Source organism: Rhinopithecus roxellana, chromosome 11, assembly GCF_007565055.1.
Source record: "Rhinopithecus roxellana isolate Shanxi Qingling chromosome 11, ASM756505v1, whole genome shotgun sequence".
Taxonomy (NCBI): Eukaryota; Metazoa; Chordata; class Mammalia; order Primates; family Cercopithecidae; genus Rhinopithecus; species Rhinopithecus roxellana.
The window spans coordinates 100,942,268-101,014,356 of NC_044559.1; the positions used below are offsets into that span (position 1 = coordinate 100,942,268).

At 39.5% G+C, this 72,089-nt stretch overlaps 1 protein-coding gene across 1 annotated transcript; it reads left to right on the forward strand.

The window, feature by feature from the left end:
* Positions 1-19,993: 19,993 nt before the first annotated feature.
* Positions 19,994-49,324, forward strand: ZNF365 (zinc finger protein 365). The gene is made up of 5 exons (XM_010355116.2): positions 19,994-20,254; positions 22,011-22,766; positions 35,047-35,227; positions 45,623-45,660; positions 46,407-49,324. Exons 2-5 carry the CDS (start codon positions 22,024-22,026, stop codon positions 46,666-46,668), a joined length of 1,224 nt encoding a protein of 407 aa, XP_010353418.1. The 5' UTR covers positions 19,994-20,254; positions 22,011-22,023; the 3' UTR covers positions 46,669-49,324.
* The last annotated feature ends 22,765 nt before the right edge of the window (positions 49,325-72,089 follow it).

A 72,089-nucleotide genomic window follows, 5' to 3' on the forward strand; every position in this document is an offset into this window, starting at 1 on the left:
AGAAGCCATACACAATCAAAATCCAGTGTTCTATTGGTCGTGTGGATCAGCTTTGATTCCATGTGGGAGGGTGCTAACCAACAGCATGAATAACAAAGAGCAGTGTAGGCTGACTATGACACTCTGCTTTTTGATCCTCAACGATTCATATCCTTCCATCACGCAAAATAAACTCACTCCCTCTTAAGTATCTCAAAAGACTTATCATATAACAGCATTACCCTAAGGCCTAGAATCTCATCATCAACAGCATTACCCTGAAGCCCAGATGCAGTTGAAGCTCCTTGGTTGTTGTTCGTCAAGTGTAGCCTCTTAGAGTAGCTTCCCTTGATCTAAACACCTGTAAACAAAAGAGGCAAGTTTTATACTCCCAAATATCCAAATTACAACAGTGAGGCAGGCATAAGATAACCACTATGGACACTTCCATTAAGAAAGGAGGAAATGAGAGGCAGACAGGACTCACTAGCACATAGAAATATTGAAATTGACCTGGGCACATGTTGTCAATTCATTTATTAAGACTCAAACCTATTACTGCCTAGAAATGATTCTCTATGGCACTTTAGGCCTACACTCTGGATTCTTAGTTCAGTTCCACCTCTAAATCATCTTTCCTATTTCACAAATGATAATACATACTTACAGCTGAGTAGTTTATCTCAGCCTTCTTCTTGACACTAGAAATTTGGGGTCTAAACACCTCTTGCCATTTTGTGCTGTCTTGATACCTTTTAGTTCATGTACTGTTACCATTAGCACAACGTTTTAAAATTTTGTGGGTCTCCTATGAATCTTACTAGCATTTACTCCATTAGAGATGAGCCACACCCACAATGTCTTTACTGGAACCCCTCCTGAACCTTAGGCTTCGTCTGGGGCTACTGAAGTAAACATCTCCAAGATGCTTAGAAGCCTCAACATTTAACAAAGATCTGCAAAGAGCATCCTTCAAATTCTTATAGGACTTTTTATCTTACTAAACAGTTCCCTGAGACATTGCTTTAGGTTTCTTTACACTCTGAACAAAAGATTTTACAGTCATACCATCTGCTTCATCTTTAGATCATGTTTTTCCTGAGAATGCCCTAGATTGATATATGCCTAAAAGTCATTTCTTAATTTTAGCATTGTTTTCCATCTGTAAACCTTGGAATAAGAAACAATTTTAATTTCAAGCCCAACATGTTCTGCAATTTTAATTTCTTCACAGTTCTTCCTTTAGCTTTTCTTTCTGCTCTTGTATTTTACTATGAGCAGCAAGTAGAAGACAGGCGATACATTTAACACTTTGTCTTGATATCTTCTTAGCGAATTCTTCCAGTTCATTGAGCATATTTAAAATTTTCCATTCTACCTCACTCAACAATACAAATAAGCTTCCCATCAGTCAATAATATGTCCTCTTTTTTTCAGCTTGCAATAACATTTTCTTCACTTTTATTTAATTTCTCATCTTATATGCTCAATGAACACCATGCAGTTTCCATTAAATGTCCCAAATGGCATTTAGGTTCCACAAATAACTTCCTCATAGTCTTTTCAGCTCTTCCCACCAAACTATCACCATATTTTTAGGTTTTTGTGATGTTGGCACCTCATTTTCAATTATCAAAACCCGTATTTATCTACTGTTGTGCAAAACAAAACAAAAAAGTCATCCCAAAGCATATTGGATCAAAACAACAAAAATAATTTTTTATTTCTATTGGTTTCTGTGGGTTAGGGATTCATTTTCAATATGGTTGGTACACTGTGGCTCAGGGTCTCACCTGAGATTGCAGCCAGATGTAGGCTAGAGCTGCAGTCATCTGAAGGCTTGACTGGGGCTGTGGATTCAGCTATAAAGGCTCTCTTACAAAGCTGGCAAGTTGATGCTGGCTATTTTATCCTTTCTATAGTGGCCTCTACATGAGGCTGTTTGAGTGTCCTCTCTATCTGGTGGCTCATTTCTCTCACAGTGAGAAATCCTAGAGAAAATGGGATGCTGCAACATCATTTATGATCTTCAGAAATTAAACACCACCACTTCTGTAGAATCTATATTTACACAAGTCCACTCTAATTCAATGTGAAAGGAACTATACCAGGTTATGAGTACAAAGAGATGAGGATCTATGGGGACAATATTAGGGGATGGGAAATACAGATAAGGGTTTGTATGCAGAAATGTATTTGGACTTGTCAGCAGGGACAATACCTGTGAGGGAAAGAAGAAACTAGCATTAGGCAGAAGGAAAAGTTTAACAGTGACCCCAGCCAAACCCCTGGAGAACTCCAAAACTGCAAAAGCTTTTCAGATGTGTCCTGAATTAAGGACACATTTTATATACCCACATCAAGTAGTCATTGAATGGGGATTCTCCCTGGAGAGTTGCCCCAACCTTGAGCAAGCCATTATATTAATCCAATGGTGATTCTTAGGAAGGGAACAAGCTCTGGGCTATCAGAATGCAATATTCTTGGCAAGAGAAGGAATAAGTACTATATACTTGAAAGACAGTCTTTGTGGTATACCACAGCAACCTCTACACAATGAAAGTTAGAAGAAAATTGATGAAATCTTTGGAAACTAAAACAAAATGGTTACTAATTTCAAATTCCATATTCATTTAAAAAATGTCTTTTACCAATGACAGGAAAATATGCATATTTTCAGACAAATAAAATTAAGGGATATTTTGATATAAGGTCCTCACTAAAAGTAAATTAAATAAATATCTTCAACCAGAAAGAAAACATTCCCAAATAGAAAGATAAAAATGCAGGAAGGGAATAAAGACACCAGAAAGAGGAACTAAATTGGTAAATATAAATGATCATTAATTATACAAAACAATAGTCGTATGTGATCTGAGGTTTAAATTATGTGTAGAACAATTTCACAAAAGTGGGAGATAGGTAATAGTAAAGGTAACAATTTGTAATAGTTTATTATAAGCCAAGGCTATATATTTTGTATCTAGGAGAACTGCATAAATAGTTAATGACATATGATTACAAGGTAATAGAAAATGTAAATAAAATAATCATTTAAAAAGTTTTCATTCTAAAAAAGGAAAGAAAAATAGAAAAAGAAGCATAAAAGCACATGACCCCAATAGCAAATGAATAGCAAAAATATATATATAAACTTAATAATGTCCATAATTACATTAACTGTAAATGATCTAAATACACTGAGTAAAGTCTTATGGTGGTCAGATTGGATTAAACAGTAACAACTATATTGTGATCACAAGTGTTGCTTTAAATATAAAGACACAGAAAAGTAGACAATAAAAGAACCAAAAAAATGCCATGTGTGATGGTTAATTTTAGGTAATTTCCCATCAACCTTAATTATAAGCCATGGTAGTACTAAGAGATGCCCTAAGAGATCTCCTGTATTCCAGGCATACTTTCTTTACTTCTAGTGTGGAGTAATAGTCCAATTTCTCCTTGGTAGTCTGGATCAATCACTTCAGACTACCACAATTCGTAATTCCATAATTCCATAATTCCCTTCTTAGCCAGCTGACTTAGAGGCATCAGGAGCCCAAAGTGGCTGGATGACAGTCTTAACTTTAATGGAATCATTGTGTCTCCTTATGGGAGCCTTCCTCCCTCTGGAACTAGGACCTGTAGGCCAGCAGAGCATAAAGTTGTGAGAACAGGAAATATGCAAAGGCAGCATATTCATCCCCATTCAACTCTCCTATTTGGCTTGTGTAAAGACAGATGAATTCTGGAGAATGACTGCGAATTATCATAAGCTTAGCCAAGCAGTGACTTCAATTGCAGTTGCTCTACCAGATGTGGTTCCATTGCTTAAGCCAATTAACACTTCTCTTGGTAACAATTGTATGTAGCTATTGATCTTGCAAATGTGTTTTTATCCATACCTGTCCATAAGGCTCATCAGAAGCAGCTTGCTTTCATTTGGCAAGGCCAGCAATACACCTTCACTGTCAGACTATGGGGGTATATCAACTCTCTAGTCTTATGTCATCATTTAGTTGACAAGGATCTTGGTTGCATTTCCTTTCCACAAGATATCACACTGGTCCATTACATCGATGACACTATGCTGATTGGACCTAGTAGTGAGCATGAACTAGCAACTACTCTGGACTTACTGGTAACATATTTCTGTGTCAGACCATGGGAAATTAATTCTACTAAAATTCAGGTGCCTTTTACTTCAGTAAAATTTCTAGGGTCCAGTGGTGTGGGGCATGTCAAAATATCCCTTCTAAGGTGAAGGTTAAGTTGTTTCATCTGGCCCCTCCTAAAACCAAGAAAGAAGCACAATCTTAGTGGGCTTATTTGGATTTTGGAAGCAATACATTTCTTATTTGGATGCATTATCCTGGCCTATCTATTGAGTGACTAAAAAAGCTGCAAGTTTGGAGTGGAACTCCAGGAGAAGGCTCTGCAGCCTCCTGGAGCAGCAGGAGCTCCAGGCTGCTATGCAAGCTGCTCTGCCACTTGGGCCAGATGATCCAGTAGATCCAATGGTACTTGAGGTGTCAGTGGCAGACAGGGATGCTGTTTGAAGCCTTTGGCCCACCCCTATAGGTAAATTGTAGTGGAGGCCTTTAGTCATTTTGGAGCAAGCCCCTGGCATCATCCCAGATAAATACTCTCCTGTTGAGAGACAGCTCTTGGCCTGTCACTGTACTTTAGAAGAAACAGAATGCTTGAACATGAGTTATCAAGTTACTACATGACCAGAGCTACCTATCTGGGTGTTATCTGACCCACCAAACCATAAAGTTAGGTGTGCACAGCAGCACTCTATCATCAAATCGAAGTCGTATGTATGTGATGGGGCCTGAGCAGGTTCTGAAGGCACAAGTATGTTACATGAAGAAGTGGCCCAAAAGCTCATTGTTTCCATTCTTACTACACAGCCTTTTCTCTCCCAGTCTACACCCATGTCCTCCTGGGAAGTACCCTATGATCAGTTGACAGAGGAGGAGAAGACCAGGGCCTGGTTTATAGACAGTCCTGCATGATATGCAGTTACCACCCGAGAAGGGACAGCTGTAGCACTACATCCCCTCTCTGGGACATCTCTGAAGAAAAGTGGTGAAGAAAATTCTTCTCAATGGGCAGAACTTCACCTGATTGTACACTTTGTTTGAAAGTAGAAATGGCCATATATGCAATTATATATTGACACACACGTTGTAGCCAATAGTTTTGCCAGTTGGTCAGGGACTTGAAAGGAAGGGGATTGGAAAATTGGTGACAAGACATATAGGGCTAGAACTGAGTGAGCAAAAGATATGGGGATATTTGTGTCCTATGTGAATGCTCACCTTCTCAGCAGAGGTCTTTAATTATCAGGTGAATAGGACGATCCATTCTGTAGATACTAGTCAATCTCTTTCCTCAGTCACTCCTGTCATAACACAGTGGACCTATGAACAAAGTGGCCATGGTGGCAGGGATGGAGGTTATGCTTGTGTATTAGTCTGTTCTCATGCTGCTAATAGAGACATACCAGAAACTGGGTAATTTACAAAGAAAAGAGGTTTAGTGGACTCACAGTTCTACATGGCCGGGGAGGCCTCACAATCATGGCAGAAGGCAAAGGAGAAGCAAAGGCACATCTGTCCTACATGGTGGCAGGCAAGAAGGAGCATGTGCAGGGGAATTCCCCTTTATAAAGATCTTGTTAGACATCAGATCTTGTTAGACTTATTCACTATCATGAGAACAGCATGAGGAAAATCCATCCCCGTGATTCAATGACCTCTCACTGGGTCCCTCCCATGACATGTGAGGATTATTATAATTCAAGGTGAGATTTGGGTGGGGACATAGAGCTAAACCATATCAGCATGGGTTCAGCAAAGTGACTTCCATTCAGTAAGGCCAACTTGGCTATTGCCACCTGTGAGAGCTCAGTCTAACAGCAGAGACCAATACTGAGTCTCCAATATGGCATCATTTCCTGGGGTAATCAGTCAGCCCTCTGGTAGCAGGTTGATTACATTGAACTGCTTCCATCATGGAAGGGGAAGCATTTTGTGCTTGCTGGAATAGACAGTTACTCTGGATATACATTTGCCTTCCCTGCACAGTGTTTCTGCTGAAACTACCATCTGTGAATGCCTTATCTACTGTTATGGTATTCCACAGAGAGCACTGCTTCTGATCAAGGAACTCACTTCATAGACAAAGAAATGCAGAAAAGGCTCAAACTCATAGGACTCACTGTTCTTACCATGTTCCCCATCATCCTGAAGCAGCTGGCTTCACAGAACAGTAGGATGGTCTTTTGATGTCACAGTTACAGTGCCAGCTAGGTTATAACATTTGGCAGGGCTCAGGCAAGGGTCCCCAGAACGGTGTGTCTTCCCCAAGTCAGCATTCACTATATAGTACAGTTTCTCCCACAGCCAGGATTCATGGGCCCCAAGAATCAAGGGGTGAAAATGGGAATGGCACCACTCACCATTACCCCTAGTGACCCAGTGGCAAAATATTTGCTCCCTGTTCCCATGACTTTATGCTCTGCTGGTCTACAGGTGTCAGTTCCAGAGAGAGGAATGCTGACACCAGGAGACACAACACTGATTTCAGTGAACTGGAAGTTTAGTCTACCACCAAGCAACCTTGACCTCCTCATGACTAAGTCAACAGGCTAAGGGAGTTACAATGTTGGCTAGAGGAATGATCCAGACTACCAAGGGTAAATTGGTAGTCCTTACCTCTAGGAAGGTAAGGAAGGGTGGGATATAGGAGATCCTTTAGGGCATCTCTTATTACTCTCATGCCCTGTGATTAAAGTGAATGGGAAATTACAGCAACCCAATACAGGCAGGACTATAAATGGTCCAGACCCTTCAGGAACAAAGTTTAGTGTCACCTCACCACGTAAATATCCACAGCCAGCTGAGGAACTTGCTGAAGGCAAAGGGAATACAGAAGGGATAGTAAAAGAAGGTAGTTATCAAAACCAGCTATGACCATGTGACCAGTTACAGGAACAAGGACTATAACTGTCATGAGTGTTTTCTCCTTATTTTGCTAAGAATATCTTTGCGTATGTTATACACATATTAAGCAAATATATGTTTTCTTTCCTTACTTATTCCTTTTTCATGTAACACAAGATATATTAACTTTACGTAAGTCTTTAAGTATTGTTAATTTTATGTAGTAGTATATAAGTTACATCAGGAGAAAAGTAAACATCATCCAAGGACTTTACGTCCTCTTCTGGGCAGGGATTAGCGCATTTATGGTTGTACGTAGGATGATTTTATCATGCTAGGTGGAATTATTCCCTTTTATTATCTTTATTTGCAGATTAAGTATGGTTCAAGGGTATGCATATGGCTACCAAGTTAACAAACGCTGGACTTGTCATGGTTCATTTTAGATGTCAACTTGACTGTATTAGGGAATACCTAGAGAACTGGTAAATCATCACTTCTGGGTATGTCTGTGAGGGTGTTTCCAGAGGAGACTGCCATGTGACTCAGTGGTCTGAGTAGGGAAGATCTGCCCTCAAAGTGGCTGCATGTACGTGCACCATCCAATCAGCTGGGGGCCTGGATAGAACAAAAAAGGAAAGGACAAAATTTCCTTAATCTTTCTCCTGGAGTTGGGACACTCTCCTCCTCCTGCCCTTGGATATCAGAACTGCAGGCTCTCTGGCCTTAGGACTGCACAACTTACATCAGCTGCTTGCCAGGTTCTCAGGTCCTTTGCCTTGGACTGAAAATTACACCATAAGCGTCCCTGGATCTGAGACTTCTGGACTTGGATAGAACCATGTTACTGGCATCCTGGGTCTCCAGCTTACAGACAGCCTGCCATATAACTTCTCAGCTTCCATAATCATGTGAGCCAATTCCCCTAATAGATCCCGTTTCATATGTTTCTATGTATGTTGTATGGCACACGATGCTTCTGCCCAAACTATCATCCATGGACTTACTGAATGCTTTATCCACTGTTATAATATCCCACATCCTGTTGCTTCTGATCAAGGAATTCACTTCACAGACAAAGAAGTACAAAAATGGGCTTATGCTCATGGAATTCAGCATTCTCACCATGTCTCCTATCATCCACAAGGAGCTGGTTTCATAGAATGGTGGGATATCTCTCTAGAGAACCTTGACTAATATACCATGCAAATACAAAACAAAAAGAAGATGGTGTGCCTATATAGACAGTTCCTGAAGATGATGGTTGAGCTTTTTTTTTTTTTTTTTTTTTTCACTTTACAATGGTGCAAAAGTTACATACACTCAGTAGAAACTGTATTTTGAATTTTGATGTTTTCCTGGGCTAGTGATATGCAGTATGAAACCCTTGCGATGCTGGGCAGCAGCAGTGAGTTGCAGCTCCCAGTCAGCCATATGGTCACAAGAGTAGTAACCATACCCTACAGTGTTCTGCGCTGCCAGATGATTTTGCCCAACTGCAGGCTAATGTAAGTGTTCTGAACATGTTTAAGGCAGGCCTGGCTAAGCCATGAAGTTCAGTAGGTTAGATGCATTAAATGCATTTTTGATTATCAAATCAAAATATCAATTTTCAAGTTCGAATGGGTTTCTCAGGATGTAATCTCATCATAAGTTGATGAACATCACCAAAATCAGGCAAAGTAGATTTAATGCAAAAATAATTACTATGGAAATGGAGATTTCATAAACATAAAAGGGCCATTTTAGCAGGAGGCAATCACATCCCAAATCTGTATAAACTCCATAACAGAGCTTCAAATATTACTATGGTTGTAATGTTTATTTCCCCCCTAAAATTTATTTGTGGAAACCTAATCACAAATGTGATAGTCGGGGGTGGGGCCTTACAGAGGTGATTAGTTCATAAAAGCAGAGCCCTCATGAATGACATTAGTGCCCTTGTGAAAGAGGCCCAGAGAGCCCCTTTGCCACTTCCATCATATGAGGACAGAGAGAAAAAATGTTATTTATGAGGAAGTGGGCCCTTACCAGACACCAAATCTGTGAGAGCCTTGATCTTGAACTTCCCATATACAGAACTATGAGAAATACATTTGTTATTAATAAGCTACCCACTTTATCATATTTTGTTATGGCAGCCCAAACTAAGATAAATGTTAAGGCAAAAATTGGCTGAATTAAAAGAAGCTCATAAAATAGTCTAGAAAAAAAATCTAGAAACATAAAACAACACGATTGAGCAATTTGGCTTATACAAAATACTGCATCAAACAATGAACCTTCTTCTCAAGTGCAAATAGATCTTTTGCCAAAATCATAATAAAAGACTTAGCAAATTTGAAAAAATTAGAATCATTCACAGTGTGCTATCTTTCCAAAACAGCATCAAGGCAGAAAAAATAACAAAAAGTAGCTAGAATGATGCCAACTGTTTGATAATCAAACAATAGACTTTCAAATAAACCATCGATAAATAAATAAAAATGGAAATAAGAAAAATTTTGACTAAATCATAACGAAGATACAACATATAAAAAATTATGGGATTCAGCTAAAGCTGTGCGTAAGCAGAAATACACTGCTTTAAAAGCATGTATTAGGAAAGAAGAAAGACAGAAGTTAATCATTTAACTTTCAATCTCAAGAAGCTAAAAAAAGAGAAACAAATTAAATTGAAGGGCAGTAGAGAAAAGAAAAAATAAAGTTAAAGCAGAAATCAGTGAAAGGCAAAACAAACATATAATTAATAATATCAGCAATACCGACAGTTGAGTATTTGTAAGGATTAATAAAATGTATAAGCCCAGAGCAAGACTGCTTAAGAAAAAGGGAACATGGCACAAATTACCATTATCAGGAATAAATAAGGGACATTAGTGCAGATCCAATAGAGAAAAGAGAGATAATAAAATAGTATTTTAATTTAGCACCAATTAATTTGACAATTTGGGTGACACAAATGAATTCCCAGAAAAATACAACTTACCAAAACTGTGAGCAGTAGAAAATCTGAATAGCTCAATATCTATTAAGGATATTTAATCCACTATTTAAAAATCTCCCCTAAGGAAAACTCTAGAGTCACAATGATTTTACTGGTAAATTCTTGTGAACATTTAAAGAAGTAATAACGCAAATCTTGCATAAAATTTAAAGAAGTAACAACACAAATCTTGCATAAACCCTTCCATAAAACAGAGACAACTGTTTCTCTCATGTATCTTTTATGAGATGAGTACAACCACAATTCCAAAACCTGACAAGTATATTCTAAGAAAGAGAATTACAGACAAATCTCACATAAACATAGTGTAAAAATCTTTATCAAAATATTAAACTACTGAATCTGGATATTTTATATGTGTGTGTGTGTGTGTGTATGTATATTATATACACCAAACTTACCTTTGGAACACAATATTGGTTTGACATTGAAAAATTAACACAATCACGGGCCGGGCACGGTGGTTCACGCCTGTAATCCCAGCACTTTGAGAGGCTGAGATGGGCGGATCACAAGGTCAGGAGATCCAGAGCATCCTGGCTAACACAGTGAAACCCCGTCTCTACTAAAAACACAAAAATTAGCCGGGTGTGGTGGCGGGCGCCTGTAGTCCCAGCTACTCAGGAGGCTGAGCCAGGAGAATGGTGGGAACCCTGGGAGGCGGAGCTTGCAGTGAGCGGAGATGGTGCCACTGCACTCTGGCCTGGGCGACAGAGTGAGACTCCATCTCAAAATAAAAATAAAAACAAAAAAATAAAATAAAATAAATTAACACAATCGCTTTAAAAAAGGAGAAAAGTTATATGAACATCTTGATAGATGCAGAGAAATTAATTGACAAAATTTGCCCCTCTCTCTGCTTATAATATATTTTGAAAAACTCTTGGCAAACTAGGAATAAGAGGCACTTTCCTAAACAAATAAAGAACATTATAAAAACCCAATAGCAAACATCATATACAGAGTGAAATACTGAAAATGTTACTTCTAAGATTGTGAATGAGTCAGGGATGCCAGCTATTGCTACTTACATTCAACATTTTACTGGAGGTCCCAGCCATTGCAGTATTTTTTTTTTAATTAGGATTTGAAAGGAAGTAATGAAGCTGTCATTATTTGTAGACATAATTAGCATATGCCAAGAAAATTCAAAAGAATAAACTATTTGGTCTAATAATTGAATCTACAATGTTGCTTAATACAATTTCATTATTTAAAAAATCAGTTATATTTCTACATACCATCCACAAATAGAAAAATATATTTTATAGCATGCTATTTATAATATCATCAAAATATAAACTATGTAGGATCAATTCTATCAAAAGATTTTCAATACCCCAACACTGAAAATTATAAAAATCCTTGAGAAAAACTTAACTTAGACAATAAACTTTTAATATTTAGAAACTCAATACTGTAAAGCCATCAGTTCTTCCGAAATCAATCTATAAACTCAACACTATCCCAGTCTAAACCCTATCAGGATTTTCTTTTCTTTTTTTTTTTTTTTTGGCAGAAGTTGACAGACTGATTCTAAAATTTATATGGAAATTCAAAGGGCCAAGGGTATTCTAACCAATGCCCTACATTAGAGAATGCACACCTGCATGGCCACCTAATTCAAGATGAAGGCCACAATACAGTGGGTGAAAGAATCCTATTTTCAGTAAACGTTGCTGGATTAATGAGATATATGAGAAAAATGTATCTGGACCCCTTTCTATACCATTGCTCAAAATTCCATATGGATTACAGATATAAATATGAAAAATAAAACAATAAAGCTTTTAGAGAAGAAATAGGAAGACAACTTCATGACCTTGGAGTAGGTAAAGGTTTCTTAAACAAGATATAAAAGGCACTAACCTTAAAGGGAGGATTCCCATACGTATATCTGACAAAGGACTCATATATAGAATACATAGAAAATGTTAATCAATAGAAATAATATAGACAACAAGAGAAAAAATAAAGGATCTGAACACTTCACAAGAGGATATGCAAACATCAAAAACACGTGAAAACTGGCTTCCACTTCATTAGCCATCAAGACCACGTAAATTAAACCACAGTGAGATACTACTGCTCACCTATAAGAATGCTAAATTAAAGTCAGAAAGTTTCAAGAATTTTAGAGATTATGCAGCATTTGGAGTTCTTATACATTGCTGGTAGGTTTGAAAATTGGTATAACATTTTTGAATACTATTAGGCATTATCTACCAAAATTAAATATATGCACATTTTATGACCTAGCAATTTCACTCCTGGGTATATGCACCACAGAGATATGTACACATGCTCACCAAAAGGCATATATTTGTGTGGAAATAAATGAAGATCATGCAGACAAGAAGAAGCAAAGTCTCTTTATCCAGAGCTTGCTCTAGCAAGGGAGTCAGCCACCCTCACTTGTGTTTGGCTGAGACTCAAAGGCAGGTGAGGACCAGGAAGGCTTTATAATGGAAAAAACTGAAGGATTCGACTATGACCCAACTAGAGGTTGCTCAAATGGAGAAGCTGGAGGTGGGCTAAGTATAAGTGGGGCATACTATTTGATCTTTTAGATAAGCATACTTGGCTTTCTCTGGTTGGTCCTAAGTTATAAATAAGGGGAAAAATTAGGGAAACTGATAGTTAAGGTCAACTTGTGGCCACTTTGGGGCCAATTACTACAGAGGTTGTGATTTAGCATTCTGGAATGCGGGCTACCAATGTAGGTCAGTGTTCCGTTTTTATATATGGTCTGGCAGCTATCTGTTTATATATTCAGTGACTCACTAGAATTTTCCTATCAATTTTCAGAATAACGCTAAACTGGAAACTACCCAAATTCTCATCATTAGCATCATGTATAAATAAATGGGACATATTCACACAATGAAATACTATACAGCAATGAGAATGAACAAACTACAACTACATACAACAATATGGACGAATCTCATAAACATAATGTTGAACAAAAGTCAGATACAGAAGAGTGCATACAATAGGATACCATTTATTCAAAACACACAGAGGCAAGCCTAATCTACCCAAATCTATGCTATTAGAAGTCAAGATGATGGTACTTTTGAGGGGAGGGGTAAACACTTGATAGCAAAACACAGGAGTGTTCTGGGAAACAGAAACTTGCTCTGTTTTTTGATCTGGATGCTGGTTACATGAGTGTGTCCAGTTGTAAAAGTTCACTGGGACTTATGATATGAAAACTTTGTGTATGTATGTTAGTTTCCAATAAAAAGTTTAAAATAATCTAACAACTCATTGTTATATAGGAGTTAGACTAGAAGGTAGAGACTGAAGAACACCATTTATTTTCACCCAATAATAAAAATAATCCAAAGACGCTACCTTTTTAACTCACTTAAAATCTTAGCTATGAGCTGCCTTGTAAAATACATCTCTTAGAATAAACTAGGAAACCACTCCTGTACTGACTGGGGGTGAAGGAGAAGATACTTCTTTTTTTTGTAATCAGAAAAATTATTCCTATAAGCCAATAAAGGGTAAAAATTACTCCAATTAACATTCAGGTATCTGCATTTGGGTATAAATGTTAAAAAATGATTCATATCATACTGTTGAGTTAGCAGTTTCACTAGGATTTAGTGTACACCATGTGTTCTCTTTATATAGAGGAGAAAAGTCTATGTATATTTTATTTGCAAGTTCAATTTCTCTTTCCTATAGTTACAAGGGCTCTCTTTTCACTCTCTGCTGCTAAAAAAAAATGTAATTCTCACCTAAAATAGTAGAATAAAAATGCCTATGTATTTTGGTCCCAGAAAACAGACCCTATTTTGACAGAGCATCAGTTTCATAATTTATTCTTCATGTAATTACATAATTCTAACTAATTATTTAGCAATCTTCATATTTTAACTGTATCTTTTTTCTGTATCTTTTATTCCATAGCAACATGCTTTCTAGCTCTCCCACAACCACTTTGCTTAGGGGAGGTGTGCCAAAGATTTCTCTTCACATTATAAACTATCAAGAAAGGAAAGGGCTTTAAAATTTGCAAATGATAAGCACTGAAAACCTTCTGAACATCAGTCATTTATTGCATGTTCAACCATTAGTTTTTGAGGGTCCCCAAGATGCCAGGCAAGGATCTAGGCACTAAAGATACAACAGAATAATGGCAAAGCACATAGGTTCTTAATTTAGATAGGCTAGGTTCAAATCCTAGCTATATAACTTACTGTCTCCTTAAAAATTACCTAATTATTTCTCGATGACTCAGTTTACTCATTTGTGAAAGAGGAATACAAGTAACACCTTTCTCCTAGCTTTATTAGGAAAGTTAAATGGCATATCATGTGAAAACCATTGAGAATCATCCTTTGCACATAATAAGGACTTAATACTTGTCAGTTGTTATTACAAGAGGAGATGACATTTGTTATGTTTTGGATATAGTCTGGCCCCAGCAAATGTTAAAATCTGATCCCTAGTGTCGGCGGTGGGGCCTACTGGGAGGTGTCTGGGTCATGGGGCAGATCTCTCATAAACCACTTGGTGCCCTCCTTCAGAAAATGAGTGAGTTCTCACTCTATGAATCTGGCACCTTCTCTGCCCCTCCAACCTGCCCATCATGTGATCTCTGCACACGTTGGTTCCTGTTCACTTCTGCCATGAGTGGAAGTAGCCCAAGTCACTCCACAGAAGCAGATGTGCTTCTTGTACAGCCTGCAGAACCGTGAGCCAAATAAACCTCTTTTCTTTGTAAATTACCCAGACTCAGGTATCCCTTTATAGCAACACAAATGGACTAAGACAATACCTAACAATTTTGACCAATTACCTATTGACAAACTTCTCCACCATCACCACGACTGCCTTCCATGCCCTCTTCTCCAGCCACGCAATCCATGCTAGCAAGGAAATGACAAATGAGAATTTTTTTTTTAAAACAGTCTCGCTCTGTCAACCAGGCTGGAGTTCAGTGGCACGATCTTGGCTCACCACAACCTCCACCTCCCAGGCTCAAGCGATTCTCATGCCTCAGCCTCCTGAGTAGCTGGGACTACAGCTGTGCACCACCGTGTCCCAGCTAATTTTTGTATTTTTAGTAGTGATGGAGATTCACCATGTTGGCCAGGCTGGTCTCAAACTCCTGGTCTCAAGTGATCCGCCTGTCTCGGACTCCCAAAGTGCTGGGATTATAGGCATGAGCCACGGCGTCTGGCCAGAAATGACGAATGCATTAACTGGACTAACAACTAGGATTGTGGTACTGGAAAGTCCTTAGTTCATTCCAGCTCCTGCTTTTTACAAATGAAGACATGAAGCCCAGAGATGTTGCCCAGCTTGAATAAAAATTCACACAACTAATTAGGGTATTAGATTTTGGATCTGCACATTCTTAGTTCAGGCACTGGGCTGGAGAAACCTGCAAAGTAGAAAATTAGCCCATCCTCTCATTTGGTTCATGTTTGACCCCACCAAGGGAACAAGTAACACTGCTCTTCCTAGGTGGGGGGTTTACCTTGCTGTAAGTTTTCTATTTTTAGCCCCTATAGAATCCCTGCAGATTCACGCCGGCTAACAGACTGCTGTGGGATTTAAGGCACTCTCCATGGTGTTGCTTGGTGGTTGCCATGACAACGAAATTTAATAGAAATAGAGTTTTCTAGTTGAGTATTCTGGTGAAGGCTTTAAAGCCAGATTACAGCTCTCACTCTGAAGCTTAAATGATGCAAGTGATTTGTACTGGCACATAGTAGGCATACCATAATACTTGTTGAAAGTCAGAATGAATACATATATGCAATTAGTTGCATGAGGGAGCTGGAAAACCTAACAGCTGAGAACTGAGCTGTTACTTAAAGTCAGTACTTAAAAGTCAGTGGAGCAAGTTTATCATATCCTTCTTGGGAAGTGGTGTAGCTCTGGATTTTCATAATTACCTGACACTCTGTGTGAGAAATGATTTGTCTGATTCCAAAGGACTATGTCTGATGTTTAGGCCACTTATTAGCTCTGCAACCCAGGAGGTTCCTTCTGCACACAGATGTTTGCTGCAGACATGGAAAAAGTAGCAGGAATCTGACTCTGGGTTCTCCTTGCAGATCTTTTATCTGGGGCACTTATTCAAATCTTAGAGGGTCTGTGTTCAGTCCCCATAAGGCTGTTTTTTTGGCAAATGTAATCAACATATTTAATAAATGGATCAAAAAATTTAAACAGCCTGTTTGGTTCAAACCTTTCAAACCTGTGTTTGAAAGGCAGCCCTTCTGGCCACAATGGGTGAATGTTATTTAATAAATGGAGAGGAAAGACAGCTCAAAAATCTGCATTCAATTCTTAGGTCTTTCAGCAGGGATTCTCCAACCACCGCAGCCTGATGGGCTGTTTCCCATCCCAAGGAAATCTGTATTCTATATTAATCATTTGGCCTTCCTCCCCTCCTTCTTCGCTTGCTTTCTGCCTCTTTCTCTGTCTCTTTTCCTACCTATTCTTCCTTTCTGCCCACCTCTTTTCCTCTCCACCACCCTTCCTTTCACAGTCATGATGGAAAGAGCCCAGGCTTTTGGAGTCAGAATTAGCTTCAAATTCTTACTACCTCTCATGCTTCTTAGTGGCGTGACCTTTAGCTGTATTCATCACATCTCCGGCAGCATTCTGTCTTGTGCATAAAGGGCTGCCAATGTCTGCCTCGTTGGTTAATGTAACAACGGAGTGTTTCTCAAACTTTAGTGGTTATGAGAGTCACCTGGGGAGATAGGTGAAAATGCAGATCTGCAAGATCCACACCTGCAGATTCCACACCTGGTCAAGGTTCCAGACATCTGCATTTTGACCAGCTCCACAGGTCCCACTTTGAGAAACACTGGATATGTGCATAAACGTTTAGTATAGTAAGATCCATTGTAATTACTCTACAGGTGACAGATATGATCATTAATAATTCAGCAAACATTTATTGAACACCTACTATGTGCCAGGCATGATGTCAGGCCCTATAAACACTTTCCATCTAATTCTTTTAACCATATATATATATATGTTTATATATATGCCATATATATGTTTATATATATGCGCCATATATATGTTTATATATATGCGCCATATATATGTTTTTATATATGCACCATATATGTGTTTATATATGCCATATATGTGTTTATATATGCCATATATATCTATGCTTATATATATATATGCCTTGTTCCCACCCCACTAGTTGTAAGTGCCTGGAGGGCAGAGTAAAACAGCATAATGTGGCATAGAAAAACATCAGTGTTAGAAGACATGAACTCTAATCCTGATTTTATTATTTATTACTTATATGACTTTGGGCAAGTCACTTTACTTCCTAGAACTTTATTTTCTTCATCAAAAACTGGAAAACCCATGAGTACAGTGGTTAAAAGCCCAGGGTTTGCCATCCTGGCTCTAATGCTTTCTACGTTTGTGATCTTGAGAAAGTTACTTAACTTCTTTGGGCCTGTTTCCTCCTATATAGAAAGGGGATTTATTTGTTCATTATTCATTCTTTTAACAAATATTTTTTGAGCACTTTGATCAGCACTGTGCTAAGTCCTGGGAATATATTGGAGAGTAAGACAGACAGGGTCCCTGACTCCCATCGCTAACAATTTAACAGTGGACATAAATATTAGACAACTACACCCATAACCCAGCACACAGAATTACTGTGACAAATCCTGTCATGATAAATTTTCCTAGTATGCACTAACCTTGTCCAGGAGCGTCAGGGAAGACCTCCTCAGAGAGGCCATACTTAGGATGAGCTCTGAGGGATGAGTAGGCATTACCTGATAAAGAGGCCCCAGAGACGGGAAGAAGCAGGGCTGTTAAGTAAAGGGATGCCAAGATGGCTGGAACTGAGTGCACAAGGTCCGCCCTACCTCACAGGTGTCCAAAAATTAAATGAGGTAATTGGTGGTATACACAAGTGACACTTTGAGAACCACTGAAGGTCCTAAATGCCTGTTGACCAAAGTTGAATTTCCCACAATACTCAGCTTTAGGCCCTGCACAGAATAACCTCTCCATAATTATTTGATAATATTTTATGATATTTTTAGGGTGAGAAAAGGACTTTGGAAATCTCCATTCCCTCATTTAAAAGGGGAGGAACTTAGGACCAAAAAAGAAGTAGCAGCTGTCTAAGAAATGGGAGGAGCTGGCCAGGCGTGGTAGCTCATGCCTGTGATCCCAGTACTTTGGGAGGCTGAGGCCAGTAGATCACATGAGGTCAGGAGTTCAAGACCAGCCTGGCCAACAAGGCAAAACCCCGTCTCTAGTGAAAATACAAACATTGGCCGGGTGGTGGCAGGCACCTGTAATCCCAGCTACTAGGGAGGTTGAGGCAGGATAATCGCTTGAACCCGAGAGGCAGCAGTTGCAGTGAGCTGAGATCACGCCACTGCACTCCAGCCTGGGCAATAGAGCGAGACTCTGTCTCAAAAAAATTAAAAAAAAAAAAAAAAAAAAAAAAAAAAGGAAGGGAAGAGTCTGAACCGGAAACCTTTTCCTCTCCAGAGCACGCTTTAGTTGTGTTTTGCCATGAAGGCAGTGGGTGTGAGAGCTTAACCTGCAGGCGCCTCCCAAGATGACCGAGATAACTTGCCACTCCAATGTGTGTACCTTTCAGACTTTAAAATTTTTTACTAAATGAATTGATTCTCGGAATAGTCTTGAGAGCGAGTCAAAAAGTAACTTCAATGAAATATAATATTTTCAAAGCAAACACACCCCAGCACACTAGCCTATCTCCATTTACATGGAAGGTAGTACATATTAATTCCTCTTCTCCTTCCTGCTTTTTAAAGGTGTGCAGGTCCCTTTCTTATGGAATTAATAATTACTATAAATGAACTAGCAACAACGACAACAGCTGACTATCAGTGTGTGCCCCGGTCAGGTAGCGTTTTACAAAACTCCATCATCATCAGCGCATTCGATCCACCGCTATATTAAGAGGTAGGTCCTGATTATCTTCATTTCGTAGACGAGGAATCGAAGGAACAGAAAAGTCTAGTTACTCGACCCAGGCCCTAGAGCCAGGATTTGAATCAAGTCTGATGCTAGAGCTTGGGATCTTCATTGCATTTGATATGATAATTCATTTGTGAAAAACAAAGCAATTCATTTATTTTCATTTGTCAGAAACAAAACAAAATCTCAACTAAGATAACTGTTGAGCTCTTAACAGTTAAAATCAGGTGTTGAAATGAGTAACAGTAAGCCTTGAGAAGACACCCCGAGGAGTCAAGAGGATGCATTAACTGTCTACAGATGAACAGAAGCTCTTCTTTGAACAAGAAAACCCAAAAGTAACTTTTATCTTGCTTTCACATTTCAGGAGTTACAGTATGGGCAAACCAAAACAGATTAAAAAATAAAGAGAGAGAGAGAGAGAGAGAGAGAGAGAGAGAGAGAGAGAGAGAGAGAGAGAGAAAGAGAGAGAAAAGCGAAAACCCAGCAAGCTGAGGCATCAGAGTCCTTCAGAAGGAATATTTGCCGTCTTCTCCTTCAGGACATCTTCTCTTTAGGAGGACGAATCTTTTCTCCAGGGAAAGGGGTCGTCCTCCTCAGAGATGGGGGTGTAGCTGAGGGGATCTTGTTGCTTTAACTGTTTGTTCATAATCCCTGCACTTTACTAGATTTAGTTTTGCCCCTTAACGTAGCCTCAGGACACTTGCCTCAGAAGGCTGGAGTGTACTCTCTGGGTTAGTTATTTTGGGACATTCTCGCCCTGCTGCTTGGGATGAAGAGGTCCTAATTAAATACCCGGGCCTTCCAACTGGCAGATTTTCGAAGAAGATGCCCAGCTATGCTGTATCCTCATCCACACTCTCCCGCTCCCCCTAAACTAAGTGCAAAAAAGCTTGCCAGGGCCTGCAGAAAGCGCCGCGACTGCGAGGCTGACACGCGTCTTCCCTTCCCTCCCCCGGGGAATGATCCCAGCATCTCTCGCAGTGATGTCAGTGTAATCCTGAGTCGGATCGGGCTCCCGGCTGGGTGGCGGGGGCAGATGATGCTCCCGCCAGCTGGGCAGAGCAAGGGTGTTCCCCGCGGAGGTGGCAGCCCTGGGCCGCGGCGTTCCGGAACCCCCACCCCCGACGCGGTGCCCCCGGTGCCCGCGAGCGCCGCCCCCGCTGGCTAGCCGCGCCTCGCTCCGCCCTGGACGCCGCCGGTCCCGGCGCGGAGGTGCGGCGTGGGGTGGGAGCCGGCCCGGCTCAGTCTGATTTACGGCTCTGCTGAAAACCGCTTTGCTCCCGCAGCATCAGCACCGGCGGCGGCGGCTGCAGCAGCAGCAACAAGTCGGGTAAGAGGCGGCCGCCGGCTATCTGCGCCCGCGGCTAGGCGGAGGGCACCGACCGGGGTAGCTAGGGCTGGGGAGGGGGTCCCCGAGCCCGCAGCGTGGCGGGGAGTTGGGAGAGCAGGCTTCCCGGCCCCCACCAGCAGGAACTCGTGTGCACACGAATCCACTCTGGCACCCGTGGGCTGGCACCCAGCGGAGCGGGGGCGGGGAGAGCTGGGACCCCGGGGCAGGGTCATTACCAGCCTGCCCTTCTCTGGCACAGTCACTTAGGGCTCTTCCGTGAGCCCCGTGGACTGGGGTTTCTCCTGGGCCCATAAAAGCCTGCGTGTTCTGAAGTGTGTGGTTACCCATTTTCCCATCCAAAATGCCACCCTTTTCCCATTGCCCCCCTAGAATCCTGACTTCCCCTTTCTTTACCTCTTGCCAGCGTCTTTGGCCCTGTGCTGAGCCCTGGCTACCCCGGTCGGTGCCCTCCGCCGAGCCGCGGGCGCATCTCATTCCCAGAAAACCAGTGGTTAAACACCCCGGTGTACCCATCACAGGAAGAGGTTACCCTCTCTGGGGGCCAGAGGCTTCACCTAGAAGCCTTGCCCGCCTCGCTACCTAGGGACCATTTGCACCTCTGCTTTTGAAGAGGTTGAGGACTCTTTTCACCCACAGACCCCAGCGGGGCTCCCTCATTTTGGGTCCAATGCTTGTTACATTTAAGTAGAAACCATTCACGGAAAAATAGAAGATATGCACTGCTTGCAGAATTGGGTTGCCAACAGTCATCTGTTGCTAGGGTGAAGATAATAAATTCCTACAAGGAAACCAGAACTTCCTGTTATTAAGAGAGTATGCTGATACCTACCTGGTTCACACATTGACCATCCCTAGAGGTTGTCATATAAAATAGCATCTAAGACAAGACAAATCCATCCAGAACCCTCTATTATAATAAAAATCTTGGCCATGGCCCCACTTATGTCAAATGGTATTTGACACATTGGGTCCCCAGGTTTCAGGAAAACTCACGTATGGGGTCTATTATTGTTATGATAAGCACTTTGGTTTATGTCATCACAGCAATACTTGAAGGAAAAAAGGGCAAAAATTTCAGGGTGAAAAATTTTCAGCTGATTGTAGGCTTAATGCCACTGTGCATGGCTTGAGTAATCTTTCCTGTACTTGAGGATAGGTCCCAAGCTTGCTGTCTTAGGACCCATTTTGACAATTCATGTGAGTTTTCATATATTCTTGTGTTCATGCATCTCGGATTGTATCCTTAAAATGGGGCATGGTTTTGCATTTAGTGTGCCAAATTCAGGAGGGCAGGAAACTTGAATTCCACTTCTGGATCTACCACTTTCCATCTGACCTTGGATTAATGGTTTTACTTCCTTGCTCCAGTGTTCTCATCTGTGAAGAGGGGATGTTACTCACCTTTTTGATTCTAGGTAGGAGATGGCAAACTTTTTCTGTAAAAGTAGTAAATATTTTAGCTTTTAGGAGCATAGAGTCTCTGTCTCAGTTACTCACCACTGCCATTTTGGTTTACAATAAATAATACAGAAATTGATATAGCAGCAGTAAATAATGCAGAAATTGATGTGGATGGATTTGGCCCATGGGCTGTAGGTTTTAATTGCAATATGAAATATTATATGCAAAAGTCACTTGAAACCAAAAAACCTCTGCTCTCATGGAGATAAGCAGCAATCATTTTAGTAGTGTGCCTTTCAGCAGACATGTAAACTACCTATTTTCCCCCTCCCAGGACTTTTAGAGTAATGCAACAGAAGGCTTTTGAGGAAAGCAGATATCCCTGGCAGGAGTCCTTTGAGAATGTTGCTGTGTGCCTGCCATTCCGCTGCCCGAGGTGTGGAGACCATACCAGATTTAGAAGCTTGTCATCCTTGAAGGCCCATCTGGAGTTCAGTCACAGCTACGAAGAAAGAACCCTCTTGACAAAATGCAGTGTCTTTCCATCCCTCAAAGACACAGACCTAGTCACTTCCTCAGAACTCCTGAAACCGGGAAAACTGCAGAGCAGTGGCAACGTAGTAAAGCAGAAACCGAGCTATGTTAACTTGTACAGCATTTCACATGAACATTCCAAGGACAGGAAGCCATTTGAGGTGGTGGCAGAGAGGCCTGTGTCCTATGTGCAGACCTACACTGCCATGGACCTCCGTGCAGACTCGCTGGATGGGCCACGGTCCGGTCCTGGACTGCCCACCTCAGACACCAAAGCTTCTTTTGAGGCACATGTCAGAGAAAAATTCAATCGAATGGTTGAGGCTGTGGATAGGACCATTGAGAAGAGAATTGATAAACTCACCAAAGAGTTGGCCCAGAAAACTGCGGAACTGTTGGAAGTTCGGGCAGCTTTTGTGCAACTGACTCAGAAAAAGCAGGAAGTTCAGAGACGAGAGCGGGCCCTGAACAGACAGGTGGACGTGGCTGTGGAAATGATAGCTGCGCTGAGGCAACGCCTGACAGAATCGGAGGAGGAGCTTCTTAGGAAAGAAGAGTAAGTGTTGCTGACAGGGGATGCTAACCCCATTGCTTTAAGCAGCACCCCAATCCCCTTACAAACAAATGCTAAGCAAGGTTCATTTTTGCTATTTGCAGGTGCCTTGATTGCATTTCTTATTGATATAGTTGAACCAGGAGGCACAGGGCTTTGATATCATTTACCTTCTGTGTGCATGGTCTGCAACCTAGCAACAAAGTCAAATATCTAATTCTTTCTCAGCTGGGAGTTTGTAAACTACAGATAATGTTTTTAGAGAGAAGACTAGCACAGCCTAGCCATGGGGGGATCCATTCCTAGCACCAAATGGCATGCAAGGGTGAGTTGAATGGGAAGGCAGAAAGAGTGAGCTGAGTGAGCTCATCTTCTTGACAGTTTCTGTATTATAAAGTCAGTAAGGCAAGATGCTGTCTTAAGTTCAGAAACATTCCTCCAGTATAAATAAGTTTGGTTTATTTGCCATGTTGTATTATCTGCCCAGATTAATTAAATGTTAGTAGTTGAGAATCCATTTAATTTAGTTTATATTTGGGAGAAGCAGACATTAGGAAACCCAGAGGAAAGACTTTCTGATATTGCTGTACTTCTATGATTTAAGTTTGAGACTTGACTTTTTGGAAAATGATGTATATCAGATTAAGTTTTGCCCACTTGCAAAGAGTTGAGATTGGTTTTCACAAGTTGTAGATCATAGAAGCTACTGCTTGAGAAATCATCATACTTAGAGAAGCATTTCCTTATCAGTAAGTATAGATTTAACCCAAACTAGAAAAGTATACATAACAAGTCAGTGTATTTCTCAAATGCAGAATGTCAGATTTCATTTTAAATAGAGGCTTAGAAATTCATGGAATCAAAGGACATTAAAATTGATGGAGTAAAACATCCTAGAAGGTAGGTTTCCAAATAATTTGAGTTCTATTATAGAGATTGATTTAATGTCATCCTTTCTTTGCCCTCTGGTACTCTTCTATTTTGTGTTGTCTCTTAAAATGTAATAATTAAAACTTTCTGAGACACTCCATAGATTAAAGAGATCATTACTTGCTATCACTTAAATGCTTCCCTTGAAGGGAAGCCTAGACATTTTTTGTTCAGGCGAGACATTTTTTAAATTATGTAGTTAGGATGGATTTGAATCAGCCTCTGACTTACTTTGCTCCTAGGGAAATAATCTCTAATGAAAAATGTTTCCCTTTTGGTTTCTGGTGTTTCCTGGTGGGAAGTTAGTGTCTAGACCCGTTAATGGCCACCGAGGTGACCTGCACCATGCTGTTGAAAGAAGGGCAGATGTGGTTACTCTATGCGTTAAGAGAGACCTAGAATTAAATTTGAAAATTTTTGCTTCATTTAAGAGCAGTGAGTTTAAAAGGCAACCAAATTAATTTTTTGAATTTATTTATTTGTTGTATTTTACTTATTAATTACACAAGTAATAATGAACCTGAGATCTGGAGTAGTAGTTGCCTGGAGTGATGGGTTCAAAAATGCTTAATTGTTAAAAATATCTGACTAAATAAAAGTGGGCTATGCATGGGTCAGTTACATGTTATGGTTAATCCAAGGCTGCCACCTGAGCACCAGCTGAAAAACTAATACATGGAAAAACTTGAATAGGACAGAATTATATGTGTAAAAATAACTTCTCCAATCCAAGCACATCCTATCCTATCCTTCAGAGACAGCCACTGTTAAGTTCCGTAAATGTCCTTCCAGACCTTTCCTGTGTGCCTACAATTGTACACACACAGATTCCATTTTTTCTAAATGAAATCGTGACACATACTGTTCTGCTGCTTGCACATTGAATTGTTTTCATTTTTAATATAATAGATTTTAGGCATCTTTTGTTTACTAAATACAGAACTATACTACTCTTTTTGACTGCTGTGTAGTATTCCATGGTGTATGGATGCATCATGATCCATTTAAGCAGTTTGCTATTGATGAATACATAGTTTTATTCCATTTTCCCAGTATTAAAAATAGTGCCTTGGTTATTATCCCTGTACATGTTTGTTCAGATTTTTGTGAGTATACCTGAGGATAAATTACGAGTTGATTTTTTTTTTTTTTTAACAGAGTCTCACTTTGTCACCCAGGCTGGAGTGCAATGGCATGATCTTGGCTCACCGCAACCTCTGCCTCCCAGGTTCAAGCAATTCTGCCTCAGCCCCCAAGTAGCTGGGGTTACAGGCACCCACCACTGCACCCAGCTATTTTTTTGTATTTTTAGTAGAGACGGGTTTTCACCATGTTGGCCAGGCTGGTCTTGAACTCCTGACCTCAGGTGATCTACTGAAGATTACAGTCGTAAGCCACCGAAGTGCTGAGATTACAGTCATAAGCCACCGTGCCCGGCCACAAGGTGATTTTTATATGTCATTTTTGGACTAATAGAAAAAAGCAATGATATTTAAAAAAAAAGAAAAAGTATTTTAAATAAAAGTGCAGGGAAATTGCCTTAAACTTTTAAACATAAACCAAGTCTTCATTTTTTTTAAACATTCATTTGGGCCAGTCCCATCAGTTTCTGTATTCAGGTCTAAAATAGTCACTCTTTCTGTACATAAAATGGGACTGAAAGAGTCTTGTTTCCAGGGAGGACACTGGAGCTCTTGGTCTAAGAATGGGACTAGGGACAGCGTCCTCAGTGTCTGCAGCGTCTAGCCTCCCCACCCCCATGCCCCTGCCCTCTGAATGGGGATGCAGAAAGAGCTGCCCACCTGTCACACTGTTAATACTGGGTTGATTTGACTGCATCTGCCTAGCTGGGCGGTGGGTGCCTCTTCCATCCTAACCACTACCTCAGAGAGCTGTGCCTTCCACCAAAGAGTTGGCCTTTCAGATAAGGGAAGACCCTATTTTGCCAAGGACCATACCAGGAGTTGTGTGCCCCTGCCAAACACTTCCACATGAGCTCCCTAGGCCCATTTGTGAGAGAAAGTAGGTTGTTAACAGTCTCATTCACAACTGACTTAAACTCCAGGGACCCTGTGAAACACAGATGGTAGATATGGTTTCAAAAAAAGTAAACATCTATTATTTAAAATTCACGTAGGCTTCTTTTGCTTATGGATTTTCTCCGTCAACTTTTTTTTTCTTTTTTTGAGACGGAGTCTCGCTCTGTCACCCGGGCAGGAGTGCAGTGGCCCGATCGCAGCTCACTGCAAGCTCCGCCTCCCGGGTTTATGCCATTCTCCTGCCTCAGCCTCCTGAGTAGCTGGGACTACAGGCGCCCACCACCTCGCCCGGCTAGATTTTTGTATTTTTTAGTAGAGACGGGGTTTCACTGTGTTAGCCAGGATGGTCTCGATCTCCTGACCTCGTGATCTGCCCGTCTCGGCCTCCCAAAGTGCTCCTCCAACTTTTAAAATCCTTTCTTTCAAGTTAAAATAAAAGGCCCAAAGGCTGCTTCTGCCCTGAGGGCATCTATAGGCTGAATCAGCCAGGTTGCAGAAGTTGTACATATATACTCATAGCAGACGAGGTTGTTTGAATTGAGAATACACTTGACCCTTGAACGACTCAGGTTTGAACTGTGCAGCTCCACTTAAATGCAGAGGTTTTATTGTCTGTGCCACCATTGGAGACAGCAAGACCAAACTTTCTCTTTCTCCTCCTCCTTTACAATGATCCATTTCCATTTAATGAGTAGTAAATATATTTTCCTTATGATTATCTTAACAACATTTTCTTTTCTCTAGCTTACTTTAAGAATGCAGGTATGTAATACATGTAACATACAAAATCTGTGTTAATCATTTGTTTATGTTATCAGTAAGGCTTCTGGTCAGCAGTAGGCTATTAGGAGTTAAGTGTTTGGAGAGTCAAAAATTATACTTGGATTTTCAACTGCATAGGAGATTGGTTCACCAAATTCCCTGCATTGTTCAAGGGTCAACTATTTTGCACTTTTATACTGGTCGGTCTCATTGTATCCCCGTAGAAGGTATCTGCAGGTTTTGGAGTGCAAACCCAGGAGAGAAGTTGCCCACTGTCTTGACAAAGTCAGTGTAACTTTAAAAGTTCTAGTGAAACAGGTATTTACTTATTGAAGAGTATTCAGAGCTGGTGGATAGTGCTGCCTGTAATCAGGTAAATCAATCCTGGAAACGTTGTGGTAAGGCATCCCTAACAAGAAAGGATGGAATTAGTAGCTAGGTTGCTGGCTGAGTTGGTCCCATGGGGTTTGGAAAATTTGATTGTAATAAAAGTCATACAGAATTTACATATACACTTTTCTGCAATATGGTTGAAAAGTCCTGATTGAACATCTGTAATGTGCCCAGTGCTGTGCGAGGTATGTGTGGGGGAACATAAAATGCTTGCTGTCTTTCCCTAATGTGTCTGTGCTCTGTGTAGGAAGAATAAGGGATACCCACGAACATGCAAGGGGAGTTTTGAGAAGTGCCTCAATATAAGCACAATTCAAGTTGGTAACGCATTAGAGAACAGATTTTTCTGTGTGGAGAGGCCACACTGAGGAAATGAGGAGGAAAGGCTGAATTTGCACTGATGGCCAGAAGAGAGTGACCTTGAAGGGGCATCAGGGAGGGCTGCTAGAGATGGCCCCTGGGTAGACCATGTGATTTCTGATTTGAGAACCAGAAGATTGCCCCTGTTTCCTGCAGGATGACACACTCATTTTATACATGTTGAAAATAAGGCCCAGAGCAGGGGAATGACTTGCCCAAGAATAGAGATTTAGTAGCAAAGCTGAACCTGGAATCCAGTTTCTCTGTCTCTCTGCTGAGTGCTTTTTCCATTAGTTCACTGTGTCCCAGCCAGACTCCTGAAAATGTGATTTTTTTTCCCCAAAGCATCAAGACTTATGTAATACTGAATGTGGCCCATTTTGGATGGGCTTGCTTCTTTGCTATTTTGAGAGGGCTGCCATGGTGACATCATTTATTTTTCTGATGTGATTAAAGAAAATGTCAGCTGGCATCTGAGGTGTAGGGAGGCAGGGGAAGGGTGGCATCATCAGTGTGGTCATGATATTAAGCTTCCAGAACACCCTATCCAGGGCTTTTCACTTGACTCTCAGATGTCTTTGTTTAATCGGGGTAGGGCTTTTGCCACTGCTAGGCTTTGATCTCAATGAGAGGCCTCTTTGTGATTCCATCTCTAATTTACATCCTACTCCCTTGCAGGCAGTGACACATAGAATCTGTTTCCCTTTTTCCTTCATCATTTGCCTCATTCCAGCCTAAAGCCATGCAGAAGACAAATCTTTATGAGTGTTTGCTGAGCAGCAGATACTGATCTAGGTTCGGACCATGGGATGGTAAACCAAATGCGTCCAGTTCCTGCCTTCATGGACCTTATAAACCAGAAGGGAAAATTGACGTTAAACAGGTCATTAGGGGGTGTGACAAAAGAAATATAGAGGGGTTGGCCTGAGCTAGGTAAAGCCCATTTAGGTTTTTATCCAGAACTGACCTTGGAATGCTGGCCTTTAAAAGGCAAATCTGATTTGGTAACTTGCTTTGCACGACTAAATCCTCTTGCCATTTAATTCATTCCCATTTTTTGATCAGCTAAAGCAGTGACTAGGCAATGTAGTGCCCAGACTGATTCATAGCTAGGAAGCAGGCCAAGAAAAACATCACATTGGATATAGAGGTCAGTGGTGTGGAGAAGGGTCTGTTTGCTCCACATTGTTGGTTTGTGCATATAAATGGGGTCCTCTCTTTTCAGGCTGTGTTCCTTGCAGACTTAGAAACTCATACAGAATAAACGAGGTGTCAAGCATTCCCTCTCAGGGTTGGCACATGGTAAAATTCGGAAACCCAGGAAAGTTTTCTATTTCTGTCTCTGCATATTCTCTTTTCTCCACTCCCCTGCCTCCTACCACATGCCCACTCTACGCCCCTGGGACTCAGAATATGGTATTGGTCAACTTACAACCAATGAGAATAGTTTGATTTTCTCATTAGAGTTAAGGGCCAAGAAGAGTAGAGATGGGCCACGCCTCCAGATGTGCAATTGTTGCAGATTCAGGCCTGTGGTGCCCCAAAGAGAGGGCAGGAGCTGACTCCATGATATGGGTTTGCAGCCAAGCTCGCTGTGCTCGGAGGTGGTCGACTCCTGCTTTGGGATTTGCCTTGTGGTTGACATTATGGTCTGTCTGAGGTGCTCTGTGATCAATAGCTAGACTATTTTTAGCCAGAGGTATTTTTACCATTTCATATTCCTCTGAAGAGGTTCATAAATCAGTCATGTAAAATGAAATTTAAATAACTTGGTGGAGCTTTGCCTTTGGGAGGAGAAGCTGATGTTAAAGTGTTTAAGAATAGAAGAGAGGCATCAGTTTTAGATCCCACCCCCTATTCCTGTAGGAGGTACCCGTAGGTTACTCATTGGTTTGATGCCCCAGTACTTGTCTGGAAAAGGAAAATAGGAACTTAAGGATATCTGTGTTGGTTAACGATTTTCAAGTAGAGATATAGTTGCACATTTCATGCATTCAGCAGAAATGCATTAATCCTGTATTGTGTGCTGGGCTCAGGTTAGGTGCAGGGGGTACCTGCAGACTGTGAAGGAGCACACAAGGTCCGGAACTCACTGATTTTATGGTCAAATGGAGAAATGGCACACTGGTTCATTGTGATGTGCATGGCGATAGGGTACAAACTTCTGTGGAAAACACAGTAGGCCATGTCATGTACACCTGGGCGTGTGTCTGAGAATACTCCCTGGGAAGAGAGTCTGAGGTTAGAGGAATAGTTAATTGATAATTAATTGTGGGAGCTTTGGAAGAGGAGGAGGAATGACGCTGGCAGAGAGAACAGCATATCCAAAAGTAAGCATGGCTCAGTGCAAAAATGAAGGAAGTTAAAACAGATGTAAGAAATGGTTTGTGGATAGTAGATTATAATAGATGATAGGATCAGCGTATTGTCACTCATTAAAATGCATAGTTCAATGCCTATGCAAAATTGCAGTGAGCACCACAGTGTGTGAACACATATTTCCATTAATCTCTGCACATGCTTCTAGGTGTCTTGGTCACATGATAGCATGTCTTTGATTTTTCTGAATTAACTTGTCTTTAACCCATCTCAGAAGAAGTAACAGAGGATTCCATCTGTAAAAAATAAAATAATATTATCTATTTTTCAGACCATATGGTCCTCCTGTAAATGAATGAATGCATGTGTGAATGGATATATTTTCTAACTGAAGGTTTGGCTCTCTGGAAAGGACTTTTTCACTCATTGCTCCTCTTCTACTGTGTTGGTTTCTGGATACCTATCAGTCTGACAGATTTCCAGATCTGGAAATCATTCTGCATCATAATGAGCTTCAAGGTCAGTTTCTTATATTGTACTGGTATTTTTTTTTTTAAGTGTAAAATATTGCTTTAAATTAGCATGTTTTCTACTGAAGACTAAAACCTCAGATTTAATAATATTTGGCCTTTTTTTTTTTTTTTTTAATGAAGAAGAAGTCAAAGATGGGGCCGGAAGTGGCTTAGAATCAGTTAAATTTCCCCAGCACTGGTCTGCACCCACACCCTGATTGAGTTTCACTCAGGTTGGCCCTTATCTTCTCATCTGGCCTTCCAGCTTTCACACTGTATTCTGAGTCACAGGGTTGAGAACCAGAAATAAAACCACACAAGTCTTCTACTGTTCTGTCCGATAGCATCATATTACTCTTCTTCTTAGTCACATTTAGCTAGCTTTGTAATTACGTGTTTATTTCAGTATTTCCTTCTTTCATTGTTTGACTCTCTCACTACATGTATCCATTATATGCTAACGTAAATAACATATTTTTATGAAAAATAACTGTTTTCCCAAAAATAATTTAGTGAAAAGAGCGGTATTGTTTTAAAAGTTTATGTGTGCCTTCATAGAAGGCAGCTGGACTCTGGTAGTTCCACATTCAGTCTGTTGCAAATTTGTTGTTTTGGTTGAAACAGATGAAGAAAATCTAGTCTCCCACAGATACATAGTAGGAAAATGGAGGGGTATTTTAATAGCCTTCTCAGATAATCGTGGATATTTTGCTTTGGTGCTGTGCCAAATGTGACAGTTGGTAGTTTCTTAAAGAGTCATTGCAATGTGGGATCTGAAACTGTATCAGTGAACATTTTGTACTTTCTTACCTTGAAATCTATTGGTCTGTCTTGCACTTTGAATGGATATTTAATTGTTTGGAGTGTAATTATGAAAGAGGTTACAAATGCAATGTGTTTAACCCCTTTTCTTTTCCATTCAGAAAAACCCCAAGATTCTATGGGGAAATAAGAGGTGGTTCTGGATATTCATCCAGACTGAACAGGATGTGAATGAAAGGTGGATTGAGATGTACACACATGATATTCCACAATTAGTTGGTTTTGATACCTTTTTCATCTAACAAAGATACCCTACACAATCTCAGTATGATGAACTGCAGTCTTTGTCTTATATTTAACCTGTCTTTTAAAATAAAATCATAGTATACCATCAAGCTTGTTTTAACTGTTTTTTTTTTTCCACCTTAGTTAATGTAATACATCTACAAACTGAAATTAGGTTAGCAGTTTGTGCCAGGTTGGTTGAAAAATACAGAGGGTATTAACTTCTCAGCTTCAGGGCACAAGATAATTGGTTGAGAGAAGTTAGAAAAAAGATCCTTCTTTTCTATAACATGGCATAACAGTCCGGGAGCATATTAAAATTAATATTAAAAATTAATATTATCAGCATTAATATTAATTTTTTAAAGTCTCATATGGAACCAGTGGCAAAATATTATGTGATTTAAAAATACAGCCACAATCATAAAAGGTGTTGCATTCAAATTTGTTCTCTTGCTTTTGTGATGCTAATCCCCTGAGATTAAGCCATCAAATGTTGCCGTCTTTGCATATGCTAGACTGCCTAGCATGAGAGTCCTGGAATAGCAAATGTGCACAGAGATAAAAGACAGGAAAAAATATACTGGATATTGACAGTAACTTCTGAGTGGTGGGATTTTGGGTCATTTTTAGTTTCTTCCTTGTCCTTTATAAACATTAATTACAACAAATACTTATTCAATATTGGGTGTCAAACACAATTGTGTTGAGTGCTGGACTTAGAACAGAGAACAAAAGCTGATTCTGTCCCTGCCTAGTTGAGTCTTCCAAAAGGGTCAATTTTTATATTTTCTTTTTTTTTTTTTTTTTTTTTTTTGAGACGGAGTCTCGCTCTAGTCGCCCAGGGCTGGAGTGCAGTGGCCGGATCTCAGCTCACTGCAAGCTCTGCCTCCCAGGTTTACGCCATTCTCCTGCCTCAGCCTCCCGAGTAGCTGGGACTATAGGCGCCCGCCACCTCGCCCGGCTAGTTTTTTGTATTTTTTAGTAGAGACGGGGTTTCACGGTGTTAGCCAGGATGGTCTCGATCTCCTGACCTCGTGATCCACCCGTCTCGGCCTCCCAAAGTGCTGGGATTACAGGCTTGAGCCACCGCGCCCGGCTATATTTTCCTTAATATATGTGAACAATTTCCATAATAAGATATAGGAAATATCGACCAAAATGAATTTTTTAAAATAGTACTTTTTTTTTTTTCTAACTTTTGGTTGTTTGCCCTATAAGTACCTCTACAACAGGCTTGTAGAAATTTGGATTCTCAGACACCAAATGAATTGAAGCCTTAATGTTGGAAATAAGAAGCATTTTCCTGTGGTGCATTTCCAGAATACTCCATCCCAAAGGACCTAAATCATAAGCAAGACCCACGAAAGGGCTGAGGATGCATTCACATGGGCCCGCCACTCCTTTGCTGCTAGTTAAAGTTTGTGGCTCAGGTAGGAGACAGATCAAAGTGAATGACGGTAGGGCTTAAAAATTGACTTGTGGCCGGGCGCGGTGGCTCAAGCCTGTAATCCCAGCACTTTGGGAGGCCGAGACGGGCGGATCACGAGGTCAGGAGATCGAGACCATCCTGGCTAATACGGTGAAACCCCGTCTCTACTAAAAAATACAAAAAACTAGCCGGGCGACGAGGCGGGCGCCTGTAGTCCCAGCTACTCGGGAGGCTGAGACAGGAGAATGGCGTGAACCCGGGAGGCGGAGCTTGCAGTGAGCTGAGATCCGGCCACTGCACTCCAGCCTGGGCGGCAGAGCAAGACTCCGTCTCAAAAAAAAAAAAAAAAAAAAAAAAAAAAAAAAAAATTGACTTGTGTTCATGGCCTGAATAATGAAGACCTTGAAAAGTACACATCTTCTATGGAGGGCTAATATGGAAACATCTGGAAATAAACTTGAAACTTGATGATTAAAAAAATTCTTTTCCAGAGGGACTCTTATTTCTTGTGTGTGGATATTTCTTAGCTACTGAAAGATGATGGAATTATTATGGAGTTAGGGTTTATGTTTGATCCTGGATAGGAAACTAGAAAAAACGGAGGCTGGTATCACTAGCATTTCTTTGAGTGAATCATTATTAGAGCCAACCTGTTATCTGTTTTTATAAATATGTAATTCCCAAAGTTTCGTAGGGATGTGTGATTCTATAGGAAGTGTCAGAATAAGTTTCAGTATGGCCAAGTGTGGCGTAATATATTTGTGAGAGAAAAATCATGACTAATTGTAAAAGTGGCACACTGACTGGTAGTACAGAAGAAAAGAGCTGGAAGTCACTACCAGCTGTTTTGCAAAGATCTTATGTAAAACTCTGGCTTCCTGAACCAGACTTCCCTGAAGTTCTACTCAAGAGAATTATAGAGCGCAGTAGAAAAAAAGATCAAGTGGAGGTTGAGAAGATGCAGAGAAGCCAATGAATTTAATTGACTGTCTAGAACAACTGAATGAGGTTAGATAAACAAAAATTAGCATTCACGAATCAAAATTGAAAGAACTGAAAGGACAGAAAGTAGAGTCTTTAGAATCTTGGGTAAGTTAAACATGGCAAAAACAATGAGAGGACGTTCCTTGAAGATTGAGAGAGATTTTGGAGACATCTAAAGGAAAGACTACCCAACGGATAGTAAAATTATGGAACTCATTAGCTCCAGGGGGTCTGGCAGAACATACAAGGGTGATGACTAAAAGGATATTCATGGCTTCTTATTAAGTGAAGACAATATGGTGGAGAGAACTCTGGCAATATACACCTGTTCATAGTGGTCCTTGGCCTGGGAAAGAGGGTGTGGAGAGAGGGGAATTGAGAGTTGAGGGCCAGGTAGGAAAAGAAGGAAAACTGTGTGTGTATGTGTGCTTGGGTGGATGTGTTTGGGGATGAGTGTGATGCTCATGAGGATGGCTAACAAGATAATGGTGGTGGTCTCAGGATAATGGAGTTTCAGGTGATCTTTCCTTTTTTATATTTCTAATGGGTTATTTGAATTTTTTAAATAAAGAGCTTATTTATAAATCAGAAAAAAATACTATTTTCATATTTCCATTAAAAATGAAAGCAAAATATAAGATGGTAAGAAAGTTATTAGAATTTTTCTGGATTTGTAATCTACTTGTGAATTATGTAGTTGAAGTATTTTGCTCAGCTTCTTACGGGAGGGCAACCCATGCATTGCTTCTCTTATGTCAGCATTAGAATAGTTTTCCTGGTGGTCTTTGGGTTGACCTCATGGTAGCTGCATAGGCTGTTTTGTTCTTAGCTGAAAAATGTACTTTTGGACAAGATGACTCATTTGATGTGCTGTTTTGGTGCTCAGCTTGGTCTCTTGCTCCTATGCTTTCTCTCCCTGTAGAGTTTTCTCTCTCAATCGCCAGACTTTAAAAATCCAAGTCAGAGCTTATCTTAAAAACAATGCATCCAATGGTTTCCTATCTCATTTGTAATAAAACCGGAAGTCTCACAGTGACCTGTGAGGCCCTACCTGGCTCCCTCCTCCATATAACCCCTTACTGTACCTCATACCCATCTGCATGTCCCTGGTTTGCTCTTGCTAAACACCTGCATGGCTTCTTCCTCAGGTCTCCGTTCAAATGTCACCCCATTCAAAAGGTTGTTTCTAACTTTGCTTTTTAAAATATTATTCACTCCTTTCCTTCCTCTGTCACTGTCCCCTTGCACCCAGTTTCAATTTTCTTAGCACCTGTGACCATCTGACATATATTTATTTGTATGTTTTATAGTGACTATCTTCTTCTACTAAAATATAGTCTCTAAATGTAATCACTAAGAGTTGATTACCTCTTTCATCATTGCCGTGGAGTACTACTGCCTAGGGTGGTAACTGACAAATAGTAGGCACTCAATAAATATGTGTTGAATGAGTGAATTCCTTGCCTCATATTTCCATTTTGTGTTCTGACATTTTTGCCTTACAGAGAAGTTGTCACATTCAACCATTTCCTGGAAGCGGCAGCTGAGAAGGAGGTTCAAGGGAAAGCCCGGCTCCAGGACTTTATTGAGAATCTGTTACAGCGGGTAGAACTGGCAGAGAAGCAGCTGGAGTACTATCAGAGCCAACAGGCCTCTGGCTTTGGCCGTGACCTCAGCGGGCACGTGGTGAGTCACCCTGGACTGGCCACCAAGTGTTAGGTCCCTGTGGTTGGTGAGAATGGGCTGAGGACAGAGAAAAGGGCACTGGGTGACTTGCAGGGACTCTCTAGACATCATTTGAGAGTATTGCCTGGGCCATGCCTATATTGTGGAAATGTTACCTGGGAGTCCAGGATGCCTGGAAATAAGGTAAATGCTGCGTGTGCTGTTTCCAGTCCCTCTTCACCCTCCCACTCCACACCATGCTGAGTTGGTAGAAATATATGTATTTTTTAAATTTGTAAAATAGAAGAGTTTGAAGTATCCAAAGAAATCATTCATTTCAGTTTTGATGTTCAGGTAGCTCGGAAGTTATTATCATGTTTTGGAGCTCTTCAAGAAAATCTTATGGCCGGGCGCGGTGGCTCAAGCCTGTAATCCCAGCACTTTGGGAGGCCGAGGCGGGCGGATCACAAGGTCAGGAGGTCGAGACTATCCTGGCTAACACAGTGAAACCCCGTTTCCACTTAAAAAAATACAAAAAATTAGCCGGGCGAGATGGCGGCGCCTGTAGTCCCAGCTACTCGGGAGGCTGAGGCAGGAGAATGGCGTGGACCCGGGAGGCGGAGCTTGCAGTGAGCTGAGATCCGGCCACTGCACTCCAGCCTGGGCGACAGAGCGAGACTCCATCTCAAAAAAAAAAAAAAAAAAAAGAAAATCTTATGAATTTAGTAAAGTAAAATCAAATCACATACACATTTTTTTTTCCTTAATAGGGAGGCAAACACTGTTCAACAGTCTCTACAGGTTAAAATTCTTCATATAGATTTTCAAAAAGACTGAAAGATTCACAGGTGATAGTTCTAGGTTAGATTCCTGCATACAGTTTTGCATATAGTTTCAGGAGTTTAAGAAATGCCTAGAGCCCAGATGAGATCCCTGGATGTGGATAGAGATCCAGGTTCTCATAAGTGGCTTGATCAGGATTCCCTTGGTCTCATTGGAGGGCAGAGGGAGGTACAAATAACCATACCCTAGGTCGGCAAGGGGGCGGGGGCAGGTGGTCATATCTGCCCTCTTTACAGTTCCCTACAACAAAGCCAAGGAAAGAGTTTTGGATGCCCCAAAGCAGTTTATTTATAACATTTCCATTACTTGTTGAACTTTATTTATGCTTACTTCTTTCCTAGAAGATTTTTAAATGATTTTTTTCTTATTGCTTCCATCCCCGCAGCAAATGGGCTCTATTATAAGGAAAAGAAAAATAGGCAACAACATTTATGCTGATCAAAAGATTAGCAAGGTTGCTACTGGTTGATTAAGAAGTTTACTTAGAGCTTTCTGGAAGCCAGGGTGAAAAGGCAACATGATTAAATAATAAAACTAATTGTCCAGAAGAAGGAATGAGATGAAAGGCAGGTGGATAAAAGAAGGAACAGCAGAGAGGAAGGACGGAAAGAAATTAAGAAATCCTACATGGTGCTTGCTGTAATCATATACACTTGGCCTTAGCGCAGCTCAGTGATATAAGCCCCAGAACTTTCCAGAACAAAAAGAGACTGGAAGGAAGTGTGTTACATCTGTGAGGTTTCAGGCACTATATTCAAAGCAGTCTCATCCATGTAACATATTTATTATTTTCTGGGTGGATGTCTGTGGTCTTCTATGTGAAACGCTTCTGAGGGGGAAGTCACGTCACACCTTGATCCCTCTCTGTCGCCTCCTTGGGAAACCATGAGAGTGTCCAGCCTTGACTAGCTGTGGCTGGAGGGACTATCTGAGCCTCTTTCTGCCATCTTCTTTCATCCTGCCCTCTCAAGAGAGGGTTGGGGCATGAGGTTATGGTACCTAGATGTGAGGTGAAAAGGCCTGAAAATACCTGGCTTCCGGTTTATTCTTACCCTGCTTCTGACTGGGCAAGATAGTTGGTCTCCCTGGGCCTGTAGTTCTTCTGTAAAATGAAGGGGTTGGATTCAGTGCTTTCCAAGTTGTTTTGGCCTCTTAACTTATCTGAGCATCACCTGACTTTGATGGTTAGGAATTCTAAAATTAAAATGTAGCATTGACACTTTCATATTTAGAATTATAAGTCATCCAGAGCTAAGAAATGTATGAAATCTTCCGATACTCAGTCAAGAGGAACCTCAAAGAGAAGAAACAATGGAGGGCAAGGAGGAAGAAAGGAAGCCCATTGATTCTCTCTTTTAAAATTGTTTTTGCTCACCTCTTTTGCTTAGTTTACTTTTTTGGCTTGAAAGTTGAACATTTTTTCAAGAGACATAGCCAGTCATTATTTCTCATCAAGCCAAATAATGTAATCAAAAGTTGAGTAGCATTTTGGCTCTTCTAGTTAGATATGTACATGCAAGATTATATCCAGTTGTGTCGCTTGACAATGTGACACGTTCTAAAAAATGTGTGGTTGGGCAATTTTGTCATTGTGTGAGCATCATAGAGTGTATTTACACAAACCTGCATGGTATAACCTACTACGTGCCTAGGCTATATGGTTTGGCCTATTACTCCCAGGCTATAAACCTACACAGCATGTTACTGTACTGAATGCTGTAGGTGATTGGAGCACAATGATAAGTATTTATGTATCTAAACAGAGAAGAAGAGAAGGCACAGTAAAAATATGATGTTATAAAAGGTAAGAAATGGTATAGCTGTATAGGGCGTTCACCATGAATGGAGCTTACAGGATTGGAATTTGCTCTGGGTGAGATGGTGAGTGTCTGGTGAGTGAATGTGAATGCCTAGGACATTACTGTACACTACTGTAGACTTTATGAACACTGTACACTTAGGCTACACTAAATTTGTTTAAAACTTTTCTCTCAATAATAAATTAACCTTAGCTTACTATAACATTTTTACCTTATAGACTTTTAAATTGTTTTTTAATTTTTTGACTCTTTTGTAATAACAGCTTAAAATACAAACATTATATAGAAGTACAACAATATTTTCTTTTTTAATTTTTTTTATTTTTTAATTTTTGATTGCCATTGGTTTTGGGGGAACAGGTGGTATATGGTTACATGAATAAATTATTTAGTGGTGATTACTGAGATTTTGGTGCACCCATCACCCAAGCAGTGTACACTGTACCCAATTTGTAGTCTTTTATCTCTCACACCCCTCCCACCCTTTTCTCCTCCACCCCTTCCCCGAGTCCTCAAAGTCCATTGTATCATTCTTATGCCTTTGCATTCTCATAGCTTAGCTCCCACTTATGAGTGAGAACATATGATGTTTGGTTTTCCATTCCTGAGTTACTTCACTTAGAATAATGGTCTCCAATTCCATCCAGGTTGCTGAGAATGTCATTATTGCTTTCCTTTTTATGGCTGAGTGGTAGTCCACAGTACATATAAACCACAATTTCTTTATCCACTAGTTGATTAATGGGCATGGGCATTTGGGCTGGTTCAATATTTTCTCATTTGCAAATTGTCCTGCTATAAATGTATATGCAATTATCTTTTTCATATAATGACTTCTTTTCCTCTGGGTAGGTACCCAGTAGTAGGATTCTGGATCAAATGGTAGTTCTACTTTAGTTCTTTATGAAATCTCCACACTGTTTTCCATAGTGGTTGTACTAGTTTACATTCCCACCAGCAGTGTAAAAGTGTTCCCTTTTCACTGTATCTCTGCCAACATCTATTTAAAAACTTTTTTTATTATGGCCATTCTTGCAGGAGTGGGGTGGTATCACTTTGTGGTTTTGATTTGCATTTCCCTGATCATTAGTAATGTTAAGCATTTCTTCATATGTTTGTTATCTTCTTTTGAGAATTGTCTATTCATGTCCTTAGTCTACTTCTGATGGGGTTTTTTTTCTTGATAATTTGTTTGAGTTTCTTGTAGATTCTGGATATTAGTCCTTTATCAGATGCATAGATGTGAAGATTTTCTCGCACTCTGTGGGTTGTCTGTATACTCTGCTGATTGTTTCTTTTGCTGTGCAGAAGCTTTTCAGTTTAAGTCTTATCTATTTATCTTTGTTTTTGTTGCATTTGCTTTTGGGTTGTTGGTCATGAAGTCTTTGCCTAAGCCATTGTTTAGAAGGGCTTTTCTGATGTTATCTTCTAGAATTTTTATGGTTTCAGGTCTTAGATTTAAGACCTTGATCCATCTTGAGTTGATTTTTGTATAAGGTGAGAGGTGAAGATCAGTTTCATTCTTCTACATGTGGTTTGCCGATTATGTCAGTACCATTTGTTGGAAAGGGTGGCCTTTCCCCACTTTGTTTCTGTTTGCCTTGTTGGCTGTAAGTATTTGGCTTTATTTCTGTGTTCTCTATTCTGGTCTATGCTGTTCCATTGGTTTATGTGCTTTTTCTTAATTATTTTTTAGACAGAGTCTTGCTCTGTTGCCAGGCTAGAGTGCAGTGGCATGATCTCGGCTCATTGTAACCTCCACCTTTTGGGTTCAAGCGATTCTTCTGCCTCAGCCTCCTGAGTAGCTGGGATTACAGGTACCTGCCACCATGCCCAGCTAATTTTTTATATTTTTAGTAGAGATGGAGTTTCACCATGTTGACCAGGCTGGTCTTGAACTTCTGACCTCAGGTGATCCGCCCACCTCGGCCTCCCAAAGTGCTGGGATTACAGGCATGAGCCACCGTGCCCGGCCCTATGTGCTTATTTTTATACCAGAGAAGTACAATAATATTTTCTTTATGTCCTTATTCAACAAGGTTTTTTTCTGTTTTTACATTTTTAAATTTTTCTTGTAAGCTTTTTTTTTGGTTGTTAAAATCTAAGACACAAATGCACACAGAGCCTGGATTATCAGTATTCCTGTTCACATCTCGTCCCACTGGAAGGTCTTCAGATGCTGTAACATGTACTGAGCTGTCATCTCCTATGGTCACAACGCCTTCTTTTGGAATACTTCCTGAAGGACCTGCCTGAGGCTGTTTTACAGATAACATTTTATTTTTATAGAACAGCTACACTCTAAAATAGAAAGATAAAAAGTATAGTGTAGTAAATACACAAACCAGTAACATAGTCATTTATTGTCATTATCAAGTATTATGCTCTGTACATAATTGTATGTGCTATACTTCTATGTGACTGGCAGCACAGTAGATTTGTTTACACCAGCATCACCACAAACAAGTAATTCATTGTGCTGCGACCTTATAACAGCTGTGGTGTCACTTGGTGATAGGAATTTTCAAGCTTTATTATAATATTATGGGACCACCCTCATATATGCAGTCTGTTGTTGACTGAAACGTAGTTTTGTAGTACATGACTGTGTATATGTGTGCATCACAAACAAATGTACCTATACATGTACGTGCATGCATATACACACATAAGTACATGCACAAAAATGTACACATACATATATACATACACAAATGGGAAATTAATAAATATTTATGTTTGTACCTTCTGTATTCCAAATATGATATGATCTACCTTCACGGACTTGCTCTACCGAAGGAAAAATGGACTAATTCAAATAAAATACAGTGCAGTTAGAATATAGCAAGAAATTTAGAGATGAGAGCTGTGTATGAGTGGGGCATGGTCAGGCTGTGGTGAGGGAACTGTTTGAGGGTTGGAAGGTGGATACGTTGCCCAAGGAAGACCAAGAATGAGGTATGTGATTTCTGAAAGGATTAGGCAGATATGGTTTCCCCTTGTATGGCACTCTAAACTCTGCTTTGAACCATAGTCAGCCACATTAAGAGACAGTGTGCACACCCTGTAGACCATTTTTTCTTGTAACAGTCTGTTTCATTGTCATACAGTTTGAATATACCTTATCTGAAATGCTTGGGACCAGAAATGTTTCAGTTTTAGATTTTTTTAGAGTTTGAAATACTTGCATGCAGCTTACTGGTTCAGCATTCCTAATTCAAAATGCTCCAGTGTGAGTATTTCCTTGGAGGGTCATGTTGGCTCTCAAAGAGTTTCACATTTTGGAGCTTTCGGGTTTTGGGTGTTTGGATTAGGGATATTCAGGCTGCGGTAGTTAGCACTATGTAAAATTATATTCGTTTGTTTATTTGGTAATTGTGTCCCCCTCCTCACTGAGAGCAGTTTCCTCAGTACCAATAAGTTCTGCACCCCAGCAAATATGTGTTAAATGAATTACTGCTAGTCCTGATTTAGCAACCTGCAGGACATAAATGCAACACTTAAAATAAGATTATCCAAGCTGTTTCATGACCTTCCATTTGAGCAGTTGTGTGAGTGATTTTGACAGATGGGATAGTAGGTCACTTTGTGTCTAATTCGACACCATTTTTCAGAGCATAAAGATACAATATCTGAGTAAGCATATTATATTTTTAGAAATCAGCCAGGTGAACAAGAACATAAATGCTCAAGGGAATTGAGGGAAAGATACAGATGCCAAAACGTTATTTCAGCAAAGGCACTAAATGTGAGGGGAAGGAAATTTTTCCATTGCAAAGAAGATTCTTAATGCTGTAAGTCACCTTAGAAAGAAGAAACTTACATATCAATCTAGGAATTTCACTGCTCTCTAGAGGTAGTAATGAGAAAAAGAGGGAAGAGAAGAAAGGGAGGGAACTTAGGTGGTGTAAGAAGGGAAATGAGGATCTACGCTGTTTTTGTAGTGCAGCCTTAGTGGAGAGAGTGAGATCTGGGCTGGGGATGGTATTCCTCATTGTTCTAAAGGAGGAAACTCAGGTGTGCAAGCAAGAAGGGGAGAGTGGGGAGTAGAGTCAGAATCTTCTGCTTGTTCTGTGGTGCACTGGGGTGAGAAGCTATCCTTGGTATGGCTGAGGCTTCAGAAGCCTGGGTTTCTGGGCTCTCTATACCTTCACTAAGCTAGGCCAAAGATAATATTTAAAACTTTCTTTGTTAAAGGAATCTGAGTTATTCTTTGTCTCTATAGCCACAGATATCCTGGGCAGATTTGGCACTTTGATGATATCCTGGGCACAGATTTGACAGTTTGATAATATCAAAGACATGACTTCTTATTTTATAGGTGAATGTATATTAGAGGCTGAGCATCCCTATTCCAAAAATCTGACCTTCTTTTTTTTTTTTTTTGAGGCGGAATTTTGCTCTTGTTGCCCAGGCCAGAGTGCAATGCTGTGATCACAGTTCACTGCAACCTCTGCCTCCCCGCTTCAAGCAATTCTCCTGCCTCAACCTCCTGAGTGGCTAGGATTACAGGGGCCTGCCACCATGCCCAGCTAATTTTTTTTTTTTTTTTTTTTTGTCTTTTTAGTAGAGACAGGGGTTTCACCATATTGGCCAGGCTGGTCTCGAACTCCTGACCTCAGGTGATCTGCCCACCTCAGCCTCTCTAAGTACTGGGATTGCAGGCATGAGCCACTGCGTCCGGCCAAATCTGACATTCTAAATGCTCCAAAATCCAAAACATTTTGAGTGCTCTCCAGGGTCATGCTCAAAGGAAATGCTCGTTGGAGCATTTCGGTTCTCATATTTCTGGATTAGGGTTGCTGAACCGGTAAGTAGAATGCAAATATTCTGAAATTCTAAATCTGAAGCACTTCTAGTCCCAAGCATTTTGGATAAGATTTAGTCAAACCTGTACTTAGGTTGGCTTTTAGTACAAGGCTGTTTGTGTTTTTCCAACCTGGGACCTTGATCAAAGGCTCTTTTGATCTTCATCTTAACATCCTCCTCTCCCTAATCAAAAAGAAAACAAAAATGTTGTACTAGGAGAAAATGGAAGTAGGTAGATGGGCTAAGTGAGAAAAGGTTTTCCATCTGCCTGAGGCCAAAGGGGCCAGGAGGAACAGTGGCCTCTTGTGTTCACAGAGGGAGCAGAGGAAATTCTGTGGTGGCTGTGATGGTAAACTCCAGCCTCCACCCCAAACCTCATCATTTATAGGATCCTTGGAGGAATTCTAGTCCAGCCATTGATTCCACTTAATTTATTGTGTACATACTTCTTTGTTCTTATATTTATGTACATGAACACGTAGTTTTTAAGAAGACAGTACAGAGTGAAGGCTTGCTCAGACTTAGAGTCTGCTAACTTGGATTTGAAGCCCAGCCCGAACACTGGTAAAGCACTGAGGCTTCAAGTCAGTTACTTAACTCTGCTACCATAGCTTCCATATCTGTAAAATTGGAATGATGGTGCTTACCTCCTAAGGGCTGCTATGAGGGTTAATTCTGCCTGTTATGTGGTCAGTATTTGATCTGGTGTGTGACATTTACACATGCACAATTTATAGTACTTTTATCTGTGTGAGCTTCATGACCCATCTTTACTCATCTTTATCATGCATTTCCCTCTCGGTAAGACACAGTAAAGTCCTTTCATTTCTTGAGGTCCCAGCAGGGCCCATTAGTGACATTCATAGTCACTAAGGTTGGTGTTCTAAAAACATTTTTGAAATCAGAGATCACTTTGAACATGTGATAACACTGTTAGCCTTTTTCTTAAGGAAAGAAGCATACATACAGATGTATTTTTCTCTCTCTCTCTCTCTCTCTGTCTGTCTCTCAATTTTCTCAAAATTCCAAAGAGCAGTATATATACAAATGCATGCAACAGATCATTCAACTGCCACTTACATACATACAAACAGTAAAGTGAACACATTTTGTTATGCTCCAATAATTTAAAAAAAAATAAGGAGGAAAGATTTAAAGGAAGAAACACTCTGTTTATTTTTACAGTTTACACATTGACTGAAGTTCACTGAAGGAGCCCAGCTGAGAAATACTTTTTGGTGTTGGTGGGGTAGAGAAAGTTGATGCCAGTGCCTTCGGGTCCCCAGAAGCTACCAGCCTGGTGCTTTCCAGAGCGATCTGTCCCACCTTCTTTGTATGTTGCATAATCTTTGGGACCTCATGTGAGAATGGTGCCTTTTTCTGTTACAATTTACTAATCTCAAGCCAAACCCAGCCTGCATGAACAGGGTCAAATATTGCTGAGTTCTGATTGTGTCAAAAGACAGAACACAAGAATCCTGTCTTGTCTCTTCATGACATGAGCCTCCTTTTTTTAAGGAACCTCCTTTGTGGCTTGCTGCAGTCAGAAGAATGCAAGCGATGATCCTGTTAGGCTGAGCTTGGGTTTTCAGATTATTTTAGTACAGCAGGGACACATGTCTTGGCCACACTGGCCCAATACCAAGGTGGCCTTTTCTCCATATTTTATTTGTCGTTTCTCTTCTTCTGTTGGTCTGCCTGCTAATGTGACACCACTTATTCTAGTGAAAGCTATATGAGGAAGATCAGGATCCGGAGAATGGAAATATGCTGCATATACACTGGATGGTGACATTTCTATCACAAAATGATAATTATCAATTTATTCTGCAAATGATAATATTTCAAGCCCAGCCACAAAAGTGCATGCAGATATTTTATTGCATGAGTTATTAGGAGTAGGAAATCATCTCAATGAGAGACAGCCTCAGGGACAACTGTGGGGTTGTTCTTCATATTCTCTCATTTTAGAAATGATGTATTATAGGCAAGAAACCTTTTATGTCAATGTTCTCCTTAGTTGATACATTGTGACTGGCCACAGCTATAGATTAGCTGCAAATACAGCCTGCATCAATCAAGAAATCATGGCAGATCATTTCAGGTTATCAAATTTTATGTATTTATTTTATTTCAATAGTTTTGGAGGGAATAGGTGGTTTTTGGTTACATGAATAAATTATTTAGTGGTGATTTCTGAGATTTTGATGCACCCATCACGTGAGCAGTGTACATTATACCCATATGTTGTCTGTTATCTGTCACCCCACTCCTTAAAGAACTAAAAGTAGAACTACTGTTTGATCTAGCAGTCCCACTACTGGGTATCTACCCAAAGGAAAAGAAGTAAATTATATGAGAAAGACACATGCACACACATGTTTATAGCAGCACAATTTGCAACTGCAAAAATATGGAATCAGCCTAAGTGCCCATCAACCAATGAGTGGATAAAGAAAATGTGGTATATATAAACTGTGGAATACTACTCGGGCATAAAATGGAATGAAATAATGGTCTTTGCAGCAAGAGGCCATTATTCTAAGTGAAGTAACTCAGGAATGGAAAATCAAGTATCTTATGTTCTCACTTATAAGTGGGAGCTAAGCTATGAAGATGCAAAGGCATTCCAGTATTTGAAAACATATTTCTTCAGATGTTGCTCTACCAGGAGGCTCTTTTGAGTGTTTGAGATCTGTTGACATAGACTTCTCAGAAATCTCAGAACAAGTGCCCACAGAGGCTCCTGGAGTAAGCAAGCAAAGACTGAGCATGAGATGTTCTTGTTCACCAGTGCGATGGATGGTGCTGCAGGTCATGCTACCAGTAACAGTTACTGACTCCCTTAATGGGAATGCAAGTTTTAGAAAATAAAAGAAATATTTTAAAAACCAAATCCAGCCCTCAAATGCAGTAACATTTTTTCTTATTTGTCTTCCTTCAGCTTACAGACATCTCCTCAAATAGGAAACCCAAATGCCTGTATGTATGTCTTTTTATACTTGGGCCATTTGATAATGTTTGTATTGTATGTTTTCCTGTTGCATTTTGTATGAGATCATATCTATTTTATATGATATCTATATTATAAGTGGATTTGAGAGGCTTAAGTGAAAACTGACCTGCATGTATACCTAACTTTGTGAAAAGTTGATGTGACCTTTCGCTATCCTATTAGTCTATTAGTATATGCCACTATGATGGTACCGGAGGATTATTTTTAGAGTATTATATTGTATAACTTTCTCTCATTGAGGTATAGTGTGGCCGTAATAACTCTGTATACTATTAATGTAGTTCATGTACTACATTGTTTATGTAAATTCATACTGGGAGTTATATGCTTTCCAACGTCTATGCAGTGAATTTGTCTGAGTCTGCTAGTCATCACTTAACGAGTCAAGAGACATGAGTTCTGGTCCCATCTTCTCCATAGACCAACTGTCTGTATTATTCTGGGTAGTAATTAACATTTTCTGTACCTCAGTCTTATTACTGTAAATAGGACTAGTAATATCTCCCTGGGAATTTAGTACCATGTGATCATTTCATGGACACCACAGGAATTTTTGGAAGAAAAATACCCATATTATGATTTGTCTTTGTGGTAGCATTATCACCACTGTAGCATGTAGGAGAGATTGTGCCATGAGTAGTTATTCTTTTAAGGTTTTAAAGAAATCTTTCTTTCTGCTCATCTCTTCTCCACTCCCCCCAACCCTCTGTAGAAGCCGAGGGCACCCACATTCGGTGTGTAACCATCCTGATCTCAAGGCCCATTTCCACCCAAAGGGAAGGAACTACCTGAAAAAGGCCAAGGATGACAGAGCCAGCATGCAGCCTGCCAAGGCCATTCACGAACAGGCCGAGTCCTCAAGAGACCTCTGCAGACCTCAGAAGAAAGGGGAGCTCCTGGGGTTTGGCCGCAAAGGCAACATTAGGCCCAAAATGGCTAAAAAAAAGCCAACAGCCATTGTGAACATCATCTAAAAGGGTGGGTGGTGCTGGACCAATCATTGCTGGGCTTTGGGGAACGTTGTTCCAGGGGCCAACAGTAATGTCCTTCTGGAAACATTCCATGGTAAGACACATTGGAAAAGCCAAGGGCGTAACACAGGCAAGCACCTCGATTAACCAGAGGTTACCAAATGGGAATCTTAGTGAACCAGAATTTTATTATAACCCCCTTTTAGAAGCTTGCAAATTACAGAAAGAATAAAAAATTAAATCAATCCTAAAGCTCTAACTTCTAAAGTAACTGGCCCAGTCTCCAGTAATCTTGGCCTCTGGGCTTCTATGCAGTGGTCATTAATTTTCAGGCCCAAGGCCACACAAAATGTCAGGCCTAGGGAGAAAATTCATTGTGCCCACTGCTCTCCAAAGTGCGAGGCAAGGAATGGGAGTGTAAATAGCAGTAAAATGAAAATATTTGTGTTTGTGTATAACCTTCGCCTCAGCTAATTTGAAAGCCTCCAAAATAAGGATTCCCATTCCCTGAGTATTCTGGTTAATCAAGATTTCAATTTCTGGGTTGCTCAAGGGACTCATTCAGTCAGACTTCAGTTCTCATTTCGACAGAGTGTCTTTCAGTTCGTTTGTTTGATTGAGGTTTTTTGGTGGCCTAGATGCATGTTTATTCAGATTTTGGTACACCTCTGCCGTCTTGTTTGGCTGAGTATTCTGCACCCACAGACCACGCTGCCAGCCTCTATCTTAATAGCTGCTTCTGTGGATCTGGGTGGGGAGTGCAGTAAAACCCTCTTTTGATTAGCACCCAGCATGGGCTCAGTGTCTAGGTGGTTGGAATGACAGTGGACTGCACGCTTGGTGCATTGTGATCATCCTGGAAGCACTGCGGGTGTCGCCAAGCCCTTTCCTAAGACCTGCTTCCTGGACAGTGTCACTGGCCCTCTCTCTCTCTGCTATGGGCATGACTTTCTCTTCGCTGGCTTAACTTTTCCACTGGGTGGTTCACTTCGCCTCCTGCTGCTTCTGTGCCCTGTTAAGGCTTCAGGTATCTTTCAACAAAGTATCTGGAGTGTTCACTGTATGTTGCATTCTCAAGTAATTTCTGAACTAAACAATGCATGTAGGAGCCAGAATCTGACACTGTTTTCCCCTCCTTGCTTCCCTAAAATGGCTTTTGTTTCCACAAAGAGCTGTTAAGAATTTCCTGCTGTATGATTTTCCTCAAGAATGAATTTCCATGTTATTTTTTCCTTAAATTTAGCAATATCATCAGGTCTCATGCAGAGTTTACAAGTGCTGACATTTCTTCTGAAAACAGGAATAATTTTGTCCACAAATATATACATATATACATATATATAACACATACAAAATATATATGTTAAGTATATTAATAATTTATTTTTAAATACTCATGGAGAAAGTGTGTGTTTGTGGTGGGTGGTTTTTAAACTATATATGTTTGTTCATGTAAACTGAATTCTCTTATTTAAAAAATCAAAACTATAACCTAATTAACATTGGCAGAATTATGATTGTTATTGCAATAAGCATCAGATTAGCAGTGCATTAAAAATAGGTAATAAAGCAGTTGCTTAAATGCCAGTCAATTAAAAAGTGTAACTTACCATTATACAAACATTTTGAACCTACCATAATGAAAATGTCCATTTTTGAATCTTCACTTTGACTTTTGGTTTCTGGGGGGTGGATATTCATGTGATGTATAAGCAGCTATCTAGTGGGGAAAAACATTGTTGTGAATATCACTGTTTTAGGCTAACATTGTAAAAATTGTAATGTTATAATTATTTTTTATTTGAAGAATTAAGTTCTCCCTCTAAAGTTATTTATTATTGATGCTTATACCATGATTGCACTTTAGCCTTTTACATACTAAGAACATGACTTGTTAGTTGTATTGCATGCTCTTTGTCCCGTACTGTGTGTGCAATGACAACTTGTTTCTGTTTTATTTAAAGTAACTGACATTTTGGATTTTCATCTAACATACCTAGAGGGCAGGGCAACTTTCTCTGACAGTGGTACCCCATGATCTTCAGGAAGTATCATAATGTCATCCTACTCTACATTTCACAAGACAAATTATTTTGAGATTTGTTTATTATATTAAAAATCTTTTTAAGTTCCCACTAAATTTTGACCCCCATATAAAGAAATGTGTTATGTATGTTGTGCCTCCTTAGAGACATAAATTTAGTGTCAAAAAATGGGAGATGGCTTACTCAGAAGCATACTCCACTTAACACACCATGACCCGAGCTAAGTGCCATGTCCCGTTTGTGTCTTATTTTTAAATATTTCCTTTGTCCACATGGGCAGTTGACCTTAGAGTTAAGGCGGTTGCTTTTTTGAAGAAATCACCAAAGTGTCTGGGAAACTATGTTCAAGGTTAAACTGGAGAGTAGATTTAATTTTATTTGTCTTGTAGGGAAGAAATCTTCCCTTGAACTGTTTTTCTTGCTTTTTCCCTTTTTCCCAAACTAGGTTACAGATCCTTATCTGCAAGGTTCAAGTTGCTTAGACACTGTTTTCCAGTATTCTGCAGGGCCAGTCAGTTGTACAGAAGTTGGAATATTCTGTTCCCAGAATTAAAGAAGTTTTTAGATTATGAAATATTATGATAATAAAGCTATATTTCTGACTAATGTGTTGATATGTTTTGTCTAGCTGGAGTGTTTTTTGGGGAGCCAAGTATGTTGGTCCACTAACAGGAAACAAAATGGTCCTTCATGAATAAGCTGTTCATCATACGTATAATCACCAGGATCTTGTGTACCTATAGGTTTTCTTGAAAATTTAGCTAGATCATTTTTGTTCATCATAATGCCTATGTCTAAAAGTTATTTTTGCATATGTTCACACTGAGACAGCTTCATTAAAAGCCCATTTGGCACTTTTCCCCATCTTCCTCCACAACCATGAGTAATTTTCCTACACTGTATTTTTAAACTTGTCAGCTCTTAGCAATTCATAAACCGATTTCACAGTATATATCCCAGCCTATACATGCTATACATCCAAGACATTGCAAAGCCCAGAGAGTGATCAGGATAGATAACAGAGAGAAGTATATGACTGGTGGAATTGCTCAGCCATTGTTCTTTTAAGAACCATGAAATCAGGAAAATTTAGGGGACTCCACTTGTTTAGGAGCTGTGAGAGTTATTTGGGAGGTGACCTTAGTCTGCCCTTATAGTTGACCCTTGAACAGTGCAAGGGTTAGGGACACCGATTCCTGTGTAAGTTAAAATCCGTGAGTAACTTTTGACTGCTCAGAAACTTAACTACTGATAGCCTACTGATGACCAGAAGCCATACTGATAACGTAGTTAACACATATTTTGTATGTTAAATGTATTATCTACCATATTCTTACAATCAAACCAGAGAAAAGAACACGTTAGTAGGAAAGTCATAAGGAAGAGAAGATATAGTTATATTCATTAAGTGGAAGTGGATCATCATAGAGGTCTTCATTCTCATTGTCTTCACATTGGGTGGGCTGAGGAGGAAAAGGAGGAGGAATGGTTTGTCTTGCTACCTTTGGTGGCAGAAGAAATCAGGATAAAACTGGACCCGCTCAGTTCAAACCTATATCGCTCAAGAGTCAACTGTATTTATATCAAAGTTAATGGGTTCCCCAGGTTATAGTGTTTTTGAGAAATAGCTGTGACATTCCTGATTATCTCAGTTTATTAGAAAACATAAATCCCAGTATCTTGATCCTGCGTAATCTGGATCCTTCAGAAGTGAATTCCAGGGGTGGCATGCCTGCTCAATCCCAAACACAAGCCCTGGAGCAATTTCAAATGTTTAAATGATGGAGAGCTTTAGAAATTGAATTCCTTTTGGTGGAATTAAGTAAATTTTATCTTTTGTGTTCCTTTTTTTTTTTTTTGTTCATGTTCTAGGTCAGAACACATCTGAAATTTTCATTTAAGAAAGGAGTATTCAAACTGTAGCCCTGTGTTAAATTTACTCTGGATTTTCAGCTATTATTCCAGGATGGAAAAGAGTTTTTCCAGTAGAGGCACCTCACATATAGGCAGGCTAGATTCTCCTTCCCACCCTGTAATGGGGACACTGATACATGTTGCATATGTGGAGGTAGATGCCTAGGATGGTAAGTGAGAACTTTGGTACCAATGTCTTGTGAGAAGAGGAGAGATGATTGCTGCCCTTAAGTATCTGAGGTGTTATCACATAGAAAAATACATATTTTGTGTGGCTGCAAAAGATATTACTGAAATCTGTGAGAGAAAGTTCTGAGGAAGCAGATATCAAATCACTAAATGAAAAATTTCTAAGCACAATGGAATAGGTCACCTAGTTAAAAAGTGAGTTCCCTGTCTCTGAGCTATTCTTTCCTTTATGTTAGACTGGGATTCTACACTGGGTTGGGAATTGGGCTGGGTTCTTCCAAAAATACTTGTAGCCTTGGGATTCTATTGTTATATATATACTCATGTTATATTAATGTAAATGTTGGCCACATAAAACAGTGTTGACATGGTAACTTGATTTTGGAGATTTTATTTCACTGACTTGGGCTTTGCAAAGTTCGTAAACTTTGTAAAGTCACAAAGATAACACGCACCCATATTTATTCGTACAGAATCCTTTTGAAGCAAGTAGGGCTGAGGAGGTACAAGTTTCTACTCTTAGCAGGTGAAGAAACAGCAGTTGGGGAAACGGGAGATGTACATCTGTTACTATTACCTCAGCATGATGTGCTTCTTGGAACGGAAGCATCTCACCTCCCTGAATGTGATTTCAGTGTTTAAAGAGAAGGTACATTTTTTGTTACAACATGACTCCTGAATGCAAGCCAGGAGCCTCATCTGGTGTTCAGTTAAATCAACAGCAGTTCTTTCCAGCACTGGAAGATAAACTAGCAATGTTGGACTTAGAGATGGTGTGTGTCATGTCAGGCTCCAGCATCATGCCTTCTTCAGGCATTTTCCAGGTAGTTTTGATGATTCTTCAGCTTTTGCCTTTCTTATTAATATACTTAAGCAGGTGACATCATCACATTTTGCAATGAGAGTGAGGCTTATGATGGCTTGAAAGGGTTTCCAGGGCCCAGGAACGCCTCTGTGACAGAGCTTCAGTGAGAAAAAGAAATTGTCCTTCTACATCTCAACCAATGCTCCTTCACCATGTTCTGCCTCCTCATTGACAAAAGTCCAGAAAATGGTCCTATATGCATTTGTTGATTACATAAAGGTTCTCAGTGTCCTGAAATTCTGTTTTTAACATTTATGATCAGTTATTGCACCTATGGAAGCCACTGTGGGGGTTATAGACATTGCCACTCTACAAGCTCCAGACCTCTGCCACCCCTTAGAGCTGGGGACCCCAACTTGCCAAGGAATTTCAAAGTCTCAGATTGAAGTCTGTTAGATATTAGTGCATATGTTTGTGGACATTTCACATTCGTTGTTTGCTGACTGACAAGTGACGTTGTTCACTTTGGTTGAGTATATCATAGAGAAACAGAAAGATGGTTTTGTATCTCAACCTCTCCTCTTTCCAAGCCCTAATTCTTTGTTCAAGGGTGAGACCCCACTTCCCCATTCTCAGGAATGTACTGTATTTTTATCTTTAAGTGTGCCTGTAGCTTGAAATCATAGCTAACACTTCTCATGTAGTCCTAAACACAGAGGTCTGGTAGAGGGAACCAAGATTCTTAAAGGATAAGCGATACTGGAGGAGCTTAGAGTGAGTAAGGGCAAGTAGAGTGGACACACAGTTAGTTATTGGGATGAAGATCAAAGCTTTGAATTTGCCCTGCATGCCCTGGCTCTGGCCTGCCTCTCTACTCCAGCCAGCACCAGACCTCTTGCTCCTTTCCAGCCACTGCCTTCCTTTCAGAGCATTGGAGATACCGTGCTCTCTCCATGCACTGCTTCCCTGACATGTGTCTTCTGTCTGGAATGGCCTTCTCTTTCTTTTTCATCTAGTTAATTTCTGTTCAGCCTTCAGATTTGAGATCAAGTGTCACTTCCCCAAGGCAGCTTCATAACTCTCAGAATACCATGTACCTATTCCTTGTAGGACTGATTCCAGGTGCTCCTTTATAATATTTAATGGTGTGATGACTTGACGCATATCTGCCTTCCTCACTGTTCTGTCCTTTCCATAACAAGCGGCCAAGTCTGTACCTTTTATCCTTGGTATGTCCCGAGTGCCAGATGCAGTACCCAGCATAGAGTGGGTCCTCAATAAGGTATTTGTGGGGTATGGGAACATCAGTGGCCTCAGATATGCTAAAAAATAAAAGTACAATGAGAAAATGGACTTTCTTCCAGCTGGGGAGGATCAAAGAGGAAGTAGTGTTTGCAGAATGAACAGGATTGGAGTTAGCAAAACAGAACAGAGCATTTTAGGCAGTCTGAGTGTGGTCATGGAGGTAGAAAGCACAGGACAAGTGAGCCCTGGGAAGTAATATGATTTTTCCTTGTATATCCATTTCTTGGCCAATCTGTATCCCTGTTTTAAGGGTAAGCCCATCAGGTCTGCAGCTATCCTGTAGTGTTGTATCCCATTGTGGAGAACTGTATCTACCCTGATTCTCCAGCACCTAGCTGGGCCTGCCGCTATGTAGGGATTCAGGCGATCCAGTGAGACAGCATCATTCTTGGAACCTGGGCAGGGGCTCAGCTTGCCAGAGGGACAAGTAGCTCCAGCTCTAGGAATAGAAAAACTACAACGGTATGGAATCCGGCAGAGTGTTGGAGCACTCTGCTTCTGCTTCTAAGGGTCCTTCCAGCAAGGGCTGGAGCCCACACACTGGCTGCCACTCTTCTTATTGAAGCCATTCCTACAAATTTTATAAAATTAATCAGAGAAGCATGGAGGGGAGAAACAAAAATAAACCAAGCTGGCAGCGCAGTCAGTGTTTGTCATGAGGTCAGCTTGCTCTCTGACCTGCTTCCCCATAGTGGTTTGTAGCCTATTGTCCCAGAATCACGCAGACCCCGCTGTAAGACTATAGCTCCCCTGAACTGCTGTATAGATAACAACTCAAACACTACAAAACATTAAGCTTTTCCTCTGAGATATTCCTTCATGTCCTGTGTACCAGTGAAACTACTGACACCTGCTTGCCTGAAGGACCCCACAAGATGCTGACTCACTAAAGAATGCAGTTCCCATATCCCCTTTACCCTTCTTAGGAAAACTTTTGACTTTTGACCCTCATTGTCCCTGATCCCCTTAAAAACGCCAGCCCAGGAAAAATCAGGGAGATGGATTTGAGGGTCTCCACTCATTTCCTGACTCAGTGACCTGTGATCATTAAACTCTTTTTCTGCTGCAAACCCTGCTGCCTCAGTGTATTTAACTATTACTGTGTAGGAGGCATATGAAACTGTTGGTCCTACAGCCTTATCGGTAGCTATTTTAATACTTTCCTTCTTTTAGCCTGCATCTATGGTTAGATAGAAAATACATGGCATTTCCTTCTGAATCCATGGTAGACATTGCTAATTGACCAGGGTTATCTTTCCTGATGAACACAGACATAGTCTCAGAATCCTTCTTAACACAGCCTTAACCAGCTGTGGTAGGCAGAAAGTCTACCCACCCAAACTTTTAACTTTGGAAGAATCCTTTAGATAATAACTATGTGTTGTTTAAGCCACTAAACTTGTGATAATTTGTTACAGCAGCCATAGAAAGTGAGTATACCAGCTAGTCAGCACACAAATCACAATCTATTTGCCCTTCCTCAACAATGGTGCCATTGTAAGGGCACTGGTGTTGGCATCCTGCTTTACAAATTACATCTGCTTTGACTGTGGGTCCAGTTTCCTCATCTGGAAAATAGATAGAATGATGTCTTGCCTTGGACATGTGGAAAGCACATGGGAACAACCATAAAGTCTTCTTTCTCCCCTAATAACTTTCTAACCAAGAACTTGGATATAGAAAAACAAGATTCTTCCCTGTGTACTAAAACAAAAGGCAACGTTTAATGAACTAGAGCAGAAAATCATAAAGTTACATTAAACGGTCTGAATGGTGGTGAAGAACTGACTATAACCTGTTTGAAGATATTAACCTATCTAATAGAAACAGATAGGTATTAACATATCTAAAGAAAGACATCAGGCTCCGCCACTTACTAGTTTTATTATCTTGAGCAACTTACTTAATCTATTAGAGCCTCATTGTCTCTCTTTGTATTCAGGATTATGGTGCAGATTCAATAAGATATCCATATAAAGTTTTTAGCGTAATACCTGGCACAGAGTCAGTACTTAATATATTTGTTTATTTGAGACTGTTGGCTAAATATGGAGACTTAGAAAAGAGAGTGTCAGAAAACAAATACCAACAGCATCTTTTGGGGGATAAATGGGCCAGTAAATAAAATTCCCCTCCCAAGTTATGAATTAACCAATACTTATTAACACACAAGCCCAATGCCTAGAGACCAAAATATCAGAGCTACCGGCAAGACCAGATTGTAGAACACTCTTTCTACTCATATATTGATGCATTGATTTTGCACCTTCATGCAATTGCTTTGCTTTGCTTCTTAGTGCCCTATGTTTTTATTCCCCAGCAGGATCGAGAGAGTGTCTCTGGTCTTCTTTTCTTGGATCTACTTTCTCTACTCCAGCTGTAGTTGACATCTGCCCTTCTTTTTGGCTGTTCGGAATTCAAACCCCCTTCTTGTATCTGCAGGGAGATTCCTTCCCTGATGGGGTAGGGCCATCTCCTACTTAGAAGCTGAAAATGCCACATGCTCACTTTCCTAGCTTTTCCTGAAACTCTGTGACTTAGACTCTGCCTATCAGATATGTCCACCCCAAGTTCCGGTCCAAAGGAATTAACTTAAAGAGGTGGGGGTGTCTAAAATCCTGTCTGGTGATGGAAGAGAATGGAGGCAGCAGCTCCATCCAGTTGCCTGAGGCATTGGCAATGACAGTTCTGACAGCAGAATCTTAGTGTTTTCAGTAGACCAGTTCAATGGCATAATTTTGGCATTGTTTCTGGCTGGCTAACACCTCCACATCTGGTTCTCTGTCCTCCCCAGAGATAATGTGATGTAAGAATGCCATTTTAATAAACTCTTTTCTAACAGATCTCTAGAATCCATCTCTGTTGCTTGCAACTAAGAACCCTGATGAATAGACCACACCCGCTTCAAGTACTTTGGGAAGTGAGGAACCATTTCCCTTGAAGGGTCTGTAGTGCATTCCAGTTGGGCTGTAATGAAGTGGTCATTGACTCTGTGGCACAAAAGGTTTTCTTTTGTATTCTTACTCAGCCCATTTCCTTCTTGTGCTTCAAGGTCAGGTACAGAGTACTGCATATGCCTAATAGGAGGGAGCTGTTCATCAAACTGAATAATCAGTTTGGCTCAATAGCTTAAACAAGTCCTGGTTTAAGTCCTCACCAGATGGATCTTGTCAGAATCACTAGAATTAACTAGATATTCATCCATCCAACCAACCAATCAACCAACCATTCACCAATATTTATTTGGGGTCCTGTATAAGCCAGTCATGCAATTGTGGGTACAGGAGATACAGGCTGCCTCATGACCAAAAATATATGGGGGTAACTGGTGAAGTTTTCTGAAGCATCAGGGCCAATCCCATCTGAAATATCAGGGTCAATTTCCTCTCTGTGATGGTGTCCACATTACTCTGACTGGCCCTAGTGCATTTATAGCCGTTCTAGGACCACAGGATCTCAACAGAATCCCTGACTCAGTCATTCTCTGTCCCATGGCACCATGTATTTTCTCAACAGCACTGACTACTATCTGAAATTATCTTATTTATTGGTTTACCTGTTTATTGTCTTTCCCTTCCTTTTACCTCATGGGACTGCTTTGTTGGTTTTGTTCACTGACTACTACTAAAATCCTGATTGACGAAGCCTTGTTCAAAGAACCAATAAATTGGCTCTAGAGAGAAAACTCTCTTGAGCTGTGATTTGGAGCAGGGCTAAGGGATAGCTACTGTTGACTAGGAGGTTACAATGAAAAGACTTTGAGGAATTCCTGCAGTATGTAGAATGTATAGAGGAATCTCTCTCTCTCTCTTTTTTTTTTCCTTCAACTTTTATTTTAAGTTCCAGGGTACATGTGCAGGATTTGTTACATAGGTAAACATGTGCCATGGTGGTTTCCTGCACAGATCAACCCATCACCTTGGTATTATGCCCAGCATCCATTAGCTATTCTTCCTGATGCTCTCCCTCCCAACCCATAGGCACCTGTGTGTGTAGTTCCCCTCCCTATGTCTATGTGTTCATATTATTCAGCTCCAACTTATAAGTGAGAACATGTGGTGTTTGGTTTTCTGTTCCTGCATTAGTTTGATGAGGATAATGGCTTCCAGCTCCATCCATGTCCCTGTAAAGGACATGATCTCATTCCTTTTTATGGCTGTATAGTATTCCATGGTATATATGTACCACATTTTCTTTATCCAGTCTATCACTGATGGGCATTTGGGTTTATTCCATGTCTTTGGTATTTTCATGTCAAACAGTATTTCTGCTTCTAGGTCTTTGAGGAATCATCACACTGTCTTCCACAATGGTTGAAATAATTTACACTCCCACCAACAGTGTAAAAGTGTTCCATTTTCTCTACAACCTTGCCAGCATCTATTGCTTGTGGACTTTTTAGTAATTGCCATTCTGACTAGTGTGAGATGGTATATCGTTGTGGTTTTGATTTGCATTTCTCTAATGATCAGTGATGTTAAACTTTTTTTCATATGTTTGTCCATTGCATAAATGTCTTCTTTTGAGAAGTGTCTGTTCATGCCCTTTGTCCACTTTTTAGTGGGATTTTTTTTTTTTCAATTGTAAATTTGTTTAAGTTCCTTGTGGACTCTGGATGTTAGACCTATTAGAGGGAGAGATCGCAAAAATTTTCTCCCATTTTGTAAGTTGTCTGTTCACTCTGATGATAGTTTATTTTGCTGTGCAAGAAGCACTTTAGTTTAATCAGATCACACATGTCAATTTTTGCTTTTGTTGCAAAACTGCTTTTGGTGTTTTCATCATGAAATCTGTGTTATGTCTATGTCCTAAATGGTATTGCCTAGATTTTCTTCTAGGGTTTTTATAGTTTTAGGTTTTACATTTAAGTCTTTAATCCATCTTGAGTTAATTTTTGTATAAGGTGCAAGGAAGGAATCTAGTTCCAATTTTCTGCATGTGGCTAGCCAGTTCCCCAGCACTATTTATTAAATAGAGACTCCTTTCCTCATTGCTTGTTTTTGTCAGGTTTGTTGAAGATTCGATCATTGTAGCTGAGCAGTCTTATTTCTGAGTTCTCTATTCTGTTCCATTGGTTTATGTGTCTGTTTTTGTGCCAGTACCATACTATTTTCATTACCTTAGCCATGTAGTACAGTTTGAAGTTGGGTAGCATGGTGACTCCAGCTTTGTTCTTTTTGCTTAGGATTGTCTTGGCTATTCAGGCTCTTTTTTGATTTCATATGAATTTTAAAACTAATGAGAACAAAGAGACAATGTACCAGAATCTCTGGGACACAACTAAAGTAGTGTCAAGAGGTAAATTTATGGCATTAAATGCCCACATCAAAAAGCTGGAAAGATCTCAAATTAATAACCAAAACTAAAAGAGCTACAGAACCGAAACCAAACAAACCCAAAACTAGCAGAAGACAAGAAAAAAAGAAAACTTCAAGCCAATATCCCTGATGAACATTAATGCAAACATCCTCAATAAAATACTGGCAAACTGAATCCAGCAGCACATCAAAAAGTTTATCCATCACTATCAAATTGGCTTCTTCCCCAGGATGCAAGTTTGATTCAATATATGCAAATCAATAAATGTAATTCATTACATAGGCAGAACTAAAGACAAATACCACATGATTATCTCAATAGATGCAGAAAAGGCCTTCAATAAAGTTTGACATCCCTTCATATTAGAAACTCTAAATAAACTAGATATTGAAGGAACGTACCTCAAAATAATGAGAGCCATATATAACAAACCCACAGCCAATATCATACTGAATGGGCAAAAGCTGGAAGCATTCCCTTTGAAAATCAGCACAAGACAAGGCTGCCCTTTCTTACCACTCCTATTCAACATAGTATTGGAAATTCTGGCCAGAGCAATCAGGCAAGACAAAGAAATAAACAGTATTCAAATAGGGAGAGAGGAAATCAAATTATTTATGTTTGCAGTTGACATGATCTAGAAAATCCCATTGTCTCAGCCCAAAAGCTTCTTAAGCTAAAAAGCAACTTCGGCAAAGTCTCAGGATACAAAATCAATGTGCAAAAATTGTTAGCATTCCAATACACCAACAACAGGCAAGCAGAGAGCCAAATCATGAATTAACTCCCATTCACAATTGCTACAAAAAGAATAAAATACCCAGGAATACAGCTAACAAGAGATGTGAAGGACCTCTTCAAGGAGAACTACAAACCACTGCTAAAGGAAATAAGAGAGGACAGAAACAAATGGAAAAACATTCCATGCTCATGGATAGGAAGAATCAGTATCATGAAAATGGTCATACTACCAAAAGTAATTTACAGATTCAATGCTATTCCCATTAAACTACCATTGAGCACCATCTGATCTGAATGCTCTTCCTTAAATGAAGGCAGTTCAGAGCTGATGCTGGTCCTCCCAGGGATAGCATGGACTTTGGCAGAGCAAGTTGGAAAGAGAGAAGCTTGGCTAACAGGCAACTCTCCATCCTCAAGTAGTAACAAAAACTCCTCTGAGATTACTGTATAGCAATGTTTCTCAAACCCTGATGGGTATCACAGTTACCTCTGGAATTTAGTAAAACTACAAAGGATCTGATGTTTTCTATTAGCTCTCCAACTAATTCTGATATACACCAAAGTTGTAAACTACTGCTCAATGATATGGTGGTATTTCCCAAAGTGTGTTCCATGGATCGCTAGTTCCTCCGACTCATACTAGTTAAATAAAGGAATTGTCAGGCTAAACATATTTCCCTACTGTAGACGGTTTAGCATTACAACAATGAAAATGTGCATTGTGAATCTTTTAGAGGAGAAAAAGGATACAAATGCTCCCTAAACTTATTTGACCATGGAACTGTTTCTTCCAAGGGAACATGCATTAACATCTTCTGCAAACACAGTAGTTACCGTTCAGAATATATTACAGTAAACACTTCAAAAGTACAATCACTGCGCACCACTCTGTCTTCTTAGGAAAACTTTTGACCATCTCTGTCTTAAGGCAATTCACAACTGTCAGCCAGAGTGGTCAAATTTAAGTGATTTAGGGTGTACCTAAAACCTCATTTTAAAAAGTGGTCTGTAGTCCATCAGTATCCAGTATCATTTGGAAGTTTGTTAGAAATGAGGAATCCCAGGTCCCACCCTAGATCTATTGAATTGGAATCTGCATCTTAATAGGATTTTTGGATGGTTCCTTTGCATTCAATAAGAGAAGCAGAGGTTTTTAACCAGAAATTTGAGGAGGAGCCATCCAATATGCAAATATTGGCCCTCTCTTCACGATCCTCTATCAAAACTTCTGAATCATTCTTGTAAACAACGTGAAACAGAAATATGCTTGTAGATGACTCTGATGCACTCACTAGATCTTCCTTTCTTTGGTTGAGTTTTTCAAAGGCTGGACTCCTGACTGAGAGAGTCACAGATAGCAGTCCTCATAAATCCAGGATTATCAGCGAGAGGCAAACACTTCCTAAAACTTAGTGTTTCTCAGCCAATAAATTATATATATTAGTTTATTGGATATAATAAAGAAGAAATGCTTTGTGACTGTAATTAGTGCAAAAATTACTTAGGATTTTTTTTTTTTTTTTTTTTTTTTTTTGAGGCGGAGTCTCGCTCTGTCGCCCAGACTGGAGTGCAGTGGCCAGATCTCAGCTCACTGCAAGCTCCGCCTCCCGGGTTTACGCCATTCTCCTGCCTCAGCCTCCCGAGTAGCTGGGACTACAGGCGCCCGCCACCTCGCCCGGCTAGTTTTTGTATTTTTAGTAGAGACGGGGTTTCACCGTGTTAGCCAGGATGGTCTCGATCTCCTGACCTCGTGATCCGCCCGTCTCGGCCTCCCAAAGTGCTGGGATTACAGGCTTGAGCCACCGCGCCCGGCCCGTTTTTTTTTTTTTTTTAATTTTGCTTTAATTTTTATAGAGACATTATGTTGCCCAGACTGGTCTCAAACTCTTAGGCTTTAGCAATTTTCCCACATTGGCCTCCCAAAGTGCCGGCAAAGGTGAGCCACTGTGTCTGGCTATCTATCTGGAGCTTTATCCTTACAAGTTTTCAGCTCCATTTCTGAAATACTCTGCCAGTTGTACTACCCAGTGGATCATCCAGGTAATGCATCTTCTTTTTTTTTTGTGCATATGGCATTTCCCTAGTTTCTAACCTTTTGCTTCACACTCAGATTCTCTTCCTTGTCTTGCCTTTGGTTTTCAGCAGTTTTATTATGATGTGTTTAAGTGTGATTTTATTTGTATTCATGTTGTTTATGGTTGCTTCTTGAATGTGTGGCTATTATATTTTCAAATATTTCTTCTGCCTCGTTCTTTTCTATCCTTTTGGGATACAGACTATATGTATGCTACGCCTTTTCACTGTGTTCCACATGTTTCCTGTGCTTTTTCTATATTTTCCATTCTTATTCTCTCTCTGCTTCAGTTTGAATATTTTCCATTGATCATTCTTCTGGTTCATTAATCCTGTCTTGTGTGTCTAGTCCCAGGCAAACTCATAATTTCAGGTGTTACATTTTTAAAATCTAAAATTTTCATCTGATTTGTTTTTAGAGGTTACAGTTCTCTGAGAAATTCCTCATTTTAAAAAGTACTTTTTTATTTTTTTGAACATATTAATTACAGTAAAAGTCTTTGCTAATTCCATTATCTAGGTTACCTGTGGCTCTATTTCTATTGCATTTTTTCTCTTGGTTTTCAGGAACAAAGTCCTGACTCTCAGCATGTCTAGAATTTTTTTTGATCAAATGCTGATCACTGCATGTAAGAATTATATAGGCTCCACACGACTTTTTCTTTCTCCCCAGTGTGTTCACCCTTTCCACTACTGGGCAAACGAAATTAAGACTGATTATTTAAAGTAATGAAGGTTTGAACTGAGTTGAGGCTGATATTTAGTTTTGGTAAGATTCAGTCTACCTGTGATTTGGTCCTGCTATTAAGATATTGTTTCTTAGGGTTTGCAGCTGAAAGCTTGGTATGTTCACTGGGCTCTCTCTCTCTGGCAGAATCTAATCTTGATCTCATTAGCATTATCAAACAGTAAAAAAACTCTTCTGATTTTCAGGTTTTGGGCTTAGTTTGCAAGTTCTAAAAGTTACTCTTATTTCTCTAGTACCATAAGTACAGGAAAAGCATGCTACCTTGTGTTTCATATATTTTCTGTGTAACTTTTCAATCTCCTGCCCCCATATCTTCTGAAATTGGCAAAAGTGTTGAGGGGTTGTGTGTTTGAGGTTCCTCATCTTCAATTCTCTACAGACCCTCAAGACCACTAAAATCTTTGCTGGTATTTATTTCTAACAGCAGTCTAGGAAAACCTTAAATTGCCAGTTTCTTAAAATTTGCAAATGCCCCCAGGGAAAAGTGACTGCCTGGTACCAACTCAACCTTTCTGAGGTTCTTTCCTGTTTAGAAAATTAGCCATTCTTGTCCTCTTTGGTTCGACAGCTATCTGATGTTTTTGAGAGTTAATCTATATTTTGTTCAGTGTTTATAGTTTTCTTGAAAGAAGCATTGGTCAGCCACAAATTATTCCCCTTCTACTCAGAACTGGATGTTCCTATCTTTATTCTTGGATTGACACTTCAATCACATAATTTCCCTGGTTTTTCATTTAGATTTCACCTTTGCGTTCTATTTCTTAGATTGCCCTCTGCTCTGAGCTGTGCAAATCTCTTGATTCCTCCCTCAGCACAGGTCCTTACACAGGTCAAGTGTCTTAGGCTTCTACCTGGTCAGATAAAATATTACCAGAAAAAAACAACTATGAAACTAAAACTCAGCATAAACTGAACACAAAGAAAGCCAAATGCAAGAAACAACTTGGTAAAAGAGTGATTTGTACGCAAGTTAATGTCCTCCTAACAAAAGAAAGAGAAGTACTTTCTCTAGGTATTCATTCTCTGAAGAACGGTTTTCATATGAAATGTTCCCATGTTTTCCTAATACTGAATCCCAGAACCAAATGTCTGATATCTCGAATGGATAGCCTATTATTTCGAATGTCTTGAGGACAGAAAATGAGAAAAAAAATGGATGGATTAAAGATGTTTGAAAGGTCATGGATCCTTTGCAGCTCAAAATAAACTTTTTCTATTTATGTTGAACCTTATTGGGGTGGAGAGAATTGAGCAGATATATAATTGTAGAACATGAAGTTACAGGTTGAGCCTCCTTTTTTGGAAATGCTTGAGACTAGAAGTGTTTTGTATTTTTTTTTTTTTTTTTTTTTTACATTTTAGAATATTTGCATTATACTTACTAGTTGGGCATCCCCAATCGGAAAGCTTGAAATCCAAAATACTCCAGTGAACATTTCATTTGAGTGTCAGGTTGGCACTCAAGAAGTTTTAGATTTTTGAGTATTTCAGATTTTGGTATTTTGGATTTGGGATGTTTAACCTTTATTACTATAATTTAATGTACTTCTCCAAACCAATTAAAGAGCCCTTGAAGGCATGTTTCTCAGTAATTCAATAACCCAGAGAATTTCAGATTACTTAAGGTCAAATAGACCTATTTTGTTAGCGTAAGACTTACTGGAAATAATATTAAAATATGTATTTCTTTTCAAGAGAAATAACCTCAGGCAGTGTACTTACTTTGTTTACCAATGGCCACTTGTGTTGTTTCCTAAAAATTTCCAACATTGGTCCTCAACGACTTGAATGTACTTGAACTAAACATGTGATTCTTTCTCCTTCCTTTGCGTCATTATAATGTTTGCTCCTGCATCAGCCTAATGCTGATTATTAGTGTGCATCTTGTCTGAAGTGTTTGGAGTAGACTACTTTAGTACTTTGTGCCGTAGTAGTCAATTTTTTAAGATACCGGTAATGATCCCAGTGAATAAAACATTTAATAGTCTTTCGTAAATAGAGCCTGCTATAAAAATGAACAAAATGTCCATTCTCATCAATTTGCTAATGCCATGTTTGGTTCAACTACAGTTCATTCCTGCAGGCTTTACTGCTAAATGGTTGGCATAGAAAATGAGAAGAAATGAAAATCAACTCATCTAAATAAAAACACCGGGACACTTGCTAATATTCCTCAGATCTCTTTCTCCAACTCAAGCTAGATGTGATTCAACATCCACAACTCAAATTTTGTTGTTTTATTTTTGCCTTAGAAATGAACAGAACTTAGAGATCTTTAATCTCCTGTCTTTAATCTTTAATCTTTGTTTTAATACTTGGAGAAACTAAATAAAGTGACATTCCAGGAATCACCTAGAGAGTAGCACAGAATACAGACTGAGTCTCTTAATTTTCTCAAACTTCAAGCTCCTTGCCAGCAAGTAACACATTTACTTTTCTTAAAAAGACTGACTTTTTGTGTGAAAGGGAAAGGGATATATATGAAAAAGGAAATATGTATGTATTTACAAAAGGAAGCAATGAAGTGATAAACTAAAACCTAGTAAAAATAGTTAATTCTAAAGGGAATGAGAGAATAGGAAGGAGGGGACAGGAGTGGAACTAAGACCTCAAATTACCTTGTTTTATGATTTTCATTTTGGACATAATAAACAATTTAAGTGTAGAAAAATTGAAAAGGTAGGAAAATAATGACAAAAATGCACAAACAACTAAAGGAATAAAAAATAGAATCTAATGTATTCACTATCAGAATAATTTTAAGTGGTCTATCTTATAGTATTGATATTTAAACATCAAAATGAAAGTCTCAACTCTGGTCAATATTTCTTTTTTTGACAGAAAAAAGCACATACATTTTGTCAATATTTATATGGTTTGGGGCTCACAAAAAAGTAGGCTAGTTAGAATTGAATAAGTTAGACTCAGGGGCTTATTGACCCTTCTAATGGAGAAAAATAGTTTGGAGTTGTTAAACAAAGTTTATGGGAGGCCATTGTGTGAAATGACCAAACCAGAATGGAGTTTCTGGAGCTAGGTGCCACATACTCTATCTTTAAAATGACACAGTTTTCCAAAAAAGAAGTGATGTACAGCAACCAATCAGAAGGGGTGCCTGAGACAGCATAAGGATGTCTCCTCTCTGTTAATAGCTTTAGGGAAATTAACTTTGAAATGATTCTGGAAAAAGTCAATTAGATGTTTATAATAAATTATTTTGTAATAAAAAAATCAGGCTTCAAGTGATTAGGAAGTATGAAAATACGTGGGTGAAGTAATGGAAGATAAGGGCTATTTTTATTAAAGTCTGTTTAAGCATATTCATCTTGGTATTGGCTCTGTCTTCGACAAGAATAAGAATAGCAGCTCTTCTCTCCCTAGTATAAAGGGGCACCTTCCTCAAAGGGCAATCCATACCTTGCTTTTATGCAGATAAAGCCTAGAAGAGTAGAGAGCTATTCCTGCATCTATTGAGTCTCAATTGCCTTTAGCTCAAAATAATCCTTATGCCAGTGTGGTATAATTTTGGAATGATTTATTCTGAACTCTTTTAGCACAAGCTCAGATAGGCAATAGAAACAAAGAACCTTAAGCAAATAGCCAACAATCTTACTAATATTATACATGTCTGATGAGCATTGTAAGTATACTCTGGAAATTTATTGCCAATATCAACATTGACTTCAAGGTTGCTTTCCTTAATGTGGTCAATATTTCTAATGAAAGGAAATCTAAAAGTAAATGTGTGCATTCTGCTTTGATACAGTCTACTCCTGAAGATAGTATAACATATGTTACATGGCCAATCTCCAGACCATGTTACTTTTAAAGATGGTACTACATACTAGCTTTGATTTGGAGGCTGTACAGTTGGATTAATTTTACTATGTTTGCAAACTTAGACAAGCTACTTAACTTCTCTGAGCTTCCATTTGCATATGTAAAAACTGCACATAATGACATTTATCAGTCTAAAAGGAAGAGGCTGAGGCAAGACATATACTTTAAAGAGTTTACTTGAGCCAAAGTGAGAACAGTTATCTGGAAGACTCAGATTCAAGTAACCTTGAGTATGAGCTCCATTTGGCTTTTGTTACAAGCAGGTTTTTAAAGGAAAATAATAAGAAAAAGAAAGGACGGGGTGGGCTTGTACAAAGTCGTTTGTCAGGAATTCTCATTGGTTAACAAAGATACCACTGATTAGTGATCAGGTGCACATTGTTAACCTATTGAGCATGGATTTTAGTGTCTGATGTGACATTGTTCAGTTAATTTATAGCTATTTGTAGCAACAGCAAGCAATTTCAAAAGATGAACACATAGCTCAAAGTGGGGAGTAGGGTTTTTCTTGTATTATTTATTGTTGTTTTTGGATGAACAAAAGGCCGGAATGTTAAGGTAGTCAAGTTCATCAATAGTCTTTTCCTTTATGCTTAGTGCTTTTTTGTTTTATTTCCTACCCAAGGTCATGGAAATATCCTCATATATTAATTAATGTTTTATCATTGAGTATGATCATTATTGTAGGTTTTTGGTATGTACACTTTTTAGGTTATTATAGTTCCTATCAATTCCTGGTTTGCTAAGATATATCACAAAAATGTATAAATTTTAAGAGATGTTTTCTCCTTTATCAAATGAGATTTTGCTTTATATTTCTCCTTTAAAATCTTAATGTAGTAGATTATGTTAACTTATTTTATAACATTAAATAAACCTGAGCTCTTTGAATAAGTCATACTTGGTCATTACATGTTATTTTTATATACATTATTGCATTTAGGTTGAAATTAATTGGTCTGCAATTTTCCTTTTTTTGTATTGACATTGTCTTATTTGGATACCAAAGTTAGACTAGAATTTACTATTTTTGAAACAGTTTGTGCAAATTTGAAATTAACTTGTAATAAATATTTGTTAGAACATGCTTGTAAAAACATTTGGGATTTACTTTGGGAGGCCGAGACGGGCGGATCACGAGGTCAGGAGATCGAGACCATCCTGGTTAACACGGTGAAACCCCGTCTCTACTAAAAAAAGTACAAAAAACTAGCCGGGCGAGGTGGTGGGCACCTGTAGTCCCAGCTACTTGGGAGGCTGAGGCAGGAGAATGGCGTAAACCCGGTAGACGGAGCTTGCAGTGAGCTGAGATCCGGCCACTGCACTCCAGCCTGGGCCACAGAGCCAGACTCTATCTCAAAAAAAAATATCTGGGATTTTGTTTCCTTTGAACCAGTGGTTTAATTTTTTTGTTGTTGTTCAGTTTGATGGAGCTTGCACCATCTTTGTAACACAGAGACTTAAGCTTAAATTTAAATTTGTATTCTTGTAGATAGCTATGTCACAGAAAGAGACAAGAGAATTGCATATAGGATTTTATCTGTCTTAACTCAGAAATGATTCACATATTTTTTCACATTTTAATTGGTCCAGATAACTGCAAAGAGGTTAATAAATAAAGGAAAGTAAATAGAATACTTAGCAAGCTTTCTGTCTCTGGCAGCCTCTGAGTTCTTGGCCTGGACTACAGAAGTAATACCTTGATTGATTGTAAGTTGGCAGTGAACTTGAAAATAAAGGGATGACCTACCTTGACTTTCTCTCTTCTGGATCTTCCATTGCTTTGTATGCACCTAATCTCTTCTAGAATGGTTTCTGTTTTTCTTTTTTTGAAAATCTCTGGCGTTTTTTTTGAGACAGATTGTCACTCTGTCACCCAGGCTGGAGTGCAGTGGCGCCATGCCAGCTCACTGCAACCTCCACCTCCCTGACTCAAGTGATCCTCCCACCTCAGCCTCCTGAGTAGCTGAGACCAGAGGCACCTCCCACCACACTCAAGTAGTTTTTTATATTTTTGTAGAGATTTTTTTTTTTTTCTGAATACTGACTGATAAAGCATTTTGTACCAGAAGAAGTCTGGAAAACAGACTTTAAAAGATAGAAATGTGGCCTACTTGGATTTAAAGACATTGGCAACTGATAGTGGTAGCTCATTGCTTATATTGGAAAAATATGTATTTGTCTATTTTGATTTGATTGTTGATATCTAAGTCATCAACAATCATATTGTCATCACCAATTTTCTGAACTGAGCTAGTTCACAAATCGAACAGGTCTTGTGAATGTAGGAGAGTCTAGTCAACTTGACGAAAGATCGTACAATACTGGCACAATTATGTACCACAGATCTGTTACCCGGCCTTTACCAAAAGAATCTGTGGTCATTTACAAGGGTGAATCCACAGTCGATAAAGTAAAATATCCAGTCTTTTTAGGGATTACTTCTCACCAGCCTTGAACTGATACAAATTTCTCAGGACCATAAATCCTCGATACTCCATTAGTTGGGCGGGGTGGAAGGGCTTTAGAAGTCGAAATGTTAACCAAGTCCATACCACATAAAGCCAGGAACTCTGCAAAACCACACTGTGCTAATCCCTGAAATCATGGTTGAAATAGATTGAATTATGTACTGACAGCCTCCTGACACTGGCATGCTCACTGTTGAAGTAAAGGCTTTAATGATAGAGATATCCAATAAGTCCTTGGGATTTCTTTCTCCAAATAGTAAACAATAATTAATACTACATCCCTGAGGGAATTGCAAAGATCAGTGCTACCATCAAAATCTTGAAAGCTGCAGAGCTATTGATTTCTTTCAGGTCAACATTAACTCATCTGTTTGGTCTATGTGGAATACAGATGAATCTGGAATAATGACAGTAGATTATTACAACTATAGTTGTTACAGATGTGAACTCCTTGCTGGATCAATAGCTGATACTCAGCTATTGATTTGGATAATGTTTTACCCCTGTATTCTGAATAGCAAAAAAATATCAGAAGCAGTTTGCTTTTATCTGCAAGCTACTGCTGTTTTCTTTCTTGTCTTCTTCATTGTCTTAGTTCAGAGTTATGTTAGTATTCTGGTTTTCGGCAATAATCTAGTCCACAGAAACCGAGTCTCACCATTCTACAGGGCAGGATGTTGGTCCATTATATGGATGACTCATGCTGAGTGGGCTATGTGAGTAGGAACGAACTAGTGTTTTAGATGCCTTGATAGTTGCATGCATGCCAGAGGTGGGAGAAACACCCCATGATAATTCAAGGCATGTCATCTTGTTCATCTTGATGAAACTTCTAGGGTTGGGTAGACTGGGAAATGTGATATCTCATAAGAAAGAGAATATAAGTTGCTATACCTTACACCCTCATCGTTAAGAAGGCACAATGTTTTGTGAACTTCTTTGGTTGTTAAAGGCAACATACTCCACATTTGAGTGTACTGCTCTGACTCTTTTACCAGATGATAACCTGTAAATTTGCCAGTTTTGAATGGACCTAGACTAAAGGAGCCACTGCAGCTGGTCTGGACTTCTGTGAAAACCACTCTACTATTTAGGCCTAATGACCAAGTAGACCCAGTGATGCTCAACTTGTCTATGGCAGCTAGAGGTGCTGTATAAATGGAGCTGTGAGAAACCCCAGTAGGAGAAACAGTGCAGATGCCTAGGGCTTTAGAGTGCGACCATGCTGTATTCTGAAAAAGATCATTTCTTCAGTTTGGAAATAGTTCTTAATTCTCTACTGGGCCCTCGTAGAGACTGAATGCCATACCATCTAAGATGCCATACCATCTAATCATGAGTTAGGTGTTATCTCATCCACCAAACCTTACAATTGGGTGTTTGTAGAGTACTCCATGATCACAAGAAAAGAAAACTGCATATGAGATTGAAATGAAGTTGATCTTGAAGACGAAACTAAGTTGTGTGAGTACCTGGCACAGACTCCCTTGGCACCTACTTTTGCTGTCTTGCCAACTTCTTCTCAACTCACACCTCTGGTCTCCTAAGGAATATCCCTAATGAGTTGTCTGAGGAAGGAAATATTATGGCCTCTTTCGTGGATGGTTTCACATGATGTGTTGGCACCAGCTAGGGGGAGACTTACTATAATGTTAAATGAATTTATTGTGGCAACTAACTTATATAATAGATACTCCGTAAATGTTAGTCTTTCTTACCAATTTCCAAACTGTGTTCTGTAGCATGTCACTAAATAAGATACTTGAAAACAATTCCCGGACTATACAACATTTTTAATAGAAACTTAAAAAAAAAAAAAACTCCAGAAGTTCTAAAAGAGTTAGTATACTAAGACACATTTTGAATTTCAGCATTTCTCAAGCTTACTTGACTCTAAGACTCCCACTTCACAGGGCATTTCACAGGGTTAGTGCTTTTCAGAATCTACCTTGGGAATTTCAGCAATTCACACTTGGACGGAATATTAGTTCTGATGACCAGGAATGGTTTGGGTACTTTCGATCGTTCTAGTTTTGCCAGAATATTAGTTGTGATAGCCAGGAAGGAAAGTGTTAAATTTTTATACTAACTCGAGGATGTAAGATGTGCTCATCTTGGCTATTCTAAATGACTAGAATTCTTAGTTCAAAAAGATATTTTAACAGAAAATCCTTGCCATGAGGGTAATGTAGGTGACACTACCCAAAAGGAGCATGTAAATCAAATTTAATGATGATTTTTCCATTTTATAATAGGGATTAGGGTTACAAGGAGATCACAGCTCTCTGAATCCAATTAGGACTTAATAAAATGCATGCTTTGAGCTTACAAATGAATTGATTTAGAGAGAGAAATAATTATAATAATAAGCATGATATTTGGCACTATGATTATATATTAGGTTATTCAGATTATTAGAATCATTCTTATTTTCAAAACTGAATTACATAGTTTTGCACAATGCAATGAAGTTTATGGAGTCTGAAGTATATTATACTCTCTTTTGAGAGACTGATGGAAGGAAAGAATTGTAAACAAGATAAGGGCACGGGGTTAGGATAAAGAAAAAAATTAGATCTTATTAGTGGTGACTGTGTTATTAATGAGCTTTTATAACAGACCTTAGCAAATATTATCTTCAGAAAGAACAAAAAATGATTGATCAGACCAAATTTCTGAGAACTCTATTAATTTGAGAAGCCCATGAGTGAGTATGCTTGCCCAATGAAGCTTAATTTGATTTTTATCCCATTACCCCCACCCCTTGCTATCAAATTAAACACTTAATGTTCTTTTTGTAAGTGATATGAGATGAAGAGATGGTAAGGTCCAAGAAAGTACACTTTTTTTTTTGCAGGCACGAGTACCACGTCCAGCTCTTCTCAACCAGGGTTTTAGGAGAGAATTGAAGCATGATGCTCTCAGGAATCTATTATATGCAATGAATGAACTTCCCTCCTATGCATCTAGAGTGATACTAGTTATGTCTCATCCTTGGGATAATCGAGAAAATAATCATTTGATAATTTTCTGTAGGCCTAGTTCTCTAGTGGAAACTTTTTAAACAGAGGCTACTTTGGACCACTGATCACAAAACACCTGTCAATGAGAGTTTTAAAAATTCTTGCATGCTGTCTTCACTGATTTGGATTCCATTGATCAGGAATGGGATTCAACAGTCTGTGTTATAAAAACCTCTCTAGATATTTCTGATGTAACCAAAGTCTGGGAGCTACTGCTCCAAATACAGAATACTGGTAGCCAAGATACTTTATGAGACAAATATTCCACGGCCTGCAGTGCCCCAGTTGGGGACTTACAATGACTTTGATGTATTAAAGAATGTCAATTGTCCTAGATTTACAACACAGTTATCCCAGGTTTCTGAAACTTATTTCGAGATGGAGAACGTTTTTGCTGGATACCTGTAATCATCCTGTGGAGCAGAGCGCTGCAGAAGCACTTTGGGAAATGAGGCTAGAGAGTGGCTGGTGGCATCCGAGAATGCAGGCTTCGGCAGGGTCTTCTGCAGCCAGTTTCCACACAGCCTCCCTGCTCTGTCACCTTTAGAAGCTCATTCTTTTGGGTCTCAGAAGTTTTTCATTTCAAGAGTCCCTTGTTTTTCAAACAGTAAACTGACTTTGTTGATTACACCAAAATAAACTCCAGATGTGTTAACATTCTAAATGTTATTTTTAAGTTCATAAAATTAAAAGAAGGAAAAAAAGAATACATTTTTTCTTCATTCATGGAGTGAGGATAACATAAGACACAAAGTCTAGAAGCCATGAAGAAAAGGTTGATAAATTTTATTACCTAAAATGTAATACTTCTGTATAGCAATTATGACTAAATATATGACATATATAAAAATACATAATCTCAATATAAACAAAATAAAAACACAATGGTAAGCTGAGGAAAACATTTGTAATATATATGCTAGGCAAGGGCTGATTTCTTTAACATGTAAA

Bases quoted from the DNA above. Each gene is read 5' to 3' on its own strand.
- ZNF365 (XM_010355116.2), top strand. From the start codon at position 22,024: ATGCAACAGAAGGCTTTTGAGGAAAGCAGATATCCCTGGCAGGAGTCC. The intron at 35,228-45,622 runs GTGAGTCACCCT...GTCTTCCTTCAG, and splicing joins GTGACCTCAGCGGGCACGTG to CTTACAGACATCTCCTCAAA. The intron at 45,661-46,406 runs GTATGTATGTCT...AACCCTCTGTAG, and splicing joins AATAGGAAACCCAAATGCCT to AAGCCGAGGGCACCCACATT.